This window comes from Ursus maritimus, unplaced genomic scaffold, assembly GCF_017311325.1.
Source record: "Ursus maritimus isolate PB19 unplaced genomic scaffold, ASM1731132v1 scaffold_28, whole genome shotgun sequence".
NCBI lineage: Eukaryota > Metazoa > Chordata > Mammalia > Carnivora > Ursidae > Ursus > Ursus maritimus.
In genome coordinates, this window is record NW_024425341.1 from 13,925,392 (window position 1) to 13,997,480 (window position 72,089).

The following is a 72,089-nucleotide window of genomic DNA, read 5'->3' on the forward strand; positions in this document are numbered from 1 at the left end:
CCCCAACCCCAAAAGAAATAAAAATAAAACAAAATTCAAAAAGCCTGAGCAACCTTGTAGTTCCAAAGCCATAAAATCCAGCATTTTGACTTCTGCTGCTCCTCTGTCATTACTTGGTTCTTATTCTGATTTAAAATTCTGGTTTGTATCCAGATTTTAGTGAAAATTAAGACTTTGTTTTTCTCTTTCATACATGGTAGTGTTTTTTGTAGGGTATAACCAACCCAGTCTTGACTTTTTTGTTTGTTTTTTTAAATAATTACCTTTCTCTCTGTGACCCATAACCTCACCTCACAACATACACAAAATATGAAATTTGCTTACTGGTCCCTGCTTCAGTGGACTCTGTCCCATAGGTTCCCTCTCTCATTTTAGAAGATTTTGATGCTCTCCTGTGCCATATCTACTCACTCTAAGGAAGTAGAGATGAAAAACGTAAAGAGCTCTAGTGTCCCTTCTCCAACAATAGTTTTCTTCCTGGCTTTATCTACTGCATCTCAGAAGGCAGTGGTTCATCAATTCTGGACTCTGAAACAGATATACTTCATGACTGCAGTGATTTTTCTCTGCCTTGTTTATAACACTTAGAATACCATCTGATACATAGTAGGCTCTCAATCAATATTCTATAAATGAATGAATATAATCCTTAGGTATCCCTTTATGAGCTGCAGAATTGCTTTTAGTTAAAAAAAGTTTTGGCATTGTTAAGTCAAAAGGCATTTTCGTGCTGTAGTATTTGACATATTATGCATTTTAAGTGTTCTCATTTTCATCACTGAGATTATATAAAAACAAACAAATAAACAACAGATTTGACTGAGCCAGCTGAGGAACACAAACACTTTTGGAAGAACCATCATGATGGCTGCCTTAGGAGAACCCAAGTTCTATTTAAATGTGTGTTGGCTTATGATGGCATACTGGTTAAATTATATTTTCAATGTCATTTGACAGGTGAATTTGAGAAGTAATCACTTTAGTTGTTGAGGTTCATCACCCTGTATTTCATACCAACAATAGATTTTTTTTTAATTTATTTTTTTAAGTAAGCTCTATGCTCAACATGGGGCTTGAACTCACAACCCCAAAATGAAGAGTCACATGTTCTACCAGCTGAGCCAGGCAGGAGCCCCAACAGTAGACTTTTTAAATTCAGTGCCCTGGACGTACACTTGGTGGCCTGAGAAATGGCCCTTGTATCCAAACCAGCGTGCTATTATGATATTTGACGTGAGAGTTACAAGTATTCACCCCAAGTGGCATAAAAAAAGTATCTTTACAGAATCAGACCTATAAATACAGAGAACAAACTGGGGTTGCAAGAGGAGAGGGAGTGGGAGGATGGGCAAAATGGGTGAAGCAGAGTGGGAGATACCGGCTTTCCGTCATGGAATGAATAAATTATGGGAATAAAAGACACAGCATAGAGAATATAGCCAATGATATTGTAATAACGCTGCATGGTGACAGATGGTAGCTAACGTGGTGAGCACAGGGTAAGGTATAAGAAGGTGAATCACTATGTTGTACACCTGCAACTAAAGTAACATTGTGTGTCAACTATACTCAGAAGTAAATTTTTTAAAGTACATCTATATTTCAAACTTGCCTATTTGACTGTTTGGACCCCAGTTGTTTCTTTCCTGAGTTTCACATAGAAGACTGCTACAGTCACATCACATTAAGAGACACAAAATATCAGTGAATTAGGACTTTTCTTCTGGAATTGGAACAAATATGGGTGAATTAAATATCACTGAGAGAAACCCTAAATATCCAATAGGTTAATAAATTAATAAATCATAACAACTGTTTCATATTTCACAGTACTCAAAATAGTGATTATTAAAATTTTTAAATAGCATGAAAAAGGGTTTTGTAAACTGTCAAGCAGAACACAAATTAAATATACATACAGTCACAATTACAGTTTAAAAATGAAAAATAAGTAAGCTCAACAGGAAATACATTTAAAAAGTTAACGTGATAAGATTATGGGTAGTTTTTTTTTCTTTTTCTTTATGTTTTATCATTTCGATAGCAAATATATATAATTATAAGGGAGGAAAAACAAACTTTTATTTCAATTGGCAAGAAATAAATTATTAAACATGAAAAAATGCCTTGAAAATTTTTAAAAAATGCAAAATAGCATATCATCATCAGATTACTGGGTAATATTTGCAAATGTAAAAAGACGATTATCATTTAACTGCATTATGAAAAGCAATTAACAATTAGATGACAAATGCATTGCTTTATAATGATTCTATAGCAAAATGAATTTGAAATATACCTTTCAGTAATCAAATCAGCACGATTGTGAAAAACTGTTCATATCCTCTTTTTGTTGATTTGTTTGTCTCGTATGAGCCAATTATTTGTATGTTTTTTTGGCCATAACTGTATAAAACAATTAGTAATTTCAGTGGGTCTATTTACTACTCTAACCACACACCTCCCCTGCAAATATTTCCCTGGTCTGAATTAAGGCAACTATTCTTTTTTTTTTTTTTTTAAGATTTTATTTATTTGACAGAGACAGACAGTGAGAGAGGGAACGCAAGCAGAGGGAGTGGGAGAGGGAGAAGCAGGCTCTCCGCTGAGCAGGGAGTCAGATGCGGGACTTGATCCCAGGACCCTGGGATCATGACCTGAGCCAAAGGCAGATGCCCAACGACTGAGCCACCCAGGTGCCCCTAAGGCAACTATTCTATTAGAAAAATAGTTCCAATAACTTAGCTCATTGGTCCTGGCCTGATTATTGTGATTATAAGCTATTAACTGAAGTCAATGCTATTGACTACAGGCTAGCTTAGTTACAGAGTATCTAAATTTTTTGTTCTCTATTTACATCTATTTTTTCAAGAGAATAGAAAAGAATAAATTATTATAGTCTATATTTTAAGACTACCCAAATATATTATTTTCTATAAAGCTCCTTTGTTAAACAATTTTTTTAAATCTCACTCCTTGATTTCTATTCTTTATTGTTCCTTCCATTCATTCATTTCCCACAGGCATTTTCTAAAGTAAACTTATTGTTTTAGAACAATTTTAGGTTTACAGAAAAAAATGCAAAGATAATACAGAGAGTTCCCATATATGCCACAGGCAGTTTTCTCTATTATTAACATTTTATTTTAGTATGGTATATTAGCTACACTTAATGAATACTTAATACTGATACATTATTATTAACTAAAGTCTATAATTCATTTACATTTTCTTAGTTTTTACCTTGAGGAAAAGAGACACTAATAATACAAATGGCTAACATTTACATGGCTCTTATGAGGCAGATACTGTTACAAATACTATATGCATATTAATACACTTAATCTTACTATAGACTTAAATCTATAGTAAGTCAAGAAGCTGGAGAAACTCAGGATAAACCAAAGAAATCTATACCAGCACATACCATAGTTTAACTTCTGAAAACTAAAGGCAGAGGAAATAATCTGAAAAGCAGCCAGAGAAAACTGACATCTTTCCTGTTGGGAAAAACAACTTGAATGACAGCAGATTTCACTTCAGGTAGTACTCCTTTATCTCCATTTCACAGGTGAATAAATTGAGTCACTGAAACATTCACTAACTTTCTCGTGGTCACCTAGCTATAAAATGGAGAAGCCAGGTTGTTTGATTCCAGGGTCTGTGCTCTTACCTCACGCTTAAGGAAGCCATGATTAGGCAGCCACTACTTTACCATCATCTACATTCAAGCCCAATTCACCGGAACACCAAGTTGTACAGGGTTGTAGAATCAACACCCCATTTAATAATAAAATGTGATTCTATCTGGAATGTTTTTCATATATACATGTGCTTCTTGAGACGCTCCCTGAAGTTTCAGAGAAATTGAGAACTGGTAGAGGATTCAAGTGTTCCAGACCCTACAGAGACTCAACTTAGAAATAGTAACTGTATACATAACTATTTATAAACTTGAGAATGAACATAACAAGAACATGAAAATAAAATACCTACAGCTAAAAGAAATAAAAGAAGATTTAAAGACTTCCACTTTAGGGAATATGAAGTAGATGTACTTTTTTCTGTTCTTCCCTCTAATTACAACAAAAAATCCTGGACACTATAGACAAAACAAACATAGGAAGACTCTGAAAAATAGAAAGAAGGCAGATAGGCTAGGGAATATCAGGACCTGAGGAATGATGAGTTATATTAGTGGGAGTATTTTGTTGGTGGTTTTTGTTTGTTTGTTATCTCTTATATCCCACTTTTTGGAGCTAAAGAAGCTGGCAACCTGTGAATGCAAACTGCACAGACAAAAAAAAAAAAAAATCCATCCACAACAAATGTGCAGTCTGTAGCCAAAGAAACAGGATAGGGGCAGCCTAGAAAGAGACTACTTTTAGATAATCTACTCCAGCCAAATACAAAAGCACGGGCCCCACCCATGCCAGGAAAGAGTAAATAGGAAGTCTAGACTTCTACCCCAAGAGTTTGCAACAAGGTGTCCCAACACCCTTACAGAAGTAGTGTCAAAGAAGGAAGTTGCTTTCATTCCCACAGAAGTAAAAAACCCTTCAGTGTTAGGGGACGCTGCCTGGAAAGTCTGGGACACCTCCCCCGGATTAATGAAGCATTCCTACCCCTCAGTGAGTGGTGTTAGAAGAAGCTTAGTGAAGAGTTAAGACATTTACCATCACACTTTAGTAATGAGGCCACAGCATGCTGCCAGTAGGACAATGGGAAGAACTGGACTTGAAGCCTGCCCAGCAATGACAAGGATCCCCCTGCCTTCCATGCAAATAAGGCTGAGTAGGGAACCTGGACTTACATTTTCACCTGAAAGTAGGAAGGTGGTGTCTCACTTTCCACTGCCAGAGAGATATTACAAAAAGCCAGCTAAAATAGAGGCCTAAATAAAACTAGTCGCATGATACAAAATGTCCTGAATTAAATAAAAAATAGCTAGTCATACCATGAATGAGAAAGATCTCAAAACAAATGAAAAAAGATAATCATTAGACACCAACACTGAGATGGCAAACAAGTCAGAATTATCTGACAAAGGTTTTAAAGGAACCATGATTAAAAATGCTACAATGGCAGTTATGATGATGCTTGAGACAAAAGAAAAAATACAAAGTCTTGGAAAAGAAACAGAAGTTATAAAGAAGAACCAAACAGAAAATCTAGAACTGGAAAAACTACAACAACTGAAATGCAAAGTTCAGTGGATGGGCTCACCAGCAGAACAAAGACACAGAGGAAAGAAAGAGAAGATAGGAAGAGGGAACGATAAAAATTACCCAATCTGAATAACAGAGTGAAAATAGACTGGAAAAACTGAACAGAGCCTCATATTTGTAGAATTAAAATAAAATATCTAATATTTGTGCTATTGAATTGCTCGAAAGAGAAGAGAAAGGGTGTGGGGGGTGGCGGGAGTTGAGAAAGTATTCAGAGAAATAATGGCTGCAACTCCTCACATGTTGCAAGGGACCTAAAACCATAGATTCAATAAACCAAAGAAAGTCTCATCAAGATGTAGCATAATTAAACTTCTGAACACTAAAGAAAAAGAATATGGAAAGCAGCCAGAAAAAAAAAAATACACTATCTTTAGGGGGAAACCAATGTGAATGATAGCAGATTTCTCACCAGAAACCAGAGGGACCACAAGGAAGTAGCAAGATATGTTTTAAGTGCTGAAAGAAATCAACCGTCAATACAGAATCCTATATCCAGGGAAACCATCCTTCCGGAATAAAGGGAATATCAAGACATTCAAGGATGAAATCAAATTAAGAATTTGCCACCAGTGTACTTATGCTTAAAGAATGGCTACATGAAGTTCTCTGAACACAAAGGAACGACAATAGAAGGAAACTTGGAATTTCAGTAAAGAAGAAAGAGCATGGTTAGAAAATTTTGAGTTAATACAGTAAGTTTAACTTCTCCTCTTGAGTTTTTAAGTTATAACTGATGCCTTAAGCAAAAACTGATAACATTAATGTGGTTCTAAGTGTATCTAGAAGGAAGATTTAAGACAATTATATTAAAAATGAGAGAGGGTACCGGTGCCTGAATGACTCAGTGGATTTCTGCTCATGTGCTCTCTCTCTCTCTTTATCAAGTAAATGGATAAAATCTTTTAAAAAAATGAGAGAGGGTAAAAGAAAATGAGACAAGGGATAAAATGACACACCAGTAGACTAGGATGAATTATACGCATAATGTAATAACTAAAGACAAAGATTGGCATAGTGAATTTATTTATTTATTTATTTATTTATTTATTTATTATTTGACAGAGAGAGACAGCCAGAGAGAGAGGGAACACAAGCAGGGGGAGTGAGAGAGGAAGAAGCAGGCTCCCAGCAGAGGAGCCTGATGCCGGGCTGGCCCTGAGCGGAAGGCAGACGCTTAATGACTGAGCCACCCAGGCACCCCAAGGCATAGTGAATTTAAAAACATGACACACTATATGTTATTTACAAGAAACTCATTTCTAAGATAATGATACAGTCAAGTTCAAAGTAAAAAGAAGGAAAAAATGTGAAAACAATTTTTTAAAAAGCAGGAATGACTATGTTAATATTAAAGTAAACTTCAGAACAAGGAAAATTACCAGAGACAGAAATAAACATCGTATAATGATAATACTCTCAATCCACCCAGAAGACATAGCAATCATAAGTGAATGTGCGGCAAACAACAGAGTTAGAACGTATGTGAAGCAAAACTGATAGATCGGAAAGGAGAAATAGACAAATCCACTCATTATAGTTGGAGAATTCATCATCACTCAACAAATGATAGAGGACAGAAAAACCAGTACAAATATAGAAGGACTCAACAATAACATGAGACAATAGGATCTAATTGATTCCTATGGAACATTGTACCCAACAATAGCAGAATCATGTTCTTTCCAAGTACTCATAGAACATACAGCAAAATAGACCCTGGGCCATAAAACAAACCTCAATAAACTTAGAAGAATTGAAATGCTACAAATGTATTCTCCAACCACCACAGAACCAAACTAGAAATCAGTCACAGAATAATGGGAAAATCTCCAAACACTTGAAAACTGAACAACAGGTGTTTATATAACCTATCGGCCAAAGAGGAAGTCTCAAAAGAAATATAAAAAATAAATTGAACTGAATGAAAATGAAAACACACATATCAAAATTTGCAAGACACAACTAAAGCAGAACCAACAGGGAAATTGATAGTCCAAATGCCTACACTAGAAAAGAGGGAAAGTCTCATACCAGTAATCTAAACTCCTACCTCTTCAAGAACCAAAAAGAAGGGAAATTAAAATCAAGAAAGAAGATAAAGTAAAGAGCAGATGTCAATGAAACTGAAACCAGAAAAAGAACACTGAACAAAACAAAGAGATGGTTCTTTGAAAAGATCAGTAAATTGACAAACCTCGAACAAGGCTGTTCAAGAAAAAAGAAAGACTTACCAATACCGAAAATGAAATAGGAGTTATCACTACTAATACTGCAGACATCAAAAGATTATAAGGGAATATTACGAATAACTCTACACACATGAATTTGACGACTTAGACAAAATACAAAACACAAATTACAAAAACAAAAGACAAATTACTGCAACTCACCTGATCTGAAATACATATTTGAACAGCCTTATAAGCATTTAAAAAATTGAATTCACTATTTAAAAATTCCTAGAAAGGAAATCTCCAAGCCCAAAAGGTTTCTTTGAGAATTCTACAAAAGAATTTAACAGCAATTCTATACAAACTCTGAAAAAATGAAAAAGAACAGTTTCCAGTTCATTTTACAAAACTGGTATTACCCTGATACCAAAATTTATATTATAAATTGATAAAATGTAAACCACCATATATTAGAAAATCAAATTAAAAGACAAATAAAAATTACAAAAATACTTGGGACAAATAACAAGTATATAAAAAAGGAAAACTACACACCAGTATCTCTTACGAATATAGACAGCAAAAAATCTTTAATAAAATATTAGCATACCAAATTCAGCAATAAATAAGAATTATGCACCATGTCCAAGTGAGACTTATTCCAGGGATGTAAGACTGATTTGATATAAAAAAATGAATCAAGGTAATCTGCAGTATTAATAGCTAAAGAAGAAATATCACATAATCACCTTATTGCAGAAAAAGCATTTGACAAAATTCAATACTCATCCATGATAAAAAAAAAAACAGAAAAATAAGAATAAAGGCAAACCTCCTCAACTTGATCAAGAGCACCTACAAAAAACTTGAGTTAACCTTATCCTTCCTGGTGACTCCCTCCTGAGCTTGGGGAGAAGGCAAAGATGACCGCTCTCACCACTCTTACTCAACATAGTGCTGGAGGTTCTACCCAATGCAACAAGACAAGAAAGGGAAGTAAAAGACATACAAGCAGAGAAATAAAATGCATGACTGCACACCTGGAAAGGCTGGTTGTTTTTTTTTTAAGGAACAAACTATTAATACACAAAACAACATACTGAATAAATCTTCGAGATGTATGCTGCATGAAAAAAGCCAGTCCCAAAAGTTTCCATACTGTATAATTCCATTAATATAACATTTTCGAAACAACAAAATTGTAGAAATGAACAACAGATTAGTGGTTGTCAGGGGTGCGAAGGGTATGAGTGGTAGAGAGGAGCTGTGGATATAAAAGGGCAGCCTGTGACAGGTCTCTGGTGATGGAAATGTTCTGCATTTTGACTGTGTCGTTGTCAATGTCCTGTTTGCCTTATCTTACTGTAGCTTTGCAAGGTGTTACCATTGTCAAAAACCGGGTAGATGGTACACAGGATTTCTCCGTATTATTTCTTATCAACTGAACGTGTATCTATAATTATCTCAAAATTAAAAAGTGTATTTTTTTTAAAAAAATAAAGAAATATAGCTACATAGTACACTCCTGGCTAAAAGACCAAATATTGCTAAGGATCATTTTTGTCCCAATTAATGAGCAGACTTTGTACAAGATAAATCACAATCCCCTAAAATTTATATTATAAATTGACAAAATGTAAAACCTCTTCTATTAAAAAATCTAGAAAATTAAAAGATAAACAGGGGCACCAACCTGGCTGGCTCAGTCAGTACAGCATGCGACTCTTGATCTTGGGGTTGTGAGTTCAAGGTCCACACTGGGTGTAGAGCTTACTGTGGGAAAAAAAAAAAAAAGATGAAAGATAAAAATTACAAAGGCTTATTCAAATAAATAAATACTGAAAACCAGCAATCACAATAGGCAAAAAATTGGACAGTTCACAAAAGGAGAAATATACATGGTCAGTAAATAACATTATGTAATGTTTAATGTTCTTTGTTATCAAAGAAATATAAAATGAAACAATATTACACATGTCTCAAGTCTCTAGCAGGGCGCTGACCAAACTGTGAACCTTCCCACCCCACCTGGAATTCAATTTGCTAGATCATTTTTCCTCAGTCATCTAAATGAATTCATAACTATTCTCTCTGAATACATCCATTAGAATAATTTACAGGATACTGTACTTCCCTTGACTTCTTGGCCTAGACCATCTTAATTTGTCTTCTCAGCCTTCCTTAGAATAACACTAGAATGTTAGTTGGATATTTTGTAATTCCCAAGTCTCTCCCCCAGGGAAGAATGATGGAGTCTAGGAAAAGGGCCTGTAATACAGATCTCAGAGAGGTGCAGGTGTTTCTAAGAAATGATGCCTCCATCGGGCACATCCCACACGTCTCTCTCAGCACCGGTGTGACACTCTCGGGAGCCTCGTTATGGCTGGTACTCTTTAGTCACAGGCCAGTGTGTACAAAGATATAGCTACATTTTAGGTTTCCAAATTGTGAATGGGCTTTATGGTTTTGTTTTTCTCCTAAGATATATCTCTCTATTTGTCTTAGTCAGTTTAGGCTGCTACAACACTATAGACTGGATGGGTTTAAAGAATGAACATTTACTTCTCACAGTTCTGGAGGCTGGGAAGTGCAAAATCAACGTGCTAGCCTTGGTGTCTGGTGAGAGGCTTCTTCCTGGCTTGTAGATGGCCACCTCCCTGCTGTATCCTTACATGGAGGAGACAGAAATCATCTCTCTCCTGTCTCTTCTTCTAAGGACAGTAATTTATTCATGAGAGCTCCACCCTAGTGACCTAATTACTTCTCAAAGGTCCCACCTTCTAATGCCATCACATTGGAAAATAGGAATTCAACGTGTAAATTTGAGGGAGACACAAAGATTCCACATAGCACCATTAGATCGAGTTATTACCAGACTACACAAAGTTTCTCCTTTTAGTCTATGATGAATTTGAAAAAAGAGATGGAATCAAAACTTTTGGTCTGAGGTTGGGAAGTAAACAGCCTGACCCGTAAACAGCCTGACCCTAACATTTGCAAACCCCAGGGAAAGAGTATAGATGGAGACACTTATATACCATGAGCTTCAAGGCACCCAATCCAAGCCAAGTGATCTTGGCCTACAAGGGGTGACTGATCTCCCACCTCTGCCAATATCACACTTTTGAAATGAAAAGGCTAGATTCAAAGGTAGAATTCCCAGGTGTCTTAGAGTTCTAAGCCAAATATTGGCAGTCTCTCTTGGAGAGAGTCAGTCCCCTTCCAGCCAGGCCCTACTCTGCAGCCTGCATCTCTCCCTCCTCTTGCCATGCTGGGCTCCATCTCTATGATGCAAGGGACCTCAAGAACATGCATGTGGATACACCAGCTATGGGAGTTCTGCACTCACCCCACCAGTAGCCAGTCTTTGATCATGATTCCTTGGGTGTAGCGATTAGCTCTGAAAACTGCTCTTTGGAAGTAGGACATGGTAAAGACCCTGCACAGGCCCAGAAAGTAGCTGGACAAAGAATTCTGAGGTTCCGGTCCCCAAATCATGGTCTAGAAGGGAATGGTATGGTCTCTGCATGAACAAATCTTTTTGGCCCCAAGACTGGAGGGCCATTAGGAGAAGCTCAGCTAGAGAGCATAGTGGAGTTTTCAGAAGGACAGTGCCCAGGGAAAGGATGCTTCTTGCCGGATCTGGGGGTAATTTTCCAAAAAAGTGAAAAATTTTAGAATTCAGTCTGTTGACTCTTCAGAAATGAATATGCAATTTGATTGATTTTATTCCCAACCACCCACCCAAAATGATCTTAATGAATCATTGTCCATACTTTGTCTTTATCTTCTGGGGAAAGTGAGCTAGACCTGGAAGATTTGGTGGATACTCTTTTTCTTTTATGTTTGGATAGGGTGGGGTGGGGGAGATACAGAGATCAAAGGTTCAGAAGTAGACGATGGCTCTATTTTTGCTCTCTGTTGCAATATGATGGAACGCACAGCACTGCTAAGATGGTAACCAAGGTATTTCTCTTTTATTGATGCCCATCTCTATCCTAAAAGTATGAGAGAGAATTATTGTTCATTACGATTCACTTTGTTCTTTTAAGCTTCTGTCATCATACAATGTGCTTTCACACATAGCATTTTATTTTATTTCATTCCAATACAATAGGTTGCATCTGAGAATAACTCTGATTTCTAATTTTTGGTTGAGTAATAATGAACACCTTCACATATTCATTGAGTGAATATATACTGAGTGCTTTCTATGCATCAGGTACTTTGTAACATGTTGGAAACATAATAGTGAATAAGACAAATGATTCTGTCCTCATTAAATTTACAAGCTAGTGGGAAAAACTGACAAAAAGAAGAAAAAAAATAATGATCAATTTTAAGATGTAGCTTTAACAGGGATAAAACACACAAGACTGAAATACAGAATATATAGTGGCATGGGTGGAGCTATTTCAGGTCTTTGCTTAAATAAAGATCCCTTTTTAAAGAGGCCTTTTCTGACCTCTCTACTAAAAACAGCAACCATTCTACTCTAGCAGTCATCTTCTCACCTGTATTTTCTAATACACACACACACATATATTTGCTTACTCGTTTTGTTTTTCTATCTCTTCTCATATGCAAGTTCTATGAGGACAGGAACTGTTACCTTTTTACTGCGATGGTTGTTTTTCTTTCTCTTCTGGGACTAGAATAGTGCCTGGTACAGAGTAGGTGCTCAATAAATACTTATTGAATGAATGAATGAATGAATGAATGAATGAATGAGTAAGTCAGGAAAAGACTTTCTGAGAAGGAAACATTTAAACTGACACCTAATGATGGATCAGTCATGCAAGGGGTAGGTAAGGTGGGAGGACATCTTTCCAGATAGAGGAAATAGCAGATGCAAAAGACCCTGAGGCAGGAAAGAGGCTGACATTTAAGGAACTGAAGGAAAGCCCCTTGTTGGAAGCCTGTGTCAGGCAGTGCCTGGAGCTGGGGTTGGAGACATGGGCAGGGCAGGGTTGTGCTGTGTTTACAGGCACATTTGGGCTTCCCTGTAAATACGTGGGGAAGAGATATCAGCAAGGCAGAAATATAATCATATTATTTGGGTTTAAACATAATGACTCTTGCTTCTGTGTGAAGCATCTCTTGGAGGATGACAAAAGCGTAACCAGAGAGATCAGTTATGAGACTTACATCAAGAGTAATAATATTAGGCAATATCTATTGTGTGCTTTTATCAGGCACTGGTCTAAGTGCTTTATATATCATTTTATTTAAGTAAAATTTTAGCTTAATTAATTGATAGATTCTCTCAATATTTTTCAAATGACTTTTCTCAAGCTTTACTTTTCCATATTATAATCTACTTTAGTGTAAAATCAGATACAGCAAAAAAAAAAAAAAGTCATTACTTTAAGGTTACTATGTTAGCATTTAATGGAGCTCCGAAGAGAGCAGCACAATTTTAATGTATTCTTCATCTTCAAAATTTTGAGAAATGTTCCCATGGATATTTAAGAATTACAACCAATTCTAAAGCATTTAAAAATGGTGTTTGGAGGCGAATATTAATCCAGCAATGTGTAGGATAATCTGCGTTAGGGGATATTCTAAAGTGGGAATTTAGCTGGGAAATGGTAGGGTAATCCAGATATCAGGTGAAGAAGCCTAGACTAACAGGCATGCAGTGGGAAATTGATAAAGAAGATAAATACATGAAAAAGCACACCAAAAAATGGAACGAATTTGATTGAACCTGGGGAAAGCATGAGAGAGAAAAATTAAAGATGTCTTCAAGCTTCTGAGAAGGAGGGATGTAGGTAGTAGACACTGCTGATGCCCTGCGCAGATCCCCTCTATGTGCCCATTGCATCTATCCCCCAGTTGCCGTGGATATTGTCTGTTAAGACTCACAGTTACGCTCTTGCCTGGAAGCATGCCCTCAGGACTGGCCTCAGCAGAGACTGGAGCTGCCCTTCCCCCAACCGCCAGTGGGGTTCTGTGGCCCCTCCAAGGGTGGATACCAGCTAATGCCTAACTGAGGTGGGATATGCCCTCAAAGGGAGACCACTTGAGAAGCCCTTAGTGCAGCCCTGTAAGATCAGCCTGAGGCTGCTTTTCGGCTGAAACCACAGCTTTGCTTAGCTTCTGTCCCTGCCTTATCTGTTTCCTTCACTTCCTTACAGATTTCTCCTGAGAGCACTTCCTCGATAAATCACTTACACAAGAATCCCGGTCTTCGGCTCTGCTTCTATGGATACTGATCCAAGATAGAAGAGTACGGAAGTACTGGAGTAACTGACAGAAAAGGGAACTTAAGAGAAGGGTGTTAATTTGGGTTTGTTTCATAAATACAATCAACCCTCACCAACACAGTCTGAGTTCGCTGGGAGCACCCATCACACAGAAGGCACCCTGCACACAGGCTCACAGCCAGTGGAGGCAACTGTGAGACACTGAAGAAGTAAGGCATCGTTCAAGTCCATTTGATCTAAGATTGACTTTCTGATATCACGTCTTTAAAGACTCAAATGCCCATTGAACTAGTCCTAAGTGCATTTTATTGAGTGACCCAAATTTTAAGATCTAAGTACTTTTCAGATAGAGAATGGAGAACCCACGAACACCTAGGGATCAGCAAAACATCCCCAACAATTTTTCAAGTGTTTTATTTTTGGCAAAACTCAATTTAACTCGTTTTGCAAGCACTCTTCCCTCCAGTTTTGAAGCCCATGGGTATTTCAAAGGAAATTTAATCCATATGTTTCTGATTCATTTACATTTTAAGTCATAAAAATGTTATTTTTATAAGAGCTGTTTGATATCCAAGAAACTTTCTGAGCCTTTTAAAAAATCTCTTGAAAGACTTGTTGGTTGGAGCCAGGGAGCAGACACGGTGTGTGATGCACTACCCGAAAATGTGATCCAGACAGACTCAACCATAGATTGACCTCAGAACAATGCCTGCCACATCCAGCCAAAAAAATAATGGCAATGAGATGATCAAGAAAGTTGGTCTGGACACCAGAGAATCCTTGAGAAACACAAGAGAAGCCAATGGCAAATGATAGCCAAGATTAAAGTGGGATTCATTAGTGTGTCATTGATGTGTTTGGGCATAGAAGGACCAGACTTTCATACGTTACAGCAAGCTATCATTCCTGGCAGCTCTCAGGAAGATCTGCAGACTTCAACAGGACAAAGTCCAATATCACCACCCAAATATTTTATGTGAAGAAAATCGTGCCCTTTCTCAGTATTGTATATAATAGTAAAACATCAGAATGACAACATCCACAGGACTCTCAATTAATTTACTGCATATTTTTACAGAGCACTAGGCAGTGATTAAAAGGATGATGATGTAAATATGTATTTAATGATACAGAAAGAAAGATGCTGGTGATACACTGCTAAATGAGAAATATGGTGAGAAAACTGTAAATGATATTGGCACCACATTTTTGGTTGAGCAAAAGAAGATTTAAAAAATATGTTTTTATATATGCACATGAAAATACAAAAAAGGAATTGTGGTTAGGATAACTGATAGGACTGGAATGTTTTTTGTTGTTTTTTCTTTTTTTTTTTTGCTTAGCTTGGTTGTATTTTTTAACTTTTCTACAATATGCATTGTGTAAGTTAACAAAAAAAAATTACTTTTGTCTGCACTTTAAAAATTGTGTGGAATAGTGTTCCTAGTAATGTTGTGAGAGAGCAGTGCCCTTCTTTTTCTCCTCATTTCTTCTGCTCAGGAACAACAGCGCACGGGGTCCAAGCCGGAGGGGGTGCAACAACAGGCCCAGATGATCCAATCGTCTGAGATTGCTGGAATACAGTTGTTCATCTGGAATGGCTGAATCTATGGTGACCATGCTTTCTGAACCCCAAATTGGTCACACGATCTAACGTGTGGGGGGTGTACAACAGGATAGATTATTTTAAATCAGAACCGCTCTCAAAATTGTGGACATATGGGCATTCTGGGTACCAGGCACGTTGCTTCAGAAAGGAAGAAAAATTCTAAGAGGCAAGCTAAGGAGCCCTCTGAAGGATAAAATAATGGCTGGTCGTTTATAAAGCTGTAGTGGCTCATACTGAACGTCCATGGAACAAGGAGAACTCCTTTGATTCTCCCTCATGCAGATGTAGATAGCGTTTTAAATCCAGAGGACTATTACTTTCATATCTGTTGGCATCGATTCAGTTGCTGTCTGAAGGACTCCCTGCACAAAGTGTGCACAACTGCCAATATTAATTATCTCATAAATTCTCCTGACACCTGTAAAATAAATGCTTTCTCCTGAAAAGCCACTCTCCCTAATATCATTAGCACCCATCTCCTCTCCCCTTTACGACCATCCCCACCAACCTCAGGCCTGGTTCTGAATCACAAGCCTAAATTTTACTTTCTGTTCAGCTGGGCTCCTAAACACAGGGCAGGGCTCCATAAACACAGGGCAGGGCAAAGCAGAAACATCCTTCTCTGAGACCCCATTAGTAGAGAAAAGAGAGACAAATAATTCTCAATGCTTTCATTCAAAAAAAAAAAAAAGTAATTCCACAGCATTCTATTCAAAAGGAAGAGGATAAGTCGAGAATTCAATTAATTATCATTTAAAATTAAATGATAATTTATTTCAAAACCCTGGAAAGACTTTCTGTTTTAACATTCTGTGATGATTTTATTTAAATATATTGTATTCTCACCTTCTGAAATGACTGAATTCATTTTAAATACGCATTAACGTTGAAGCCAAAAATGATGAAAAGCTTAACCAACTGGCCTGTCATGGTTACTCATACTCCCCTACCAACACCTTCTGCTCAACTCACAAGAACATAAGCTCTCAGTTCCAGGTACTATGGGACAGTTCTCAAATGCTGACAAATCTCTCTTCCAATAAACAACATTTTCTTTAAAATTTATCAAGATCCTAGTTATGGATAAATGTCATATAGAGGCAATGTCCTCTCCAGATGAGACCTACATGAATGAACCTCAAAAGCTCTTCAATTCATAGCAAAGCAATGGGATGATTTATTGATCCCCTATTTGAGAAGAAGTGTGTGTGTGTGTGTGTGTGTGTGTGTGTGTGTGTGTGTGTGTATACAGAGAGAAAGGGAGAGATATTGAGAGAGAGAAATTGATTTGGTCTTTGGTATGTTCATCCCTGAGTTTCTAGTGTTGTCATTGTGCCACGGGTTTTGAATTCAAATATCACCGAAGTAGTGACACCCAACATTAGACTTCATATGAAATATCATTACAAGAGCATAATAATAAATGAATGATTATCTAATCATATTATGATCATTCATTCATTCATTCATTCAATAACTAACTTGAGAACACACTTAAATGGCAGCCATTAGGTATTGGGAACATAGAGATGAGTGAGACAGAACCCCTGTCCTCAATTAATACTCCAGAAGCTGGACAAATGAACCAATTAAAAAATACGGGTGAGCCATACAAAACAATGAAAGTTGTATAGGGTACTATAAGAGGGAAGGTAATGTTCTCAGAAAAGTTGGCACTTGAGATAAGTTTTAGAGAATAATTAGGAGTTAGTCAAATCAAGAGGTGGGGGCAAATGGAAAACCTGTGTGAATGCAGGAAATGAATGGATGAATGAATTTTTGGTGCTTCTTGGTCAATGTGTATCATATCCCTACCAACTAGAGCTGGTGGGCTACATCCCTCTTCCTCAAAAAAATATAAAAAAGAGCTAAGCTGTGATGAGATTTATGTTTAAAAACAATCAACTAGAAAAAATACATTTTGGTTTATTTAAAGAACCAATGCTCCTCATTCTAAGAAGATAAATCTTTTTTTATCGGAAGTCCCATGACATTTTATTCTATTTCTGCAACTGAATCATCTTCAACCAAGCTCAGACTTTTCTGGAAAGCAAATGAAAAATTGTGCAATGTTTGAGGATACTCTTATTACTTTTTTAAACATAGAATATTACGTGTTTGAGAAAGAATGGACTTATGTTTGAATCCCAGCTTCTCCACTTACCAGCTGTATGACTGAGCAAATTACCTTTTCTGAGACTCAGTTTCCTCATCTGGTTTATTAGTGGCACAGATTTCTTCCCTATTAAATTTCCTCCCTATTTAATACAGCTGTTGGGAGAATTAAATTAAACAGTGTCTATAAAGGTCCTGATAGAGTATCTGACACTAGTGCATGTTAATTCTGCTTGCTTTCCCTTTTGTTAGGAATGGGGGTTCTGAACAGGGAAAACAAGATAGTCATAACTCATCATTTTGAAAGTACTGCCCATGTTCAGGCAACACTGATATTTTCCTAGTTGGTCTCACGTAAGTCAGCCAAGCCTGACTCAGTCTGACCATGTTTCCTTTCACTAGCTGGAAAAAAAAAATATTTAGTTATGGATCTTGGATACCAAGAGAGAGCTAGCACTCACCATTTCATTTACACAATGGAGAGACACCTGCAGCGTAGCTTGTAGAACAGAATTGTTATAAAAAATATCTCCCATGGCAGCAAAGACACTTACAGTTAATGAGCTAATAAATATTGTCAAGTGACCTTTCTCTTGCCAAGTATTAAATCGTAAAGAGAGGGGGAAGGGAAGGATTAGAACTGAATATTTGCTACAGAGTTCAAATTCTGGGCTTCTTCTAGCTAACTTTTATTACTATTGACCATATTTTAGGCTTGTCAGGCCACTAATTCCACATATTGCTGGACACTGCAAGTTCTCAAGGGCAGAGACCCCTTTCTTATAGGCCAGCGTCTGATGGAAAGCAAAATGTTCTTTCTCATGTCAATAATAGCCCTTTGCATGTTTGCTTCTCTTTCTGCTGCCAAAGTAAAGGGGGGAGATTGGCCTTCTCTGCTGCAAAATTAGCCATTTGCAGTCTCACTTCTCTCCAGAAATTATTATGAACACTTGTTCTCAATATTTGCTTAAAAATACCTAGATTTAGAAGTTCTAATCCTGATACTGCATTCTAAATACTTGAGCTATTCCAATTCCTTCAATTTTTATTTTACTTTTTGTACCACAGTTTTATCTATGTGTGTTAAATACATTCACATAGAAAACAACATCACATATCATTTAGTACACATTAAAGAACATATATAAAGCAAGTTGGAGTGAGTGCTTATGACATAGCACAGGAACAAGAGAGGTGAGTAGAGATAGAAAGGGAGGGAAATGTGAATTTCTTTATGTGGGTTGGAGATGACCAAGGGCAATGAGCTGATGGGTGTGCTTAAATCAACTCCCTGCACCTCAATTCAAAATCATAAGTAATATTTTGAACACTACTGAGGGATAATGCTGAACAAGGCAAGCATCACATATTATATAACCAAGTGGCTGATTACAGGTAGTCTGATTCTATCAGAGGAAACATTTCTTTTTGTGATACTATTGTGTACCAGTCATGCATAGAGATTTCAATGTTTTCATTTAGAACCAGTACTGAAACATTACAGAGATGGCCAGTTCCTGGAATTTGAAGTTAGGAACAAAATGCAGTCAATCATTTCAAGCTAGACTAATGTGGACCAACTATCTTTTCTCACCAATTCTTTTTTAATTTGACTGATATTACGACTCACCATTTCTTCAATTTCTAAAGACCGCTAATGTGATAGTTTAAAAAGATATTCTCAGATTCTTAGATACACCTTCCTTCAAAAAGTAGAGCCGAATTCCCCTCACCTTGAGTATGGGATGATTTTAGTGCTTTCCAATTAATAGAATGTGGTGAAAATGATGATGTTAGACTTCCAAGATTAGGCCATAAAAGGCATTGTGACCTCTTTTTTTTCCTCTCTCTCTCTTGGACTTTCTACTTTGGGAAAAATTAGTGCCATGTTATGAGTATTCTCAAGTAACCTGGAGAGACACTGCCCCCCCCCCGCCCTCCCCACCCTCTCAGCAAGGAATGTAGACCTCCTGCCAACAGCCATTGAGGCAGCCATCTTGGAAGTGGCTTCTCCAGCCATAGTCAAGCCTTCAGATGACTTTAGTCCTGTTGATACTGTGTCTGCCTCCTCCTGATAGACCATGATCCAAAGTTACCTAGCTAAGCTGCTCCTGAATTTCTGACACACAGAAACTGTGAGATAATACACTCTCATTAAGCCATGAAATTTTTAGCCAGTATATTATGTAGCAAACTGTAACTAATAGAGGTAGATAATGTGTTGTTGTAGCTTTTCTGAGGCACATGAGTTCATTAGCTGTCAGACATTATTTTGATTCCTCTCATGCTTTCTTATGGATTGCAGAATCAGTTTGCTTTGAATACTTTCATTTTCCCCAAGAAATGGTGAGTTTTCCTTTATTCTTCCTAGAGTGATTTCAATGCCTATCCCTGAAAAATAGCAAAAAGAGCGTTGTATTTGTGGGTTCCAGCCTCCAAATAGATCTCTGGGAAAAGGTGTAGTCCCAAAGCAGAGTGTGATCCCTGAGAGCACCCACTCTTCTTCCCTTGTTTATCCTCCCTCTCTTCTTCCCTTGGGACCTCTGTTTGAGCACTCCCTCTCAGCTGTCAGTTCCTCCTCATGAGACAAAGACAAGATTGGTGGGAGTGCTTGCTTCAGGGAAGGTGCACCTGTGAGATGGTTGGGTTGGAGGCCAGAAATAAGGCAAGGAAAGTCTTGCCTAAGCCTAAGAAATGAATTGTCACTTCTAGAATGAAGAAATGAAAACTAGTCAAAGGGGGCCTGGCCACAAGCAAAAGAGAGATAGAAACCTACCTCCTCTTTCAAGTGCAAGCTTAAGATTTGGCTAATGGGGAAACAGCAGTGAGAAGTCCAGTGGCATCAAGATGTCCTGAGTCTCCAATTACCTCTTTCTTGAAAAGATCCTGTTTCTTCTCTTATCTTGGTGAGATCACAGACTCCTGACTTTCCTCCTACCTAAGTTTCTGAATCTCTACTGTCTCTTCCTCCACTTATGGATCTTTACATTTTGGAATGCCTTGGGCTTCATCTTGGACCTTCTTCTTTTTCTATGCATTCACCTTAAGTGATACCATCATGTCCAATGGCTTGAAATAAATCTCTATGTCAATGACACCAGGATGTCTTTGGACCCTCCTCTAGATTCCAGATACATCCTTCATATCTCGACTTGGTTGTCTAAAAAGAAACCCACCCCACAACAATTCCCACCTCACAACAAATTAGTGGTTTGTTTCATCTACTACCCAAACCCCAAATTTGGAAGTGATCCTTCATCCTCTCTTTCTTTTAACTCCCACATTTAACTGACCAGCAACTCCTATTTGAACTTACTTCCAGATGTACCCTTTTCTCTCAGCTGGACTGCTTCTTCTCTTCCTCTCAATGGTCCATTTACTACATAGCTAACCATAAGCATAAACAATGATTCAAATTATATCTTCTGATTATTTTTTATTACCCTGAGAACAAAATGCAAACCTCTCACCCTGCTTTATGAAGCCCTCCATAATCTACAATCTTTATGAAACCACACAATCCCTCCTTCCAAACACACTGCCTCCCTTCTATTCCTCAGACACATCAGACACCTTCTTGCCTTTGAACTTTCATACTTGCTATTACCTGCGCTCGAATTCTCTGCTTCCTGATCATCGCATGTTGGGTTCCCTCTTGACATTCAGTCCTTGATTTTACTACGACTTCCTTAGCTCAGTCATTCCCAGCCAACTCTCTAACGTGGCCAGCCAGCCTCTCACCATGTCACCAAATTCCAGCCATTTGCATAGCTCCAGCCAAAGCATCTTGACTGATTCTTTACCTGCTTGTTTTATTTTTTTGTAATTTTTGTCTTCTTTTGCTTGTATATGCCCTTCCCTTAGAACAGTTCCCGGCACAAAGAAGGGTTCAGTTAATATTCATAAATACATTAATGAATGATGGCCTGTTCCTAACATGAGGTTCAATAATATTCCCCCATTCTCCCCACTATTAATTTTGTGGTCAAAATTCTTTGATGGTTGGCAGTCAGCAATTTGAAAATGAGCGCGGGTTTCTGTCTGATGTAGGGTTTCTTTCCTGAGAAAAATACAGTGTCTCATTTCCTGGAGGGCTTGGTGATAGGGCTGATACAGAAGGCTGCCATATGGTACATTGGTATGCACCTGCCATGACAGCAGAGTTTATACCACTCATTGGAATAAACAGGAAAATTATGAAAAGTGACTGGCTGCAGAGGACTTGACATTTTGCCTTAAAGCTCTAAGAGAAAAAAAGGCAGAATGGTTGAAAAAGTATACATATTCATTGGCACATCATATACCTCCCCCCAAGTAACACTAATTGGAAAAGAAGGAAAAAAATCTTTCACCATTTTTTTAGAGCTGAACACCAGGTACTTTCGCTTTATGATGGGCAACAGGCTGAGTTCCCACTCTGTGTACCATCCAAAGCCCATATGTGTGATGCGTGCATGCTAATACCTGGCGGGTAAGCTAATAGCCACAGCAGAAAAGACAAACAAGCATGTTTCTTATTTATGGTGATGTTTACACTTTTAGCTTCCAGGCAACTTAATTATTTGATTTCAATGCATATGTCCTTGTTAGGAGCTTTCAGCACCTGACAACATTGACTCCGCCTAATGTCCTGGTTTTAAAGTACAGCATGTCAAGCAAAAAGAACGATACAAGTATTTCAGCCTGTTTTTTTTAACATATGAGAACGAGGTTCCAGAGAGCTTACATCACTTCTCCAAAGTTCTGTTAAGTCCATAGCTGAGACGAAGTAGAACACATGTTATAGAAATGTAAACACACTTTAACTTCCTCATTAACATATGAAAAGTGAAGCTCTAAACTCAAGCCAGTAATTTTGAAATTAGAAACATTCAGTTCAATTAACAGAGGGGCTTTCTCTGCCTCATTTATCAGTTCCTTCTGTGACATAGAATTTGGACATATATTCGTGTATACATACATCGCATATATATTGTATCCTGATTTTTTTCCCTCTGACCTTGATTTTAAATTTAATAGTCACTACATTGCAATGCTAGCCAAGCTGTATTCTTCTTCTATGACTTAGTTTTCAGTCTGAGAAAGAGCCAATAAGTGACTGTAAAACATTTAACAGACATAAGACTCACACGCAGTGCTATTTTAATGTAAAGCTTTTCCAGGGACTGGTCAAAAGTTACAAATGGTAAACTATTTAAATGGCTTACATAACTTCCACCCATCTTTCTTTGTAGCCCAGTTCTCTAAGGAGCACTGACATTATATACAAAAACTATGAGCTATCAAGATGATATAAAAAATGCCAAGTTGCTTTAGGCAGAGGTATTTTAACTATGTGGATGGCTGGAGAGATCAAAGGCCAAATAGAAAGACAATTATTAAATACTGCCCATACATTAAAGAACTTTAATTGCGTCATCTAATTTTTAAAGTTGTAAATGTTTAAAAGCAGTTTCCTTGGCCTGGGAGAAAAGAGAGGGAAGGGAAAGGAAGGGAAAAAAGGTAAAACAAAAGGGAAAAGTCAAAAAAAGACTAGCTAGCCTTCTTTGTGCAACAAAGCAATGAAAGAGAAGTGGACGGTAATATTGCCACTGTTGGTGGCCCCAGAATTTCTATCCAGAGCAACTTCGGAGCAACTGCCCCTCTGGAAGCAGCAGCTAGGAGCAGGTCCTGCAGCTGCATTTGCATAGCAAGCACCGTACTCTTACCTGAGATCCGTATCTTTGTGTGCGTGGCCCTGGGGCATCGATAAAAAGCAGGATGAAAGCACCTGTCAGACACGCACCTCACGATTCAGATCTGCCACTGCGGTGTGAATATACATGTACCGCCTTTTTATAATTTTTATAACAGAGAGACAACTAGAGCAGGAGCCAATGAGATGAAGAAACACTCATACCTTATTAGAACTGGAAAGGATTTGAGAAATCAGGTCTGTGATCAGAAGGTCACACAAGGAGCTGAACAAAGTTGATCATTATTGGATCTGGGTGATAGGAACATGGAGGCTTGATGATAGCTCTCTCACTAATTTATGTATATTTGGAAACGTTCATAATGAAAAGTGAACAAGAGAGGGAGGGAGGTGGAAAAAGTGACAGGAGGAGGAAGGGAGGCCTCGAGTCCTGCGGAAGAGAAACCCTGGTAGTTTCCCCCCAAGCCAAGGATAAAGAATGGTCACAGCAAAGGACTTCACGCTCCGTACTCTGCACTCATACGCCAAAGTAAACCAGGATGCGCAGACTCTGACCCTACCTTTAACCTGGGTTTTCTCTTTCGCAGAAATTGTCCCACCATGGCCTCAGCTCTTAGGAACAAGTGGCCCCTTCGGACAGGTTTAGCAGTGACGGTCTGGATCTATCCAAAGACAATCAGATGTGAAGTCAAATGCCCCATTCTTCCATCCCCTGTCGGTCTTCCCTGTGCCACCGGAAAGACAAACAGCTTCGTCGCAGACAAGTAGATGGGGTCACATCATCATATGGATTCTAGTTGCAATCATTGTATAAACTCTTTTAATTCTTGAAAATTCTTCACTACTCAGCAGCCCAGAAAGGCATGTCAGCTCTTCATATGCCAAATGAATAACTGCCTCTTCAGATGCCAAGTTCAGAAAGTGTTTAGAAGGAAAATTAAGGGAGCTTGACGATAAGCAGGGGGAGTTAGCGCTTCATGGCAAACAGAAATGAGTAGACCGACCTACTCATATTCCAGCCCGGGTGCTGTTTTTGCCTCTGTGGCTAAGCACTTCTCTGGCCACACGTAGGCTGAAAAACCACTGGAAATGTTGGGGAGGGCGCTTGGAAATAATTTTATATAAGGTTCAATCAGTTCACTAAAAGGTTCCTAAGAAGCCGCTAGGTGTCACGTGCTGTGCTGTGTGCTGGAAATAAGACACAAATGATGCCAAGAAGGTCAAAGTCAAGTGGGTAAGGTTAAGAAAGGAATCACTAATGGTAACACACTATGGCACATGTATTTCTAGGTGTTTATACAGAGAAATCACATGAAGACAGAAAAGGCTAAGAACAGGACATGGCATTATGAGTTGAGTCTTGGGGGATGACTGGGGGAAAGGGAGCATGCTGCAGGAAGAAGGAACAGAATGTACCGAGTCATCAGACCACACACAGTATGCAATGTGCACACACCACCCACTGGGGGAAGCAATCTGGACAAACATTAGTATGCGCCTTCTATGTTCCTAAACTAGGGGTAAGGGACCAATGCAAACAGGAATCCAAAGGGCATGGAAGGTCTCCCTGTAATGTCTGCTCAGGACTGCTAGTGAGGGTCTCACCTGGACTCAGGTTGAGGGTCGGAAGGCAGAAAGAGCTCTCCTCCAGCCCTGGGCAAGAGCATCTCACACAGAGGGAAAGTTAAGCTCCACAGGGTGAGGATTTAGGAGCAGAAGGAACAGCTAAAGGCAAGGTGAGCCTTAGGAAAAATGTCAGCAGAGTATGGCTCTGTTGGCCCTTCTTGCCCATTTCATTGGATCCTCCCAGATCCCTTCTCTCCCTCAAATCTGCTACCACCCTATCCCCCACTAACACACACACCAAAGACCTCACAGGCAGCTTTAACCCTAGATTGCCTTTCCCAAAAGATTTGCCTTACTCCAAAATTGAGTTTCTTCCCCAAAAAGTGTTCCATCACTCCAACTTATAGGGACCTCCATCTGATGTTAAGAGGAAAACGAGCAAAGTGAGTAGTAAGATTTGAATGATTAAAATTCTCTCAAATCTCTCTGGGGACTAATCTCTCTCTTTCTTTTTTTAATAGCACTGTTTAACTCAAATTATACATGGTATTTCAAGCAGTTTGGAATGGATGTTTTAGGGTGGGGATTCATTTCAGTGGTCCTTGGAGGCTCCAGCCAGAACGCAGGCTCCACCGCCCACGTATAAACTTGGCCCTGGGAAAAAAAAGAGGAAACAGCTCTCCCACCTGAAAGAGGAGTTAGTCCCTCCGTTCTCTGTCCTGGACCTATTCCACCAGTTTATGGGGATCCCTGGGCTGCCCTGGGCTAATTGGTGTCTCTCCGTGAAGGCCAAGAGCCTGTGGAAGACAGGAGTGGAAGAGAGCTGCCCAAAGCGAGGGGAACGTGGCTCTGGGACCCGGATCTGCCCTGACCCGTTTCCAGCCCCTGCAGCCTAGCACATTCAGCCAAAGACTCATGTCAGCCCAGTGCCTTCCATAAGAATGGCTTCCTACCCCCTCTAGATCCTACCCCGAAACCTTGCTTCATCATCTAGTTCCTTCCCCCAGATGAGCAGACATCCCACAGATGTTCAGGCGAACCTGACCCAGACTCTACCCTCCCCTCTGCTGCCAGCTAGGCACAGCTCCTGCCTCCTCTGTGATTCTTCGAGACATTTGATGGGGACTCCGGCACACCTTTGATCCACAGGCCCCTGTCAGTGCTGCACCGAATCCTCTATCTTCTTCTGGGATGCAGCCCTATAACAAAGCTGCCTCTGGCTCCGGTCCCACCACAGCTGGGCCTCCTCTGAGCTGAGAATTTTCCTTTTGGAAACAGCAGTGCCAGGTCTTCCTCGGAGCCTCAGGTTCAACTTCCACTGATGAGGCTGGCCCGTGGCCCAGGTGGCTGTTGCCGTGGCATTGCCACATGGGCGAGGCGTCGCCACGGTCGTCCTCCAGGAGCTGGGTGTGGAATAACCCCCAACCTCGCCACCAGAAAGGCAGCTTGGACCCAAACCCTGCCAAGCTGGAGGATCAGGAGTCTGGAATGTTTTCACCTCTTTGTTTCTCTGGTTTCAGGAAAATAGACAAAAGTAATCTCGAGGGGTGAAGGGAATCTTATCAGCTGAAGAGAACTCAAGGAAACCTCAGCTGTTTTGCAGGCTCATTCGTTTATTTTCTATGTAGTCACCCTGATAGCCCCCACTGGGCTCACTTCCCTTCCCTGTAAACAACTGGCTCTAATTAAACGCGCTCTGTTGGATGAAGGTATATAACCTTGGAGAGTCCATAAAAAATGGCTTCACTCTTAAGACTTCAAAAAGCGCGTGGTCCCTTTGTCAGGCCCTAGACAAGGTTAATTTATGTCGTCGCTATCTTACTCTGAAGGACTCTAGTTACTTCACATCTGTTCTCTGTCTAATCTCTGTACGAACATTGTGGTGGTCTTGGCAGCTCAATGCATCTAGTGGTCTCTTAACCGTTTCCTGCCCAAAACGAACAGATTCAGATTTGATTTTCTCTCCCCCTTTGCCCCCATAAAAGCTTTCAGTTTCCTCTCAGATGGGGTCCTGACTGCTTCTTTTTCTCTGACGCCAGCATGGAGGAACCGTCCTGCTCCCCAGACAGGCTGACTTCAAGTACAGCCTGGGAAGCCCCGCAGGAGGAGAAGGCAATTATTATTTCATTTTCAAAATGGAGAGAAAAGATGACATGAGAGGGGAAATTATGCAAGAAAATATGGATGGGAGACAAGACTGTTTTTCAGTCTGTGGTTGCAATCAGAATTCTTTTAAAATTTTTAAAAATTAATTAGAATAAAAACATCAGAGGATATTACATTAGGGAATTCTTTTGTAAAAAAACATTTGCTTTGGTTGTGTGTGTGTGTGTTTTCTGGATCATAATTTTTATTTTAAGATTCATTTATTTTTGAAAGAGAGAGCAAGCAAGTGCACGCCTGGGGTGGGGGTGGAATCTCAAGCAGACTCCATGTCCAGCGTGGAGCCCAATGTGAGGCTCATTCCAGGACCCTGAGATCATGACCTGAGCCAAAATCAAGAGTCGGACGCTTAACTGACTGAGCCACCCAGGTGCCCCTTCTGGGTCATAATTTAAAATTCACTCCTGCCTCTAAGTTGCAGTCAAAATAGTCTGAAATGCTGGTGTGGTGTGTTTGGAGCCGTCTTAGCTCTGTAGCATTACCATTCTCCACCCAGGTGACTGTGAACCAATCCATTATCTCCTCTGAGTCTCTTTTCTCACCTTCAAATTGGGAATAAATATGCGCCCTACTGACCTCACAGGGTGGTTGAGAGGCTCTCATAACCACATAATGTGTGTAAGCTTTATACTAAAGCTCTATGCAAGTCACAACCCACCCCACAGACTAGAGGGCACCCCACAAAATATCCTTGGGTGTGGTACTGGATGGGAGCCTGGGGCTTGGCCTTGGCTTCAGGGCTTTACACATGGCTTCCTTTGTTACACAGTATCTATCAGGTGCCTGCTACGCATCAGGAACTATTTTAGTGTCAGGATAAACAGACCAAGTCTTTGCCTTCATGGAGTTTGTGTTCTAGTGTGGGCGGAGCCAAATTTTTTTAAAAAATCCTGTGGGATACGATGTTAAATTCTGGGCGGGAAATGGAATAGTCTACTAGTAGGCCAGTGCCTCAGTTACCAACGTTATCTAAGTCCCCAGGCCAATTTTTTTTTTAGCAAGTTTTGGTGGCTAAAAATGCTGGAAAATCTCCGTGCAATCGTGTTACTTTGAAGTCATGTGCTATATAAGGCCCCCCAAGACCCTTTCTGTGAATGATACCCTCGGCATAACTCTCCCCTGAGAGCTTTCTGGGATAATCAAGTTGGGGCATCTCTCAGTTACATCACCATCAATTTTGATAGAAACAGGCTCTAAAGTAACAGGAAGGTCTTCTTGTCTAGAAAAGAAGTAAACACGTGGAATTTGTTATCTGAACTAGTTGTAAAGCCAAGACAGGTTCAAGGCAGGTTGAGGTAAATACCTAGACAATAGATGCTCAACGGCATTCCACATTTTCCAAGGACATTGTACTAAAGAGTCCTAAGAGCCTGTGGGCGCTCTTGGCTCCTTTGTACCGAGCCACGTGCTTACTCATCATCGTTGACACTAGGTTACTGCTGCCTTATAACGTGAGTCCCAGGCCTCAAACTTTTATGATAATTTTTAGCAGCAAAGTCCCAATCAGCAGACCACAGATGTAGAGTGTAAACTATGGGCAGTTAACCAGCCAGGGGCCTGGGCCTGGGAGACCTGGGTGCTCATCCTAGCTTCCAGTTTGAACAAGTTAAGTCAGTTCATATTTCTAAGGCTCATGGTCTCCTCTGCAAAACTATGTAGTCTCAATGAACTTTGAGGCCCACTAAGTGTAGGAAAAACAAAAATTAAAAAAAAAAAAATTCCTAACATGAGACTCTGTCATGAGGTCCTATCCTTATCGGGGAAGAAACCAGCATGCTGTTGCCATGATGCTTTAGAAGGTAACAATGTGCTTGTGAATGAACCGAGCTCCTAAATCTGATCCTGTCACAATTCAATATGTAAATTGTTACGTGTTGAACTGTGTCCTTCCCAGAGAAAGGTATGTTGAAGTCCTAACTCCCAATACTTGAGAATGTTACCTTATTTCAAAATAGAGTTGTTGCAGACATAATTAGTTAAGATGAGGTCATGCTGGCGTCCTCCAATATGACCCATGTCCTTATAAGAAGAGAGACTCACACAGGGCAAGTGTCATGTGATGACAGAAGCAGAGATTGGGGGGCTGCAGCTGCAATCCAACCAATGCCAAAGATTGCTGGCAAACACCAGAAGCTAGGGAGAGCCGAGGAAGGACTGCCCTATGGGTTTCAGGGCCAGTGCGGCTCTACTGAAATCTTGACTTCATACTTCTGACTTCCAAGACAGAGAACATGTACATTTCCGTTGTTTAAAGCCATCCGGTTTGTGGTATTTTGTTACAGCAGCCCCAGCAAACTAATACAAAGATAAAACGAATCAAGTCTTGTAGTTCAGGGGCGCCTGGGTGGCTCAGTCTTTAAGCGTCTGCCTTCGGCTCAGGGCGTGATCCCAGAGTCCTGGGATTGAGCCCCATCAGGCTCCTCCACTGGGAGCCTGCTTCTTCCTCTCCCACTCCCCCTGCTTGTGTTCCCTCTCTCACCAGCTGTCTCTCTCTCTGTCAAATAAATAAAATCTTTAAAAAAAAATAAAAAGTCTTGTAGTTCAGTATAAGACTTTGTGCACCTCTAACAAATTTCAGGGCATTGGCTTTCTAGCAGAACCCACTTCTCTTTTTCCTGTTGTGTAGAGCTCCTTGATTTGGCCCCACTTATTCTCTACATGTGGGAGGGCAGATATTTTGCTATAAGAATCATTTATCTCCTATCTACCTCAATAAATAGTTTTTAGAAAAGTTTTACACAAATGCTGTGCCTTTTACAAGAGCACATTTACTAAAAAGATGAGTGGAAGTACCTTTTCTCAGACACTTCTAACTCTAACAGAGTTCTCTCTTCCATGGGCGTGCAGTGGGCTGAGAAACTAAAACACTCGCCCTCCCCCCCCCCCGCCAAGGTTCTTCTTTTCTATAACTGTGATTTACTGCACTACCCATTAATCTTAGTGTCTGAAACCAGCCCAAACGCACCTCCCCCACATCAGACACAACCCACGTAGATCAACATCCTTTACAAAGCATAGCAACTCATGCAGGTTCTGTCTCAATTACTGGTAAATAGCAGTGCTGATGATGACAGGACTCTTTGGCTTTTTAAGCCATAAACTTAGCTCAAGAATTTTGATTCGTAGCTGGATACAAAATACTGTGTGAACGTAGATTAGCAGGTGGTCCCATCAGGTGGATGAATTGCTTACACTTTCTCCATAGTTATTCACAGTTCATTTTCCCTTCAGAATTTTTTGGTAAGAGCTTGGAGCTCTAACGTGTTTGGGTTTTAGATTTTGGAAGGAATGCAGTGGAATTTTTGGCACTCTCTCTTGAGTGATTTATGTCCTGCTCCCATTGGATAATTTGTTTTACGCATGTGTGACAGGGCTGGTGCTGGACTTCTGCTCTGGAAATGCTTGTTTCAAATTTGCATGTGGCAGCCTTTCTGGACCCTGCAGCTTTACATGTGAAGGAAGAAATCCTTCCCCAGAAGACATTTACAGTGCGTCCCGAGGGAAAATATCCTGAGATCTTTTCTCTCCTCTTCGCATTGGGAAGAATCATTAGGAAGCAAAGAGTAGAAACACTGATTTTAAGATTGGCAGGGAAAATACCCAGGTAAAATAACTGGGAAATATGTTGGAATTTCTTTCAGGAACATGATGTATAGAAGACGATCATTAAAGCGAGAGTCTCTGAGGCAGTAAGCAGCAAAGCAGCAAGCTACGCTAAGGCATCTGGTTAGAGTTTCTCTTTGATTATGGTAGCTCACCAGGGGCTCTTCCACTTCTGAGAATGAGCACTGTCCTCGTGAAACAGAACACGTATGGCAAACAAGTCATCTCAATTACCCTGAAGGTAGCTGTGCTGAAGCCTCAGACCCCTTGGAATAATTCCTATCAGGTCATCCTCTAGGAGAGTGGCAACCTAGCTAGATTCATAAAGAACAACATCAGTCGTGTGTCCTAGGACCGAGCATGGGAAGATGGCAGAGATATTTTGCTGGAGTTTAGACAGGCTATTGCGTCTATTCAATGTGCCACCCCTATCAGTGAATAAGATAATGTAGTCTCAATCTTTCACCGTAAGTTGGGAACCAGGCAGGGTGAAGGGTCAGGGCCACCGTGCAATAATCAGAATACTGGTGCTTACAGGGGTCACATCCGGCAGTATGGCTTGTTAACAGGAAGCCTGGATTCACACAGAAAAACGACTCTGGCTCATTAATATCTATCTTAATTAGGACTTACAAATGATTCTGTAGTTGTCAGTCATCATGCTTGGTGCCATGGGAGAGACAAATGTACCCAGATTCACCCTAATAAAGGCAAAGATTAATCTGGGTATTTTTCAAGAGGGCACTGTATCAATTAGGGTCCGTGAGGCAGACAGATGATGCATTGAAAAGAGTTTGAGCAAAGAGGGTTTAATGAAGAAATAGGGCTAAGGGACCCATCAACGGATGTTGAAGTGCTAAAGGAGAGAGACAGCACAAACCTGTCACCACAGGGAAGGAGTGGCATTGCTGGAGCCTGGACAATTAAAGCAATGGGAGAGGGCACAAGTCCTTTAGCCAGAGACAGTGGAGCCACAGCCAGATTGTTGTAGACTGGGAGGAAGTCTTCTGCAAGTGCCAAGCGTTAGCCCAAACTCAGGGGAGCACTGAGCCAGGGTGCCCTGGAGAGGCCATCTGTAGCATACAGGCTCCTTAGGCACAGAGCAGGACACAGAAGAGTAGGAATCGATCTGGGCATGAGGAGGAGGCAAACAAAGAGTCATTTTTGGCACAGGCACCCAAAAATGAAATAGGCCTCTCCTTTGCATAAGGTTGTAACCAAAGCTTATGTTGGGGTAAATCGCTTTTTTTCTGTATAGGGTCACTTAACACGTGATTCCCTCCCTTCGCCATCCCTCCTCCATCACATATGCTCACTCTATTGGCTGCGTAAATGTAGGGTAAATAGGAATTCCTCACCAGGGAGAGAGGAGAATAATAAGGAAGCTTACTGTTGGCAGAAATATCTTGGATATAAAGTAAACCTTGGTATGAGAACGTTGGTTTCTGGAGAAGACATGGACTAATTTACAAAAGGACTGGATGCCTCCCAAAGGGGAACTCACCAAGAGGACAGGAAGTAACTTGGCTGGTAACAAAGGCTGAAAACAGGGCTTCCTGGAGTTTCCTCTAGGAGAGCTGATTTCTGTACCATGAGTAGTTAATATAGAAGACTTTCCAGGTCTAGCTGATCAGAGCCAGCAATATGCTTGAGGAACAATGGCGGGGCGTGAGAAGGTGAATCAGAGACAGTGCTCTTGGCACCTAACACAAGTCCCTGCTGGGACCTGGACCAGCAAGGGTATCCCAGCGACAGTGGACAAACACTCATCAAACTGGCATAACCTGTCTCCAGTTTCAAGCGCAAGTGGCAGCAAGAAATAATAGCAATTGGGAGCTGACCAGAATCCGGTTCTCTCTCCACCACATGTACATCTAAGGCCGGAGAGGAGGCCCAATGTCTCAGCTCTAAGAAACCTAGAAGACTTACACAGAGAACACAAGAAAGTCAACAAAATGGGTATTGGGTACCAGAGGATTTGGGGGCGGGAGAGTGCTGTGGTGGGACAGGAAAACTCATGGAGGCTGGGACTGGCACTGAGCCCAACAGGATGAAGACTATTTAGGGAGGCAGAGGAAAATGTTAGGAGAAAGCCACATTCCAAACAAAGGTTCCCTAGGTGGGAATGCATAAGACATGCTGAGAAGACGGTGAGTTACTCATCTGTCTGGAGAAGAGTGTGCTAAGCACGCTTGAGCTGGGAGAGGTGATGAAAGCGGTATTTAAAGAAAATCATTCTGTCTGTGGGGTGCCAGATGGATTGCACTGGGGAGCAACTGGAGGTATGGAGACGAGTTAGGAAACTATTCTAGCTAGGAAATAGTTCAGGCATGAAGTGATAGGGGCTCAGGCTAGAGTTATGACAGTGGGAATGGCAGGACAGGGCAGACTCAAGAGGCATTAGTCAGGGATGATTAACGGGCCTTGGTGACTAACTGAGAGTGGAGGGAGGGCTGAAGAGAGGAGGAACCAATCGTGAACATGAGGTTTGCAGTCTTAGTGACTCAGAAAGGGATAGAGTTATAAAGAGATATGGCAAATTAGCTGGGGAGGTACAGGGGGTAATAATTCAATGAAATAATTATGATGAACGTAAGATATTAGTACATCGTTTGGGATGATATTCATTGGAGATACTCCTCTGCAGAAAATACTTCACCTAGGCTCAAAAGCTTATTAAATGACACTATTGTCCAGCATTTTCCCAAACCCCAAACCCAAGAATCATCTTCATCGATTCTTTCTCCATTCCTCCCAAAATTAATCAGGCTCCAAATACTATTATTTTTATTCTCTCTCAAACCTGCCCACTTTCTCTAATCCCATACTCTTTACCTTAGTTTAGACCACAATCATCTTTCACCTAGAATTTGACAATTATTTCCCAAATGGTGCCCTGCCCCCTTCAATTGCTTTCCATGAAGAAGCCAGAATGTTCTTTCTAAATAAAAAATCTGATCCTGCTGCCTGCTGATGACATACCTCTGGTGGCTCCCTTGGAACAGAACCTTCGAAAAACAACAATCTTATATTTGGCACCTATGTTGTTTCCTGTCCTCATCTCTCATCATCCCATGTCTCATGTTCTATGTCCCAACATATATTGAGCTACTTATATTTTCTTGAATGTGTCATGCTCTCTCTCACTTCCAACCTTGCATATGACTGCCCCCTCTGTTTAGAATATCTTCCTTCTTTCACATTGCATCATTCTTGACATTACATGTCAAAATATCCTGCTTTAGGTAGCCTTTGCTGACATCCTAAGGCCAAACTAGGTAGCTTTTTTGTTTCCTCAGTATTTACTCATCCGTCTACCATAGACGGATGTATTGCTGTGTAGACTTAATTGCTTATTTACTCATCTGACTCCCACTCTAGATCTATGTGTCTAACTACAAAAAAGTATTTGTTTAATGAATGAAGAAAGAAAGAAACTAGAGACATGGCCTTGTTGAATTCAACAAGCTCACATGGAGTATGTATTATTTGCCATGCGCTATGCTGGAGGTTGGGAATATAATGGAGAATGCACTTCTGCAAATAAGAAATGCACAATCTACTATTTTAGAGCCAGTGATAAATTAGCAAATATATTGCACAATGAAAGTGTTTAGGAATATTGAAGTCAAAGACTGCAATGGAAAAAGCCCATATTTTAAACTCAGACTGAGGTTCACATTTGTTCTCCAATTTTTATACGGCCTCGAACAAAATGCTTAACTTATCTATAATGAGGCTATAATCCTGTTTTAGATCTTATTATGATTAAATAACAACTCCTGGCATCATACAGTAGATGTTCAATAAATGCTGTTTCCTGCCGTGTCTATGTATTGCTATTGTACTTGTACTTTCATTTATTTGCAACTTAAGGCATCTTCAGACATATCTTGTTAAAATATAATAATGAGGAAGGTGTGGGGTTAGGGCAGAATTTACTCACTGAAAGGGGTTCGGATCTTTCCTGAGAGCTTTTGTTAGGGAAAACAGAAAAGGATCTCTCGGGAAGGGAGGGTAACACTGTTGGAGAAGAGAGAAGGGTCCAGAAATGGAGACATGGATGCTGAGACTGTTTCTCCAGCTTGCAGTGGACATGCAGAGGAAGGAGAACTGGGATTTGACTGGCATGTTTGCCTATGGCTGACATTGGCCTACTCACTTGAAAATCACTAGTAGTTCAAAAGTCTACAGTGTTTTCCAGCTAATACTGTTCCATTCACAGCTCTAACACATTTTCTCCCTCCTTCCAACCAGCTCAAAAGGACCTCAGTGTAACTGACTCCCATCAGTCACAGCAACAGCAGAACAAGGGCTGAAATTGCAGCCTTGCCTCTAGGCAACTATATACCTGCACAATATCTTTTTGTTTCTTTTTTTTAATCCATCAGCTATTTTCCTGCCCTTCAAGTATCAGCAGTTTGAGATCTCTGCTAAATTGTACAGATTTTTAATGTACTATTGGATTGTAGCCTATGAGCAACACTAGTAAAAATTCACTACAAAACAATAAAATGATAATAACGAGGAAAAAACAGATGAAACCAAAATTATAGCAAAAGCAAATGAAAGTAGAAAGGAAGAATATAGGACTGCATTTGCAGATGGCATGAAAATCCCAAAGGATCTATGCAACAACTAGAATTAATATGTACATTTAGCAAGGTTGAAGCAGACAAAATTAATACTTAAAACTTAATTGGATTTTATAGGCTAGTGGTAATCAATTGGAAAGTTAAATTTTAAAAACTCTACTTGTAAGAGTACCTAAAAACAACAACAACAACAAAAATACTTAAGAACATATTTAACAAAAGAGATAAAGGTTCCTGAATGTTACTGAAAGAAATTAAGGAAGAATCACTTAAGTGGAGAAATAAATCATGTTCATAAGTTTATTGGAAGATTCCAATTCATAGCTCACTGGAATTCATAGGTTTGTCGAAAGATTCCATTATTAAAATATCAATTCTACCCAAATTGATCTATAGATTCAAAGCAATCTCAGTCAAAATTCTATCAGGCATTTTCACTGAAAATGACAAGCTGGTTTTAGATTTTATTTGGAAATTTGATGGCTCTAGAACAGACAAAACAATTTTGAAGAAGGTGGAACTTGATAGTGTAAGAAGAACTTAGACCATCTACAAAAATCAAGATAGTGTAGTATTGACATAAGGATAGACATAAGGAACAATGAAATAAAGTCCACAAAAACCATGAACAATAAAGGAAAACATCAATAACTTAGACTTTATCAAAATGAAAATTTTTGCTCTCTGAAAGAGATTATTAGGAAAATGAAAAGACAACCAAAAGAATGTGGAAAATGTACACAAGGCATATCTTCAATGAAGAACCTGTATTCAGACTATGTAAAGAACTCTCACAACTCCATAATTAGAAGAAAAACAACCCAATAAAAAATGGGCAAAAATTTGAACAGACACTTCACTAATGACAGTATACAAGTAGGACAAAAAGACTTAAACCACATTGGTCATCAGAGAAGTGGAAATTAAAGCTAAAGTGAGATACCACCATACATCCATTAGAATGACTATAATTAAAAAGATTGACAATACCAAATGTTGGTGAGGATGTTGAGCAACTAGAACTCTCATACATCCGTGGTGGGAATGTAATATGACTCAATAACTTTGAAAAAACTGTTTGGTGATTTCTTAAAAAGTTAAACGTATGACCCAGACATTCCACTCCCAAGTATTTACACAAAAGAAGTGAAAACATATGTCCACACAAAGACTCGTATGCAAATATTTATAGCAGTTTTATGCGCAATAACCAAAAATTGAAACAATCCAGATGTTCACCAACAGGTGATGGATAAACAAAAAGTGATGCATTTATACAATGGGATATTAGTCAAAAGTAAAAGGAAACAAACTACTAACATGCATAACAAAATGAATGAATGTCAAAATCATTATGTTGAGTGTAAGACACAAGACATAAGAGTTCTATTTATATAAAAGTCTAGAAAATGCAAAAAAACTGTGACAAAAAAAAAGCAGCTCAGTGTTGAATGGGTCCAAGGGTGGAGAGAGAAGGATGGCCAGAAAAGGGGCAAGAAGAAATTTTGGAGGGTGATAGCAACAGTCTCTATCTTGACCAGGCAGTGATTTTACAGGTGTATACACTGGGTCGTGCACTTTAAATGCATGTAGTATTGTACTAAATGATGTCTCAGTAAAGTTGATTTTAAAACAAACAAAGGAAGGCTGGTCCAACACTGTGTCTCCTCATATAAATACATCTCTTCATGTAACTACTGATCTGTGGAATTTGAACTCAAATTTTCAAAATAACATCATTTCCCTCACCAGTCTCATATAATGAGGGACCCATTCCATGTCAATTTCCCTTTCCTTCCTCTCATGCATAAGCCCACATTCCACTCTATCTGCTACTCTACTCACAAAATAAAGGCATGAAGGGCCCTTTCAACAAATGCAAAATCTTGGGGCTCTTCTGCAAGAACAAAAACAGCGACAAGAACATGTGTGTAGGGTATGTGCAACCTTTTCCCCAAACAGCCCTTTACATGAGGGGCTACATAGGGAGGAAAGTGACATCACTATTGATAACTAATGGTTGGAAGGGCAGGAATAAAGAACTGTAGGAGTGTAATTGTTAATCTGTGGTCATAGGCAAATCATGTCACTTTGGGGTAGACTATTGAGGAGGAAGGAGATGACCATTTTCAGATCAGCTGAATCAACACTGGTCTACACAGCTTTGCAGGTGCCCTGCACACCCTCACATCCAGATCTCCTGCTATAGGGAGGGTCTGGTAAATTGGCTTGTTTCCTTCAATCTAGTATTTTCTTCTGGTGGGGAATCCTTAAAATTGAAATTAGTTAGCCTGATCCTATAATTTGCTGTGATACCAAAGTCAGTCACAATAATTCCTCCTGATCCCAAGAAGGTATGTCTAGCATCTAGAAAACCTTTCTGTTATGGTTCACATAGCCAGTCCTATTATTGTGACCAGCTGATGATTGATATTTACATAGGGTCTGAGTTATGCTACTCTTAAATGTCAACAATATTTGCTGACTCAGAAAAGCATCACTGCAGTTGAAGTGGGGGCCTTGTTAACCCCTGTCTCCCACTGAAGACCAGCTGGTATTGTTTCTGAGCTAGGGCAGTGGAATCCTGAAATTTTGTTGAATACGGTCATAACATATTTAATTCCTACCAGTTGCCCTCTGGTCAGAAAATATAATTAAAGGGTCTGCAGATGGTCTGGCAAGGCTTCCAGAAGCAGAAACCAGCAGCTGACTGCACAGCTATATGAAACTAAAAACTGTTTCAAGATATGTACCATATGCACACATATGAATCCCCTAGGGAACATGGTGAGCTCTTCGCAGTGTATGGGTATTAGATGCTATGGGAAATGAATAAGGGACAATTAGAGAAATACATTAGAAAGCAAAAGAGAGTAACACAAATCAAAATCTTAAACTAAGTATTGTTAGTTCCCAGACTTAGTAGAATATACTTTGGATGAAAAACAAAAACAAAAACAAAAACCAGACGCAAGACTTAAAACTCAAAGAAGACTGTTCAGGGAGAATGGGTGAGAATGGCAATGCCTCTTTTCTAGAATCCCTAAAATATATGAGGTGTCTTCTTTTAAATTAGATAGAGATCAAATTAGTCTCTTTATGATGGTCAAAAGCCTTTATCATAATGGCAAGTCCAGCATTATCACTTTCATTTTATTACTTCTATAGAATTTCATATTAGAGTAGGAGCAAGGAGAATGATCCTTACACCCATTGAAGAAATTAGTGATAAGAGGTTACACCAGAGAAGAAATGAAGGATCAAAGGGAATCTTTCGAAAGACAGTGAGATATTTGAATGTATTCATGGGCTGTGACATAACAGTTGAGGTGCACTGGGGTAAGTGACCTTTAACGTCCCTTCACAAAGGGTCCCTAAGTAATGTTTTATTGAACAGATTTAAGGGATTCTATAAAGGATGTCAAGGAAACCTGTTAACCAGCTGTTTGGCTAAAAATGCATTTTAAAATTCAGAGATGTGTCGGGTACAATTTGACATTCTGTGTGTCTTCAGTCTCTCCAACACAGAGATTAAAGCTGAAGATCTTCTCATCAGTTTTCTGAATAGTGGGGCAATGTCATGTTCAGTTTGAATACACATGGTTAGCATTTTTAGGGTCAGCCTTCTTCCTGACTTCACGAGCCATTAGGGGACCTCTCCTTTCAGTTGCATAAGACAAGGTGACCCCTTAATGAGCCAGGGTTCATACAAGCCTGGTTTTTACACATTTTGAATGATCTCTGTCCTAGGCCCAGAGAAGGATTTCTCTTGTTTGAGTTAGCCTAACACTGACAGCAAGTATGGCAAGGTCCGCCCCTGGCATCCTAGGTGGTGCTAGGGTTTCAGAGTATGAACTGATCATGGTCTGACCTCCTCCAAGTTCAGAAACAAATCAGTAAGAGACATGAGAAGGGTCAAGACAGGAACACTGGGAGTGGTGAAGAATGGTTCCCTTAGCTAGGAAATTGTCAGTGGAAGTTTTCCTTTGGTTCAGCTTTGATTCCAAAAGACATTTCTCTAAGCGAAAGTTAATAATAAATTAGAGTTCCGAGAGTGAACTAAAACTTTTAAATACTGTAATCTGAAGCCATCTCTCTAGGGTAGCAAAGTTGAAATGCATACCCTAGACCAAGATCTTTGACTTAAATCATTTTAAAGGACCAACATCACACTTTTTAATGCTCCCCGTTATCATTAGTTCCACTCAAAAACACATTTCTTACAGGTTCTTGACACACTGTTAAAAATGCAAAAAATGCAGACACGTTTTTCATAAGTGTGCAGATTTTTCAAGGGTCTTGGGCCTCACTTCAGTTTATATAATAAGTGGGTGGGACAGTATACGGATGGCCTGGCATTCATGATTCACTCTAAAGAAAATGGCTCTGAATTTGTTCCCATGTTTTTACTTGAATTTTGGTATCTGGCTCTCTTTTGCAGTGACACTTTCAATCTTACATCCCAATTTATAGTTCCATTTCTGCCCCTACGTCAGTATCTAACACAAAAATGGTACTTAGCAAAGGACTGTTGAATAAATTATTGAACAAATGATTGTTGAATAAACGAATTTTCTACCCTAAAACAAATTAAATACTTTCTATATCCAGGTTACTGCAAAATAGAAAGATGAAAGCCCACACACCTAGTAGGAGAATCTTTGGGCAATGTTTTTTTCACTGGACCAGTTTTTCACTTTTAAATTCTCTCCTTCTTCTTTTTTCCAGCAATAACTGGACTTCATCGGTTACTTTTCATTAGAGTGTTCTCCAGCAGGATTCCTCCAAAGTCCAACCTTTTTCTCAAATAGTCACCACAAACTCTAATGCATACATCAGAACCTTTTTGAGGAATTAGCACACAGCTGGAGATTCAAAGACTATTCAGTTTTGCTTACTCAATTTTACTTAGTTGCTATTCAATTTTACTTAGTTACAATTCAAATTTATTTAGTTAGGTCAGGAAAGTTAAAGAGCTACTTATTCCCTCAGTTAAAAAAAAAAACAACAAAAAAACTCCATAGTCCTCCCTACCGCCATCTTTACCCTCAGGAAATGATGAAGCAATATGGTTAGAAAGCCCGTGACAAGTGGGGTATCGGATCAGGTACTGCTTAACTACTATGTACCCAGGATTTTTTTGTTTTTCACTGTTCTGTCATATCTGTGAATAATTAATGATTTATTTGCTATGCTTGGAATGTGTAATGGTGTGAATTCCAGAGAATGTGCCTACCCTTGGTAGTGGGCAGGAGAAAATGTGCAGATCTTTCTCAAGAAAATATGTCTGACTGGATATCCTGCTAATGATCATGTGTGCTGTTGTGGGTTTAAGGCCGAAGTAGAAATTCTATTTTAATAGACAGGCAAAGATACAGACTAAGAAAATACTACCTTATCAAGTATGTATTCATCAAAACTCCACGTATCTTCTTTTGCAGGAGTAGTCTTTGGCAATAATTCTCATTCTGTCTCTGATGTTCATTAGATTATAGGACCTTGGATGAATCAAAAGCCTATAACTCAAAAAGTTGTTTTCAGGATTAAATTCAAAGATGTCAGACATTTAGCATTGTGTCTGGAATAGAAAAGCTGTTCCTTAATTGATAGTTTTCTTTCTTTTCTCTCTTCATATGTAGCATTTTAAACATATTTTGTACACCACTTGGAATTCTATATAAGCTTTGGGAAAATACACTTTAATGTGTGTGCTTTAGGAGCACTGTGAAAGAATTTACCCCAGTTACACACCTCATTTACATGGTGAACAAAAGCATATCACATTGTGTAAAAACCAGGGCCAATGCTCTTTTGTAGGTCTTGAGGCTAGTTAAGTATTCTCTGCACTGAAACACATTGCTCTCCTTCACGTGATCGGTGATCAGAGGTTAAAACAAGTGCGTAGAGCACTTTAAGGATCTTGAGCAGTCATGGGCATCAGAAGAAAATTATCTGTATTACCCTCCTTCTAATAGTGTACTTAAAAATCAAAGTACATCTGGATGGATTCCAACAAGGGAAAAAAAACCTATGAAATGAGGATTCTGCCAGCTCTTCTAAGATTTTTGTGTATATACTCATTGGAATTTTGTGTCATATACTCAACATGAAAAACTGAGGTGTATAATGAAAAAAAGAAAAAGGATTCTTCAGAATTTTTCTTTTCTTTTCTTTTCTTTTTTCCTGGGCAGAAAGGGGTGTAATTGCGTACTTTTAAAGCTCTAATCACTCTGGCTAAATGATAACATGCTTAAAGGGCTATGCTGGGACCAATGTGGATGTCTCTGTTTTTGATCAGGACTGAATATATAAGGGCATTTAAAAGAACTGCCTCCCAATATTGTGAAGTATTCTCCATTCTTCCACACCAGTTCATCAGCCAAGAATCCATCCATACATTGATGACACTCAAAGGAAAAGAATAGTACCCTAGATGTGATGACACTAGGGTGACACTTGGTTACCTCCACATTTATTTCTAACCACTTCCTTTATTACTTACAGGAACTGCCTCCCACCAGGAAGAATGAAAAGGCCTGAAATTTGCATTCCAGCCTCCCTTTGGGGTAGTGCATGATCATGTGACCCAATTCCGGCCAGTGATCTTGAAGAAGTATTCTGGGGATAGAAATCCCTAGGAAAGAGTTTTCCTCCACTTAAAACGACATGTACAATACAAAACTACTTTTCCTTCTTTCTTCTGAAGGTAATTGTGTGAAGACAAGATATTTGGAGATGCACCAGCCATTTTATAATCACAGAAACAAACCTGAAAGTAAAGGCCAACACACCCAGGATGACGTCCCAGCAGAAAGATGATGAAAAAAAAGAAAGATGATGAGAACACTGGGTCCTTGATGACTTCATTTTAGTTCTGGACCTCTTGTTAAGTAAATTCATAAATTTCTTTATCATTTGTACTATCTTAATTGATATAATAGGCTTTGCCAGAAGATGAAAAAGTATTCCAATCAAGGTTGATAAAACTTTATTTTTTTTTTAAAGATTTTATTTATTTATTCAACAGAGATAGAGACAGCCAGAGAGAGAGGGAATACAAGCAGGGGGAGTGGGAGAGGAAGAAGCAGGCTCATAGCAGAAGAGCCTGATGTGGGGCTCGATCCCACAACGCCGGGATCACGCCCTGAGCCGAAGGCAGACGCTTAACCGCTGTGCCACCCAGGCGCCCCTAAGGTTGATAAAACTTTAAAAAAAAGAAATAATTTTTTTTAAAAAATTAAAAAACTAAAACTAAATAAAAATTTAAAAAGAGTAGAGACTCTCCATGTGGTATGACTGGAAAACTATTGAAACACATAACCCAACCATTTTACATTCTTTATCCAAAATTCCCACTAATAGAGCCTTGATGGTGTATATTCATTCCACAAACAAACTTTGACTTATGTGTAGGGTTGACAGATAAATAGAAATATTAAACATTTATTTGTCATTTATCTGAAATCCAATTTTAATTGAATGTCCTGTGTTTTTATTTGCTAAATCTGGCAATAGGTACCATGTCCTGTGGCAGGCTTTGGGGATAAAACTCATCTCCTTCAGAGCCTTTAGGTGATTCTAATGTGTCATCTGGGTATAAACCCACTGCCTTAGACACTCTCTGGTTCAACTCCACATTCTACACACCAAGAAACCAAAGCCTGAAGAGGTCTTGGGATTTTCCCAAAGGCATATAGCTGCCCACAGCCAAAGGCAGAACTGGAACCCACATTTCAGGATTTTTTCTAGTATACCTTTTTGCAGTTGCCCTTTCACTCCTGCTCCCGAAGTCTCTGTTTTAGGATGAAATGGGAAACTAATACTGTTTGACTTGGTAGAGGGCGGGAGGCTCATAATATAAAAGGTTTAATTTTCTTTGATGAGGAAGACAATCGCATTTTAGTCACTTTCTTAAACAGAAGAGTATTTTGAATAAGACAAAGAATTGGGATGCCTGGGTGGCTCAGCTGGTTAAGCAACTGCCTTCAGCTCAGGTCATGATCCCAGGGTCCCGGGATCGAGCCTCGTATTAGGCTCCCTGCTCAGAGGGGAGTGTGCTTCTCCCTCTCCCTCTGCCTCTACTGCTCCCTCTGCTAGTGCTCTCTTGTTCTCTCTGTCAAATAAATAAATAAAATCTTGAGAAAAAAAAAAAGAAGACAAGGAATTGTGGAGAAAGCAAATCTTGTTCAAATCCATTAAATACTTTCTTAAAAAGAAAATCTTCCAAATATTCTTTCATATAGGTGACAGACATATGTGCGTACATGCACGTGTGATATACATGTGTGCATCATATGTACATATGCATGTCACATAAATACTTATATGTCAGATATATATACAGCTTATTACATAGAGCTCATATAGGTGGTATATAGCTCAAAGCTACACCATGACTTGCTGTATTTTGGAGTGAGGAAGTCTTAACTTTATTTCTCTGTAGGTAACCTTTGCTAATATTTTGATCAGGACTGCTAAGTCCCCAGTACCTGTAAACAATGAGCTTTGCTTGAAATTTATTTAAAGACGATCATGGTGACTTGCCAATGGGAAAATCATTATTCCTCCTGAAAATGGGCAGCACAGACTTTAAAGCTATTCGGATAAACTGCTATATATCACATTTCCAATTCCTAGATCATCAGAACAGAAAGCTCAGGGTTTTGTCTAGAAACTTTTTTTCCTTTTTAGCTAATCCAATTCTTTCATTTTGCACTTTTAGTCCAAATCATGTGATTTCATCACTAGAGAAGATAGAGGCTGGATTAAGTCAATTTTCTATAGAAGATCTTCATCTAGCATACATTGCTTATCAATCTTCTTTTCTCATGTTTCCTATAAGTCAAATCCAATTATCCTAAATGCAAATAATAAGGTAACTTTCCCTTTAATAAAAAATAATCCCCGAATACATTCCTATAGTATTAGACTTTATTAAAAAAAAAAAACATGAAATTTCAGAATAATTAGGGTAAGTTCAGATGATCTCTGGAATTCCTGATAAGGGAATGCAACTCAAAATCTCAGTTCTTTCGGTCTAGGCAACCTCAATCACTACGTCCACTTAGGCTGTACTGAATCTTCAAAGTCTATCAAGTTAACGATCCAAGTGGCTGCATTTGTTTTCATGGAATGTCCAAATAGGAGAGAAGCACACATTACTTATTACAAATACCAACTTTCAATTTCAGACTACCCTTACCACAGCCAGAGAGACTGTGAAAACTGAAACAGGCTCCTATTTGAAATAAATAAGTAAATATTTAAAAAACATTGAGCGCTGCAACTTCAACCTTTCCAATTATTCCGCTACCTACATTTTGGCCATTTCCAAAATTCAAACCTATTCTCAAAAGACAAGATCTGTCACTTCTGAGAAGAGTCAACACGTATTTGATCGCATACATTCTGTCATGCTTGTTGATTTTTTTCTGAATCACATTACCTTAGAGTCTCACTTTGTGTAGATGAGAATATTATCCCATGATAAGAATTACTATACTTGAAATGTGAAAAGTACACCCTTGAGACTTCTACATACAGGATGGTGGATCCTGTCTCACCTGCCTGGACATGTTGTACTAAGTTGAGGTCATACTTACGCAAATGGCATTCCAAACATTTTTCTCCCACTAAATTAAAAGGGGCAGTTCAAGTTTTTCTCTCTCCCATTGGTTAGGAATTCTTTTTTTTTTTTTTTAAGATACCAAAGCTTTGTTTTAATGTTTTTTTAATTACATTATGTTAGTCACCATACAGTTCATCCCTGGTTTCTGATGCAAGGTTCGATGATTCACTAGTTGCTTATAACACCCAGTGCACCATGCAATATGTGCCCTCCTTACACGGGGCCCTAGAGAGCTCTGCCGTCCTGAAACGGAGCTATTGTTATCCACATGACCTGTGTGAGGGCTGAATCCTTCTCTACTTGGTCCCTGCACCCAGCCCCTTAGTTAACATGACTCAACACTTGAAAACTAGGCAACCTGAGTGAGAATGTTCTACTTGAACTTTGATTTCAGAAGGATGGCATGTCTTAAAATGTTGACCATTTACTGATTAACTGAGAGGACAGAAATCCCCCAAACTGTGAGATAAAGTCTGAAGCTAAAATCTTAAAACAGGAAAACTGAATAAGGAACCATATTCTCACAGGACCCCTGACATCTATGAGCTGTTCTATTAGATCCTGTCTCTAGATAATGGGATTACTATACAATATGTCTTTGAGGAATTTCTTCTTTCCCAAGACTCTTTGGGAGGAAGGAGGCCAATTCCCTGGCCATCAGAAATTGGTTCGTTCCTTATTAGGCATGTCCCTATATAAAAATCATTAAATAACTGCTGATGAAAGGTCTACTGTTTGTAAAGCTATCCCTTTCATACTTATTAGGCAATGGTCTTGCATGTGATAATAAGAATAGTTAAAGTATGACTGAGGACAAGACTCATAGCTGTGCTTACAGCAGATGGTGTAGGTGTGTCATTGGAGACAGTATTCGCACCCACGATTCCAAATGCCATCCATATACCCTATTTTACTCTGAATAGCGTGAGCTGTCAACTTGGGAATGTTCTTCCTTTCTCAAGAGAGTAGAGAGATAAAACTGTTTTGTTCTTTAATACACTAACGAGTGAATAAAGGTAGACTGGGAGAGGTGGGGATGTGTGGAGAGGATAAATGAAAGTACAGAGAAAACAGCAGAATAAAACAGAAAAGCCAGCGTTTGTTTAGAGTGGGTAAATGCTACTCTCAGAGGTCCGGGCTAAAAGTCCTAGCTTCATGTTCAGGTATTTTCTGTCACAAGAATTAATAAGCATGAACATAAGAATTAATAATCATAATATTTGTTATTATTGCTATCTAAATTCCACCCATTTAAGTGTTCTGCTGTCAAAAGCAAGCCCAAAGTAATGACAGAATAAGCATCCTTCTCTGAGTTAAACCTAAAATTATTTCAGCATTGTCACACTACCCAGCTTCCTTTCAAAGCCATGTTTAATCCTGTCATGGATATACTTATCTAAGCTCTTTTGGAATTCACTTATCTCACTAAGAGCTCAGGCAATTCAATTGAGAACAAAAATATGTTTAGTTTTTTTGATAAAATTTCTCACTGATTTTTTGTTGTTCTGATAGTGTATGCTGTCCATTTGCTATAGCTTAATTATTTTCCTTATAGAGATGATGGCTTTCAAGTGAGAGCTAAACCTTGTCCTTAGATAGCTTTATGTTGCTGGTACCTTTAGTTTATATTCAAACAAAAGGAACAAACAGCTTTGTCAAAGATAGGGCTACTATCACTAACTTCCATTTTCTAATATCTTTCTTTAACTAATTAGTATTTAACTGGTGAATAAATACCTAGTTAAAACAATTATGATAGGTTCATAATGCCATCTAGTGGACTACCTTCAAAATATCATTCCATGGGCCATTTTCTTTCTATCCTTCAAAATACAATCTTTATTCTTGAAGAAGTGGTCCGAACTACTAGCCAAGAACCACCAGTTAGTATCTTTGAATCCTCAGAGAGAGCCATGATAGCATTTCCAACACGGGTGAAGTCAGGGAAAATTGACTTACCATTTTGTGTGCCTCAGGCTCCTTATCTGTTCAATCGATGGAGCCAATTCCACTGGGAAAAAGGAGAGGCGCCAGAGTGGTAACTCAATGCACTCAGTTCATTCTCAGTAACAGTATCCTAGGTAGCTCGTGCTTCCCCTCTGGAAGATACAAGAATGATCTCTCAGTTGTCTTGAATACCATAAGTAATAAATTTTATATATATATAATTTTATTTAATTTTATATAATTATTCATATAAATTAATTAAATTAATTTAATTAAAATTAAATATATTTTATACAATTTTTATATAAAAATTTTATAATTTCATCTAATCCTTATAGGTACTCTGTGGATACAGTGGAATGTACTCATATGACACTTGAGGGAATTAAAGTTAATGAAAAGTAAGTGACTTGATCAGAGTCAGACAGCTATAAAAGCTCAAACTCAATCATAGGTTTCTCAATGACTCTTTCAATAAGCCAGCAGTATATCAAAACAGTGACATTTTATGACAAAGGAGACCTTTTTTCAGAAATGCAGGCTAAACACGTGCTTATCTAATAATGTGATTCACTACTTCAGCAGATACAAAAGGAAAAATATATGGTTATCTCAACAAATGCTTAAAAAGCACTTGATCAGATTCAACTCCTATTCTGAATAATAATAGAAGTCTTAATAAGTAGAAAAGAAATGCTTCCATAGCTTGATAAAGATTATATATAAAAATCCTACCACAATTGTCATATATAATGGTGAAACATTATAATTCTTCCCAAATACATGCAGTGATAAGGCTACTATTTCTACTATTACCACTATTAATTCATCAGTGTACTTGAAGCCTGAGGCAATGCAATAAGACAAGATAAAGACATAATAGATTGGTTGTTTGCCATGAAAAGCCAAAACAATCAACAAAAAAAAAAAATCAGAGTTTATAAAATAGTAATGAGGCAGTGTCAAATTTAAGATAAACCTAAAGCAATAACCTTCTTATACAATTAGAAAATGTAATAGGGAAAAAAACCAATCCCATATATAACAGGAAAATAAAAACACTAAAAATACACAAAAAGCAAAAACAAAACAAATGAACAGCCTGAAAATAGTTAGAATAAACCAAATGAGAAATGTGCAAGTCTTACATGAATGGGAGTTGATTTTATCAAATGCTTTTTTAGCATCTATTGACATGACTATATTTTTTTTTATTTTGGAGTTGCTAATGCAAATGCAGGGAAGTTATCTGACTATATACAATTTTGAAATGGAATACCATACAAATTTGACAAGAAAGAGACTAAGAAAGTATTTGCAGCAATTTAGTTGAAATATAATTTTCCTCAGAGAAGCCACCCTTTCTATCCCTGTCTTCATTATATTTCTTCATACTCCCTCTTATCATTCTCATTATTCAGAACACGCATCTTACTTTGGAATAATACATTAATTAGTATGATTATTCCATTAATTTTTCAGTTAATTTCTCCTCCTCTAGGAGAATATAAGTTCCATAAGAACATGAACTCTGTTTTTCTAAACAAGCACATATTTGTGAAATAATGGGCTCAATAAGTGTTTGCTAAGCGAATAAGTGAAAATAAATCTATGTAAAACAATTACAATTACGAAGAAAAAATAAATAACCTCACAAGCATAGGAAAGGTCTACAAACAGGTAATTCCTAGAAGGATGTCAACCAATAAGCCCATGAAAAATTTTTGTCTCACTATAAAAGAAATAACATTTTAAGATCTTTGTTTCTCTCCTGGCACCTCATGATCCCAGAAAGAGAAGTGGTGAGGCAAATGTCAATGTGCAAAGGAAGTGAATTACCATGTAAAGAAAATAGATTAGAAGAGAAATGGAGTGGAATGCCCATTTTTGCCATTCCCATGTGGTAAGGAAGGAGTAGATCAGAGAGGAGGAGGCATCCCAGAGAAGTATGTTATGGTCTCCCTAACCTACTCAAATCCCAGAAGTTAAAAATGCTAGTTTAGCTGAAAAGTAAAACAAATGCAGAAGAGCTTTTGTGCTCCATACTCAATTTGCCAATCTATGTGTGGTGGTGATAACGGTGGGTCACGTGTAATGAGAATGTTTTCTTACAAGGTAGCCCCATGGTAATATTGCTTGGTTACATCAGAGTTTTTTTTTTTTAAGCTTTATTTGTTTATTTATTTATTTATTTATTTGAGAGAGAGAGAGAGCAAGCATGAACTGGGTGAGGGGCAGAGGGAGAAGCAGACTCCACACTGAGCAGGGACCGCCCCCCCTCTTATGTGGGGCTCTATCCTGGGACTCTGGGATCATGACCTGAGCCCAAGGCAAACGCTTAACCGACTGAGCCACCCAGGTGCCCCTCAGGTTGGGGTCTTGATGGTACGGCTTGGAGTTGTGGCCAGAAGGGAGTATCACCACAGTTCTGGGTTGCATGGCTACAACCCAGGGTAAGCATCTCTTGCGGATGTCAGAAAACCTTGGGAATATTGACAAGTTCCAGACAGAGGTGAGATGGGGCTGAATCATCTGGGCAGAAGTACAGGCCATGACAAAATCAAGAAAATAGACTCTATGCATTCACAGGTTGCCGACTTCATCCTCAGTCCTAGTCAGAGCAGTCGATCCTAAGCAGAGACCAATGAGACTTTAAAAGACAATGCAAGGGTCCAAAGACCTTTCTTCCCACTACTGTGAGGTCAGGTAAGCCTGTCTCTGCAGCTTTTATTTACCAGACACTATCTTGTGTCAGAGAAAGGGAAAGAGGAAAAATAGCCCTGAGAGGTAAAATTTGAATTTCCCAGATAACTGGTACCTAAAATTAGATTGTCCTAAACCAAAGACATTGATATAACATTAATTTGCAAGTTTAAGTTAGGTGTATCCTAAGGAACATAAAAGATGTTATAGAAAATAAAGGAGTATAAAGAGAAATTACATTATTATATTCCACCCAGCAGATGGGCAAGGATGAACAAATTGATACAATTTCATTGTTGGTGAACGTGCAAAGAAGCAGGTAATCCAAAATACTCAGTTGGAAGTAATGTACATTGGCAAAATGTTTCTGAGGGTAGTTTGACACCATCTTCCAAAATTTTAATAACATGCCCCATACCCAGCAATTCCATTTCTAGACATTTGTGTTTAGAAAATCTACTTAAATTGAATGAGATAATAAAAATAACTTACTGGCATAACTAAGGGAAAGTCCACAGGCAGTTCAGGCTTCAGGCAGTTTCAGGCAAGACTCTAATATTGTTTCCCTCAGTGCTTTGAGTTTTACCCAAGTATCAGCTTTCTGTTTGGTCTGGCGTCCCTACTCTTCACAAAATGGCTGTAAGCAGAAACCAGGATAACCAGCTTCTTCATTTATATCAGGGGCAAGAGAAAGTGTTTCTCCATTCAACATGCAATAAAATTCTTGATCTTACTCTACTTGGACTATCTTAGGCTATCTAGGCCTATCATTGGCAATCACTCAGCATAAGAAAGGGAGGATCCTGATAGGCTAAGCCAAATTAAAACTCACTGACTGTAAGAAGTAGAGTCAACCCCACCAATAATATATGGCTGGTATAAAAAGTATATTTGAATATGTACCTACATGTGAACAGTGGGATGCTATTTTGAGATCGTAAACTATTTTCCCCATTGTTTCTGTACCCCATGGGCCTTCTCCCTGCCTCAGCTGCCAGGGCATCTCATCTTTACTGCCACAAGGGAGGAATGATGTGACAGAGCACAGGCTAGAAGAGTGAAGTCTTGGCTTTTGAGTTCAGAAGATTTGGTAGAACACAATTAGTTAGTGCAACTTTCCCCCTGAAGTAGGAGAATAAAAGTGTCAAAGAAGTGAGGTAAATAGGTTATGTACCCATTGAGACAGAACCTCTCACCACATCAGAAATGAAGGAGAGAAGAGAAGAGAAATGATAGACACTCTAACAATAATTGAGGAATCCAAGAGCAGAGTGGCCCTGGTCTGCTCTCTACAGACCTTCCCAAGTAGTTCCTGAGGCAAGGCCATTGAGCTCCCCCTGCTTCAAGAGGGTGCCAGAAGTGCTTGGGTGGTGAAGGGCTTTCAGCAGCCCCACCTGGGTTCCTACAGCAACCAAAGGGATGTTCAGGAACAGTAAAATGACTTTTTTTTTAAAGATTTTATTTATTTATTTGACAGAGATAGAGACAGCCAGCGAGAGAGGGAACACAGCAGGGGGAGTGGGAGAGGAAGAAGCAGGCTCACAGTGGAGGAGCCTGATGTGGGGCTCGATCCCACAACGCCAGGATCACGCCCTGAGCCGAAGGCAGACACTTAACCACTGTGCCACCCAGGCACCCCAGTAAAATGACTTTAAATCTGCTTTTGAGGGATGCAGGAGTAGTTAAGAGAGACCCAGATGTGGAGAGGCTTAGCTGTCAGTAACAATAATCCTTCTAAATAAGGATCAGAGGGAGCTATGGATAACAGAATGGAGGTCCTGAGGGATCCCCACGATGTAGTCCCCGGGATCCTCTGTGGAACCTAGATACAACCCAAGAAAGGCTGTCAAGGATATACTGTATGGTGACTAACATAACATAATAAAAAATTATTATTAAAAAATAAATAAATAATAAAAAATAAATAAAATAGTTCAGTTATAGAAAAATATTGTGTACTTCATGGAATGAGACTCATACCCCATCCTTATCCATGTGAATGAACATGCAAATGAGTAGATAAAGTTCTGGAAAGATAAATGAACCAAGAGGCAGGGCTGTATCATAAAATTGTACCATTCACATAGACCGTAATATTTTTATTTCATATTATTCTATATTAATGAGAAATAGTATAATATAGAGGTTAAGAGTTCCAGCTCTGGAGACCATTTGATCAAGTTCCTTAATCTCTTTGTACCCTGGTTTCCTTAAGCAAAATGCAAATAATAATATTAGCTACCTCGTAGAATTGTTATAAGAAACAAGTACATGTAAAGCTCCCTTTTATTTTTTATTTTTATGTCTTTAAAGATCCATTTATGTACTTCAGAGAAAGAGAGCGCATGGGTGCATGAGACTATGGGGGGCAGGGGCGGTAGGGGAAGAGAAAAAGAGAGAATCTCAAGCAGACTCCCTTCTGAGGGAAGAGCCCCACTAGGAGCTGATTCCATGACCCGAGATCACCACCCAAGATGACCACCTGAGCCAAAACCAAGACTTGGATGCCTACCTAACTGAGTCACCCAGGCACCCGAAGCTCTTTTTTAAATACCTGATGTATAATAAGAACTCAACAATTGTTAGTTTTTATTATTTTGCATTTTGATGAAAATATATTTGTCTGTTACTTATATAAATTTTCACATAAAATGATCTTATATAAAGGTGAAAAGAAAATGAATAACCCAAAGTAGAATACTGAAAGTATCAATCCAAAATAATACATAAATGGTATCAAACATATAGCTAACCCTGACATTAAGAAGACAAGAGTGTGTCAGTGATGATAGTTACATTTGCTGAGGTTAGAGAGAATTTTAGAAGGATACAGAATTTGGATTGGGTTTTGAAGATTAGGTAGGATTTGGATTTGGGGGAAACACGTTTTATCGTTATAAGAATGTAGCTGGTGAAGAAACGCACGGAGGTCCAAATGCCCAAGCTGTGTTTGAGAGATGGGTGTCAATTGGCTGTACTGAACGGTTTTAGGTACTAGCCTGAGATTAACACTGGAAAAGTAGATTTGGCTAGATCACTCACTGAAAGATTTATATATTCAGAAGATAGATAGATGATAGATAGATACATATGTACAGACAGACAGACATATATACTATGGAGGTGATGCTTGAGCCCTGATGGTCTTTGAGTAGAATTTATCAAGAATGGTCGGCAGTGGAGCAGAAATGGTTCAGAAGTGAGCAGACCCCTGCTTGGAGAAACTTTATCCAGGCTTTCAGTGCTGAAGCCTTGAATCACATGGTTTTCTATTAATGTAAAAATAAAAACAAAGGCAGAAGTCCATTTTCTTCGGAAAAAAATGAGATCTCTGCAGACTCTGCCTGCCCAGGACCTCCGTGCTTAGTGTCCTTTGTGGCCAGGCTGCTCTGTAAGGGCTGCTGACGGCTTTCATCCATGCCTGTGTTCTCTCTCCCTCAAGACAGGGACCATGTCTTACTACGGACTGAGGTCACCATTTCATCCGATGTCCTGCCCAAACTGGGCACACGATCATTCTGCAGGCCTTACTGACTTAGTGAGTTAGTTAAAACCCAATGAAATAAGGTGGGGTTTTGGCCTTTTGAAATGTAGTTTTACCTTAGTAAATCTTTTATCCTGGGTCTCTTGCCTTTGGATCTCTGGCTTTCTATTCAGGTTTAAGAAAATATCTAGATTCCCAGGACTTTGTTTTCATTTGCTATCAGAGGTGATAAACTCAATTCTAGTTCTGCTGTAATTATGCAAAGTAGGGCTGAAAAGCTGCACAATAACCTATAGTAAGAAGGGATGCAACAAGCCACACGGACGGCTGGGCTCGCAAAATTAAAATTGTATCCGGAAAGGGAACGTTTGAATATAATTTTCTGCTCCTTGGGAAGAACAGTAAGGGCTCATATAAACTCACTCACATGATTATGTTTGGAAAACATAAGCCAAGCCAAGTGGATACTATGTAATTGCTTTAGTATTTAATATTGCATTTAATATGATTTTAGTACATTAATAATGCTTGTTTATTAAAAAGTTTAGAGACTACAACTGAGAAAAGGAAACCACAGTATTAGTAACCATAATATGACCATTATTAACATATTGTTATATGTCCTTTCAGACATTTTTATGTATATTTTGCAAAAAGGAAATTATACGCAATTTGTACATATACAATTAATATTCTCTTTAGACTACTTTTGCCACTTCAAATAGGTGAAGGCCTTTCAAACACTATTATTCTTTAAAGCTGAAATGTATTCTATTATCCCTCTAGATAAATCTGATATTCAATTATTCCCACTTTTTCATTAGTATGCAAAATACTGCATTGAACATTTTTGTGTGTGAATGTGTTCATGCTTGTTGAAATACGTGCTTAAGATAGATACTTCAAAATCAGAATTACTGAATCAATTATTAGAAAGTTTATACCAATTTACACTGCCAACAGCACTATGTGAGAGTAATTCTATTGTTTTCGGGGTCACTCTTTGCAGAAATTATGGGTATTTCTACATGCTGCCTTCAGAACATCTGGTCAACTGGGACTCTGAAATTATCAGTGTAAGCTAGTGTTTTTTACTCTTGTTTATGAAACACAATCACCTATGAATTTCCTCTCTTCTTCCTTCTGTCAGAAATATAGACAACTTCAGCCAGCCCGTAGCCTCCTAAGGATCCCTAACTGGAGTGGTAGCCTGTTGTGGAAGGTCGCTTCCAAAGATGGCTGCCAGCAATTTGTCCTCTCACTCTGTGCACGTGCCACACCTACCATACAAGTTAGAGTCTATTACTCCTGCTCTTGTATCTGGGATAACCTTGTGACTTGCTTTGACCAGTAGAATGCAGTAGAAGTACCACCATGAGAGTTCTAGGTCTTGGATTTAGGAGGCCTGGCGGCTTAAACCTGCCCTCACAAAACTGGGAGTCACCATGTAGAGAGCCCCGGCTATCCTGATGGAGCAAAGGGAGAGACTGCAGCCTTCTAGACATCTCCGTGTTCCCTACCAAGACGTGTGCAAAGCTGTCTTGGATATTCCAGTGCGAACCAAGCTCTCATCTGAATCCAGCCTCATGGGTGCTCTCAGCAGACCCTATGTAGGTCAGAAAAACCATCTAACTGGGCAAAACAAAGCATGGAATTGTGAGAAATGAGAAAATCTTGTTATTTCAAACCACTACGTTTTGGGGTGGGTGTTACACAGCAACAAATAATTGAAACACCAGTTACCTGTAGTTTTAAAAGGCTACAGATAGGACGTGCATGCACAGCTGTGGAAAAGATTACTACTCTCCTACCTTAATATATAGTCCTAATTCTTTTCTTAGTAATAGACCCCCTGATTTTTAGCTGGTTATATGGCTATCCAGAATAAAAAGTATATGTTCCAGTCTTCCTTGTGTCCAGAGTGACAATGTGACTAAGCTCTAGCCAAGAAACATAGGCAGAATTATCATGTGGGACTTCTAAAGACGTTTCTAAAGCGTCTTTAAAGGGAGGGGTACATTCTTCTCTCTTCCCTGCTTCCTCAATATATTTTTTTCTGCTTGCTGGAATGCTAAAATAATGACTGAGGCTCAAGCACCATGTTAGACCCTAAGGCACATAAAAATGCTGTAAAACAAAAAACAAAAATAATTTGGCCCTTGATGATAGTCGAGCAGCCATGAAAGGCCTGGCCTGCCTACGTTCAGACTTCTTTTATGAGAGAGCGAAACAAACTTCTGCTTTGTTTCAATCCACTGGATTCTTACTTTTTTCATCCATTCAGCCATTCTTTATCTTTTGATGGGGCTTTTAATCCATTTACATTTAAAGTAATTACTGATAGGGAAGGATATACAATTGCCATTTTGTTTATTGTTTTCTGGTAGTCTTATTCTTTTTTCTGCCTCTCCTTCTCATGGTATCTTCTGTGCTTTGTCAATTGTTTGTATCGATATGCTTTGATTTTCTTTTTTTTTTCTTTTGTGTAGCTTCTATATAGGTAGTATGTGTGTGTGTGTGTGTGTGTGTGTGTGTGTGTGTGTGTGTGGTTACCCTGGGGTTTATGTTAAGCTAATAACAGCTTCAGTTCAATCACATACAAGGACTCTATACTTTATCACCCCTCCTGCCCCCCCACACACACTTTGTTATCATTGTCATAATTTACATTTTCTGATTTCTCGTTAAGGGAACTGTCCATGAGTTTCTGCTGAATTGTTGTATTTGTGGGAGGAAGGAGGGTCCAGGGCTTCCTACTTAGCCACCTTGCTGATGTTACTTTAAGCCAGTTCTCATCTTTCTTCAAATATTTATCATTTATTTTCTCTTAACCCTGTGTGATGTGACTATAGGTTTCTTGGAACATTCTGATATTTAATATAGCACAATAAGATTTATTTTTTAGGCAGCATTTTAGCTAGTAAATTTGCTGCAAATACATCTAAATGTATCGACCCAGAGAACTGGAAGGCAAGAAAAGTACTAAAGTCTATCTGGATGTAATATAAATTAAGGAGCCTTGACAACTGATCAAGGCTTGAAAAAGTCCTCCTTGGGTTCTTCAAGATCTTAAATGGTGATGGGCTAATTCATATTTACTGATTAGCTCTCCAAGTTTGGAGAAACAAATCCTGATGATGATTGCTGATTCCCATTGTATAAATACTCCCACCTAGGCTGATTCAAACTACCAACATGACGTCACTGAACAGGAGTTTGGAAGAAATTTATGAAGGTTTGTGCACGACTTAATCTCAAGAACCTACAAGAGTCCCCTCAGCACACTTCACCCCTATCACCCACTTTTTTCTCCCTATGTTTATTCACACAGGTATGGACATGTTAGATAGAAAATGCTAAAAGGTTTTGACAGGGTATTTGGTTATAGAAGGATAAATTCCTCAGAAAATATTTATTAATGTCCATCAGCATATAGTAATCTGTTGGATCAAAGGAGAACAAGAAGAGGGATTCATCTACACTCATGGTAGGTGAAATTAGTATGGACAGAAAGGTGAGTCATAGAGAAAATGTCTCTATCATCCTCTGGTCTCCATGTATATATTTAATCATATAATAAATAGATATTTTAGAATGATGTGTGTCTATTCCTCCCTTTTCTCCTCCCCATAGTCTTGCTGTAATACTTAGCAGTATGGCTAAGTGGATATACATTATTTTCTATTAAAATTAATTAATAACTTTAAATACAAAAGGAAAGGCAAAATAAAAAAGTGAAATGCTAGAGATTATACGTTTTATGTAAAATATGAGGCTGCAATTAATTTTCGTTTGCCACTAGCCATATCAAATTATACATTAGATTGGTGTTCCACGGTAGGACGGCTAATACATTCCCATCTCCCTCCTGTTAGAGGTACTTCCATGGAAAATTTTAAAAAGGACTGCAGTGGTAAAACACACATTACTTGACTGCAAATGCTCCGTTCTGTATTTAAGGAATACACCACTGCAGATGCCCAGAAGAACAGTGGGTCTCTCTTACTGTTTGCTTTCTTTGAAGTTCCTGTTAGTGTCTTTGTTCCACTTGATTTTCTGTAGCTCAAGGCTTTGGTGATTTCTGGAGGACTTCCCCTGGAGTCATTTTGTAGAAATAAAAGAATCCTGTAGAAGATTTGCTCTTCCTTTGCCTGTTTTAATATTTCCTAGCAACTTTCCTGTTTTGGGACAAGAATACATTAATTCAAAGAAGTCAACTGATGTGTTCAAGGTCACAGACCCAAATCAGTCACTCAGTGTGACTAGGGAACAGGACGTTGGATATTCAGAGAAAGAGTCTGCCATCATCTTATCACTGAGCTTGGGGTGGGTCTCAGGTGGGGGAATGAGTGACTGTGATGGGACTCCGTTTCCTCATATGTAAATGGGAAGGATGTGGACTACACCATTGCTTTTCAAATTGTGGCGGTGTCTCAGTGACCTTCACCAGGGATGATGGAAGAGGGGGTGCTAGGCTCTTTACTCCCAATTCAACCACAGTTGGGAAAATGTTTCTATCACTCTTAACTGTGGTGTGTACTGAGGTCATGAAAAGATTTTTAATAAAAGAATAATTGCATATATATGTGTGTGTATATATATACACACACACACATATACATATGTATATATTGGACAATTACATTTCTTAAATTTGATACATTTATCATTAAAATTATGAAAACTTGTTTGCATTTGCTTTTAGGAGGACTTTAAATCCCAACAACAAGAATAACTTTGATGACTATAGTAGTGTAATTCAATACTGGATGTGAAGACAAAAAAAAAAAAGCATGTCAGTTGTATGGAAAAAATAGTTGTTGTCAACCTATATGTGTACATCGTTATTAAAACCCGAAAAAGCAATGATACGGAATTTTTAATAAATGACTCAAAGAGAATCCTCACCAGAATTTTTCACTTCATTTAAAACAAAGTGTCCCAATCACAGCAATCAGTGAATTCTAAACTCCTCCATTCCATCTAAACCCTGTTCAGATCTCATGGCTGGAAGTAGATCATGCAATGAAGATAATTTTATCTGCTTTAGACTTTCAGCTCTAATGATAAAGAGGAGCAAGATCGATAGAGCTTCTCAAGAGCTTCTCGAAGAGCTAGACGACCCAAGAAACATTGTCCCAGGTTCTAAATTTATTTCATAGGTTGTTTTCTCTTTTTTCTCTTTGCAAATGTTTTTTCTGGATTAAAAAAAAAAAGTCACTTGTTTCTCTACTGGATTGTATTCAGTTTTCATCTTTGAGAACAACTGTCCCCATATGTTTGGGGGGAAAAAAAGTTAATCTTCTTAACAAAAGCTTATATTGCTTTCTGTATTTAATTTAGTTTATGACAAACTAAAGTGAGCATTTCTTTCTCTACTTGGAATTTCTCATATAACACATAGATTATTTGTAGATCTGTCTCTGGAATCTTCCTCCCCTTCAGTAATGACATTTTATATGTCAGCCAATTCACATTACTATGAACAACATGGATGAATACCTACTCCGTCCACCTCTTAATTATTGTGTTGACTATTTAAATCATTCCAGTTATTTATAATACACGTCAAAAGCTGAAAAGCAATTTTTTATTGCAAGTATAACCTATAAATCTTCTACACTATCCTAAAGAAAAGAAGTCAACAAAACACTATTTACAAAGATTCAAGACAAGTGCTACACAGGGTGCTCATAATACTAAAAACACTAGCACTCACACAAAATATACTATAGGACAATGGCTAGCACATCATGGTGTAATTTCATCAATAACTAATACTAAAGTACTCTTGCTGAAATACAAAGTTAATTTGGAGATGCCTGGAATCATAGATCTCATATCTAGAAATGAGCTTCGAGCCATTGAACTAACTGCCTGTTATTTCACCTGATTTTATAGTTGAGGACACTGAGGACCAGATAGGCAACATTAGAGGTCACACAGAAATTTACTGGTAGGTCTGGAGCAAAAATCCAGAGATATGTTTTTCTCAAAAGTATCAATCCGAAGAAAGGACATAATTATCACTACTTCCCAGTGTTTTGAGGATCATTGGAAGTACAGCTGACCCTTAAACAACATGGGGATTTGGGGCACCGACCCCTGTGCAATTGAAAATCCACATATAACTTTTGACTCCCCCTAAATTGAACTACCAATAGCCTGCTGTTGACTGGAAGTCTTGTCATTAATATAAACAGAGAATTAACACATATTTTATATGTTATATATATTACATACTGTATTCTTACAATAAAGTAAGCTAGTGAAATGAGAATGTTATTAAGAAAATCATAAGAGGGGTGCCTGGGTGGCTCATTTGGTCAAGCATCGGACTCTTGATTTCTGCTTAGGTCATGATCTCAGAGTCCTGTGATTAAGCCCCACATGGGGCTCCATGCCCAGCATGAAGCCTGCTTAAGATTCTCTCACTTGGGACGCCTGGGTGGCTCAGTCTGTTAAGCATCTGCCTTCGGCTCAGGTCATGATCTGGGGTCCTGGGATCAAGTCCATGTTGGGCTCACTGCTCAGCGGGGAGTTTGCTTCTCCCTCTCCCACAGTGCTCCCCACCCCCAACTCATGCTCTCTATCTTTTGCTCTTTCTCTCAAATAAAAATTTTTAAAAAATACATTTACAGCACTGAACCATATTTTTTTAAAGAATCTGTTTGTAAGTGGACCTGTGCAGATCAAACCTGTGTTGTTCAGGGGTCAATGTTAAATGTGAAAGTGTGAAAGCACTCTACAAATATAGTAACTACAGTGTAACTAGCAGAATACGAATATGTATTTTGGTCTCTAAAATGGAGCTGTCATTAATGAGCTCTGCAAGAAACAAGAATGTGGTGGTGCCCCTATTAGAGAGCACTTACTTTACTTCTTACCAAGATTAAAAATGACTGATACGGATATCCCCTTGGTTCCTCGGATTGCCTTAAAAACAGGAAATTGGTTCTTGCAAATCAATACTTACTCTAGCTCTAACTATAACTTTAACAGCTGTTTCATCTGTCTTAAACAGAACTAGCTATACCACTGAAATCTGAGCATATTCCACGGGACTGACAGTTTTTTTTTTCTAAAGCTGTAACTGAGCGTGTTGGATAAAGGTTAATTGCTAACTGTGGAGTTCTAATGATACCATATTGATGAAATTGCAGGATCACTGATAGAGAAAATGCTCCCAAAGCCCTGGAAGCTAGAGGGAAACTCTAAATAACAGTTATTGATTTGTTTCTCTGAAAGCCACTAAGTGGCACAAACTACTCAAAAGAATAAAAATTATGCACAGTTTCCATTCTTTGAGAATGCATTTCTTTGCTTCCAATTTTCTACCTGCCAATGGCCAATTATAATTTTAATAATTATGTGTCTCAAAATAAGGAGTTTATACCTTGGAGAAAGAAATACTACCAATTATTTTATTCCTTTTTATTGAGTTTCATCTCTTGTGTTGAGTGTGTGTTGTAAAGCATAATAATCAGGCAGTAGCTCCTAAACCTCGTGGCTTTCAGACAGACGAGGCACCGAAACTGGGGTAGACTGAAAGTACTTAACAACAGTTAACTCCAGAAAATGCCCCATGACCCTTAATTCCCAAGAGGCTTCACTCTTGCCCGAATTTGGCCCTAGAATTTATCTCCATGGTTTGTCCCATCTGCCAGTGGATTGACCCCCACTCATCCTTAGCTGGCGCTGCTCTCCAAGTCGTTTTCACTGTTGTTAGGATATATTGACTGAATTCCCAAACAGGCTCTGTTGGACTTTCTCTGCATGTGTCATTTAATTGTCTACCCCAGGAGCTTAGTATTATCTCCTTTTGAGAGTTGAGAAAACTGGAAATCAGGGACGTTAATAAGCTCCCTTAAGTTCACAGAGTTGGTAGTGTCACAGCTGGATATGGACCTCATCCACTGCACTATGGGAAATTCCTCCTTTCCACCCGTCCATCTCCTTCCTCAGGGATCCCAGATTTCTCAGACCAACACAATCATTTTCCTATGAAACTCGTTTCATCCAACAGAGAGATCCCTACCAAGTTCTCTGTGTGTTTTTGTACGTATTTTAATCTACCCAATTATTTCAGTGTTTGATATAAATTTATATCATATATTATCCAAGATTGCTCCCTCACACCTAGAAATATGCGAAAGGTTGGTGGAGGAAAGAGCAATGATTTATAGGATCAATAAAGAAGAAAAAGTTACGATCTAAGGGAATCAAAGCATTCATCACAAAGGAGATGAGCTTCAAACTTCGGATGTATCTATCCAAAGCATCCAAATCTATTCTGTAGTCTAACTCCCAACCTCCAGAATTAGAAGACATCAGCAATTATCATTCTGCTAATACAAGTTTGGGAAAACAAACAAACACACAGAATAATCTGAATATTCCAAACCAACCAACCAAAAAAGTCTATGACAGATTAATCAAAAGGTCACTGTAAAAAGGAGCCAAGTTTCATCCATTTATTTCAGATCTGAGACTTTGATGCTCTAGAACAGGGATGTGGTCTGTGGCAAGGACTGGATCAGAAAGAATAGAAAACAAAAGGTAGAGCTCTCAAGGAGAAGGTGTTTCATAACATAGAACTTGGCCATAACGAAATCAGGGGACAGGTCACTAAGTCTAAACACACAGCGGTCATATACATACACTATGTAATGAGTTCTTCAGTGAACGAAGGGCTTCTAAGGGTTTTCCCAGCTCTTCTCAGTTCACTGTGGCACTTGTGAGCAGAAAACAATTGCTCTGGTGATGAAAACACAGAATTCCCACGCTAGGAGGGGCCTTATGTTTAATGCCATTCTCCTTTGTGATGACAGACATGGAGGCCCAGTGAGGTGAAGTGACAGTAAAAGATGTCACAGCCACTTCGTAGTTGGGCCACAACTGCAAGTACTCTTTTGGGTCTGAATTCCCTGCCCTTTCGGCTCCGCCTTATTTTCCATCAAGTGATGTCCTCTTGTGGTTCAGGATGGGCAGCTGAAACCATGTCATCCCTTTCTCCCGCAAGGAGTCATCCAAGCAAGGTGAGAGTAGGAGATCATAGAAGAACAGAACTCTGTTTGCACCGTGGGTCCCTTTTATTCACTTTTACATTGCTACTTCATAGTCAATGAATGCTTCACTGAAAAACACACATCTCTCAAAATGATCTCTGCCTGTAGACTGAGAAGCCTTTCTAGTGAGTTTCCAATATGACTTCATTTTGCCTGTGGAGCTGCATGTGTCCTTGTACTTCTTACTGGGGTGTTTGGCCCTTTTCTGGGGTCTCAGGTGACAGTTACTATCATCCTCAGCTTGCTCCTACTTCTACCACATCTCAGGTCCTTCCTTCAGAAGGAAATACAAGTGAGTGTAATCAAGAGATTTGAGACTCCTTTTCCTGCTCAGCAATGCGGAAGTTCATGTGAGCGCCCCCATTCGCTTAATCTTGTTTTGCTGAATTTATAGGCTGAACTTTCATTGAATTTTACATTGTTCCCCAGTTAAGGAAACCTCTCACTAGCTAGGACTTTACTGGTTCCCAAGGCTGCGGACTGGCCCAGCTGAGCACATCTGGGAACCCTGGGTCACCACTGTGCTTCCTCTAGGACATTTCTTAGAGAATGGCCTCTTAGAACAGCTGAGGAACTTATTAGAAAAGCCAATTCCAGGTCGACCAAATCAAACTTTGCCTTTTTTCCAATCGGATCATTCTAACGCAGCCTAATGTTTGAGACCCTCTGCTCCAAAGATAGCACACGCAGAACTGGGCAAGCTCTGTGGGTAAGCGTGTGCTCTCGAAGCTGAAACCTCACTTCTAAATCTGTGGTCAGCATCCACTGACAGCTTGTTAGACATGCAGAATCTCTGTCCCCACCCCAAACCTACTGAATTAGAATCTGCATCTTAACAAGATCCGCAGGTTATTTTCTGCATAAGAACCGAGGAACACTGAAGTTAAGAGATTTTTGCCTGAAAAGTTAGGCAGTGAAGATCAAATTCGTTTCTCTTGCTTGAATCACTTGGATAATTGCCACTATCTTCCCTTGCTTTTTATAAGATAGTTAGAGCTTTAGGCAAAAGCTCTCTTTGATTAGAGGATTTCAAGAGATGCCGGGTTCCCTAGGGCTGCGGGAGAAACTTCTGTTTCAAGGTAAATTCTCAGAGTGCGCTGACAAAGAAGACAGCCTCAGGCCATTGCAGATAGCCGCTGGGGGGGGCGGGGTGGAAATAAGTTTGCCTGTGGAAAGGCCAAGCACTAACTCCTTACCCAAAATCCTTGAATCTAGTTGAAGGTTGACGCAGTAAAGCTCTACTCTGTTTATTTTCCTCAGCACTTCACTGAAAATCGTGGGTAGATTCTGATTATTAATCCCAATTAAAAGAGTCACGAATAGATATAAGATCTAGATCCCCAGTATTATGCCACAACAGCTTGTCCTGGCTTGATGCTTCTTCTGTTAAAAAGCAATTCCACATTCTCCCGTGAAATCAGTCATTCGCCAACTTGGCCAACTTCATTTCCTTTTGACTGTACCTATTTTCTACGGTATGGTGGAAATAACTGGACCTCGGGTCAGACATTCTGTCTTATTTATTGATTTTGCTGAGGGGACTTGAGAAAATAATTTAACCTCTCTGGGTCTCTTGTTTCTTTGCTTGTAAAATGGGGGCGATAATACCTAACAAACTATTCTATATTAGTGAGGACTGAAGGATGGACTGATGATTGATTGATTTTAAGGAGAAAGGGAACACCTTTTTGATTTACAGTTTAAAGCTGTAAGGTGTTTCATAATGTGATTATTTTTAACACCAAATGGAGGAGCTTCAAGTCCTAGCTTGCAGGTTTCTATTTTTCAAATATTCCTGGACTCTCTGCTCTTCCCCTTCCGGTGATCCGCTAATAATCAAATGTGGCCCTAACGCTAGCACCTGTAGCCCCCCTCCAGATGTCACTTTGCCGTAGTTATCTTGCATCTTCTGGGCAGACTTCGGAAAGGCAACACCACTTGTGCCCACCCACAGAGCCAATGACAGTGGGTTTTACACGTGACATCCTTTGGGATGCTAAATCAGATATTTCCCTGAAGTCTAGACACATTCCAGGGAGCCTACTCCATTCATTATTTATGCATGGGTCTGCCATTTAGTCACCCAAGGTTCTGAAGATAAAAGCTTGCTTTTCCACCCCCTTAGGTGGCACAGATGAACAAAGCAGAGAAATGCCTGCCCCTGGCATAGTGCTTTATATCTTGAACCAGACTGCAACTGCCTGGATCTCATTTTGATTTTCATTTAAAAAACAAAAACAAAAACACCATGAGATCTATAGGGTAGGGATGTTTGAACCCATTATGTAAACCTAGAAAGGATTTGCCCCAAAGTCACCAGCGAATAAATGATAGATGTGTGTCAAACCCAAATCAAGCTCTGCCCATGATCCCTGTAAGTCTTACATCATGAATGAGAGCCAGGTGAGCTGCAGAACAGAAAGTAGAGTGGAAATAGGGACCCCCTACACCTCAGTATCAACTCTTTCCAAATGTTTTCTCTCCCCTCTCCCTCCCTCTCTCTTACCACTCCTCCCCCTCCCTCCCTCCCTCTCTCCTCCACACCCTGCCCCCAGAATGCTATTTTTATATTTTCATCTTTGTGCTAACCACACAAATTCTCTCTTCTTGGATCTTTACTGGTATCTGAACTCCTGGAGGGAAGGTAACATAGCCTCTTTATATTCGTAGCTCCAAAACCTTACAATATCTGGCACTTGGTTTCATGCAACACGTTTTTTGGATGAATTTTAAGAGCTTGTGTGTATGCACTGAGAATAAAACAAAGACACTATGCATTACGCTCTTCATTGTGCTCTCATACAGGAGCTCACTGTAAAGTTAGACCTGCAGGTTTAACATCAAATACCACCCCACGTCATTAGAAAGGGCATCTGTTCATCTAGACAGCTCACAGTGGCTGAGTACAGATAAACCCAGACTACCTGGATTTGAACCCTGGCTCCACTAGCTACACATCCCTGAGTAAGTTACTTTGCATCTCTGTGCCTGAGTTTCCCAGTGTATAAAATGAGAAGAAATGACATTTACTTCTTGGAATTGGAAGGATTAAATGACTTCATATTCACAGAGCAATTAAGCACACTCCTAAGTAGTAATATCACTAAAGACATGTTTTCTCATTTCATTTTGGTATTAGGGCCAACAACTTCCAAACTGGTCCATTTTTAATATTAATATTATATGTAAGATAATACCAAATTCTATTCTGTTCTTTTCCACTGTCACTGAATGATGCTAAATCACCAGATAATTTTGTCTATCTATCCATATATCATACAAATGTTTATTTAGCACCTACTATTTGCTTGGCACTATTTTGGGCTCTAGAATTACACTCTCCCATACAGTGTCTGGTTATATAAATTTACACTTTTTTCTTTTTAAAGATGTATTTATTTGAGAGACAGTGTGCACAAGTGGGGGAGGGGCAGCGGGAGAAGGAGAGGGAGATGCTTCTCTGCTGAGTATGAAGCCCGGAGGCGGTGCTTGATCCCAGGACCCCCAGATCATGACCTGAGCTGAAGTCATATGCTCAACTGACTGAGTCACCCAGGTACCCCTAAATTTACATTTTAAATTAATTACAATTAAATAAAATTTAAAAATTCAGCTCTTCAGTTGCACTGGCCACGTTTCAGGTACTCAATCACTACATGTGGCTAGTGGCTACATTACTGGACACTACAAATACCAAAAATTTCTTTCAGAGCAGAAAGATCTGTTACACAGAAAACTGTACCACAGAAAAAGAAGTAGAAGCTGACATTCTATTAAGGAAGACAGACAATAAATACATAATAATTATGAATTAATAATTTTCTATGAAGAAACATTACATTCAGTTACTGAAACATATTATTAGAAAAATTAATTTTGATATATAATTCCTGAATGAACTGATATGTAATTCTATTAAAACTAGAACTGGTCTGTCAATTATAAAAGTAAAATATGTTTATTGTAGAAAAATTAGAAAAAAACAGAAAATCATAAAAAGGAAAATAAAAATATACATAATAGTATTTCACAAAAGATTAATACACAATGCATCCTGACTTTTTAATTTCCTATCTGTTGATAAACATTTTGCCATCTCAGTCTTTGAAATACTATTTTCAGGGTCTACATAATAGTCCAATTTGTGAATATACTGTTATTTATTTTATCACTGCCTCACTGAGATTCAAGTTGTATTAAATTTTTTATTTCTAATATCTAAGTGAACCACTAATATATAATTTTTTGCCTTTTTACTATTTCCTCATGACAAATCCTTAGAATACCATTTCTAGAAGAAAGTTATTAAACATTTTTATTTTTTATTTTATTTTTTAAATATTTTTATTTCACCAAGCTCCACGCCCAGTGTGGGGCTCAAACTCATGACCCTGAGATCAAGAGTTGCACTGAGCCAGCCAGGCGCCCCTATTAAACATTTTTAGACTTTTAACTCATACTGAGAAAAAACTTTTCGATTTTAGTATATGTGATGCTGAAGCAAGCACAAGAAAGACTTTTCAAAAATTTGAATTAATTTGTGCATATATTTGTTCATCCTTGTCAGCAGTGTATATTTTAACAGTGAAAAGCATTTTATTTAAATTTGTATTTCTTTGATTAATCATGAGAATGAACATCACTTCCCATATTTATTAACCATTTATATATTTTTTCTGTACCAATTTTTCAGCTGCAAAATTATATGAGCTCTTTGTACCCTAAGGATAGTAACTGTTTGTCTTTCCTATATCTTCATTGTTTTGCTATCTTTTTTTTTTTTTTACATGCAAGAGTTATGAAACTCTTATGTGGCAAATTTCTCTCATTGCTTTTAAGCTTTGAAAAGCCCTGTGTTTAGAAGAATGCCCGGACATACAATGAATACTCAGTGAATATTTGATAAATGAAAAGGTGAGTTAATGAAATATTTGACTAACACTGACAAGCAACAGCCTCATTCTTTTTCCTACAGATGCAGGTCATTCCTTCCAATCATTTGAATACACCTGGAACTAGAAGAAAAATGTGGCATTGGTGCTGATTTTCTGATGGTAGCATACTCAGGACCTGGGGAAGGACCACAGCATATTGGCTCCCTGAATGAAGCTTCTAACAAAGCTCATGATCCTGCCTCTTGTGCACAGCTGCTGATGGCCACTCTACATGTTCTCCATCCCACAGAATCAATGCCTTTTGGAAGCTGTATTTTTTTAATGGTGACTTTACCCATTATTTAATAAGTGTTTAAAATCCCCTTCTGCCTCTTCTCAGTATCTACCTGGCCTCTTCCGTCCTCTTTCTTCTATTATGATTTTGAGCACACATGCATGGTAAAAAAGGATAATTGAAGGTCCATCGCATGAGGCATAAGAATAAAAAAAAAAAGTTTCCTGCCTCTCAATACTTTATTATGAAATCATACTGATACAGATGGTATTTGGGAAGAAAGGATATAAGTCTGTGTATACAAGGGCAAATAAACTTGTTTCCATTGAACGTCTGTAGAGATGACCATGCTCATTCATCACACCTGCTGCTCTCCAATGGTAGCACATATCCTGTTCACAAGGAACCACATGCCATTCTCCAGATGTGCTCTTCCTTCCCATTTTCCTCTTTTGGGCACATACAATTCCATAATCCTGAAATGTCCTGGTCAGCTTTGAGCTTTGCCTGACACACATTTGTCCTTCAAGTATCAGTGCCAGTGTTATCTCCTCTGTCAAGTGTCCTGATTTGTGTTGAATTTGACCTCGTGTCTCCTTATTACCACAGCACTGTGCAAATTCACTTTATGATTTTCAAGACATTGTTTTCAATAATTTGTTTACTTTTTAACTTTGATATAATTAAGCATTCACAGGAACTTGAAAGGTAGTGCCGAGGAGTCCCTTGTAACCTTCATTCAGTTTCTTCCAATGGGTACATCTTACGTAACTATAGTATAATATCAACACAGGAAACTGACACTGGTACAATGTCTATGCTTTATTATGACATCTGTAGACTCATGAAACCACCACCCAGTCAAGTTACATAACTATTCTATCACTACAATGGCCTTCTTCATGGTACCCATTTGTAGCCACACCCATCCACTCCCACTATTCTGAAGCCATGGCAACCACTAAGTTCTTGTTTATCACTATAAATTTTCATTTTGAAAATGTTATATAAGTGGAATTATACAGTATATGACCTTTCAAGATAAGCTTCCCCCCCCCCACACTCAGCATAATGTCTTTGAAATATTATTGATATACTAAGGATTATGTCTGCCATTTTGCTTTTTAATTTTCTGCTTATCTGGGTTTTTGCTTGTTTGTTTCAGTTTTTATTTGTTTTTTCCTGCATTCATAAAGGTTACCTGAACATTTTTTGAGTTCCATTTTGATTTACCTGGAGTGTTTTTAAGTATATCCCTTTGTATTGTCTTTTTTGTGATTGCTCTAGGTATTATATTATATTTACATCAATCCCAATCTACCACTGTCAACATTTTGCCATCAAATGAAGTGTAGAAATCTTACCTCTTTTTACATCTCTTACCCTCTCCCAGTTACAATTGTCTAAAACATTTCCTCTACACACATTGAGAACCACATCACAAAATGTTATAAATTTTGCTTCAACCATGAAGTATAATCGAGAAAACTAAAGAGCAGAGAAGCCTGCTGTATTTACCCACAGTTTTACTTTTTCTGTTTTGCTTTCTTCCTTCCAAGTTTCCTTCTTTTTCGTTTCCTTTCTGTTTCCAGAACTTCCTTAAGCCATTATTTCAGGGCAGATCTGCTGGCAACAAATTCTTTTAGTTTTCCTTCTCCCGAGAATGTGTTGATTTCCCCTTTATTCCTCAAGGTTGTTTTCACTGGCTGCAGAACTATGGGCTGAAAGTTCTTCTCTTTCAGCCCTTGAAAAACATTGTGCCACTTTCTTCTAGCCTCCATGTTTCTGATAAGAAATCTTCTGTCATTTGAATTGTGGTTTTTTTTTTTTCCCTAGACCTGAGGTGTCATTTTTCTCTGGTTGCTTTCAAGAGTTTTCTTTGTCTTTAGTTTTCAGAAGCTTGATTATGATATGTCTTGGCATGAATTTCTTTGGGTTCATCCTGTATGGGCTTTTCTCAGCTTCTTGAATCTGTAGGTTTATATCTTTCACCAAATTTCCAAAGTTTTCAGCCATTCTTTATTTTTTCAAACCTATACTCCTCTTTCTGGAACATGAATATGAAATATTTTGTTAGATTCCCACAGTTTCCTCAAGCTGTGTTTTTTCTTTCCCCAGTCTATTTTCTCTCTGTCATTCAGACAGGGTAATTTCTATTTTTCTATATTCAAGTTTGCTGAAGCATATTCCTCTGTCCTGCTTTGGAGCCCATCAATTAAGTTTTTTATTTAAGTTATTACATTTCTATTAGGTTATTTTTTTTTATATTCAGCTTCTTTGTTGAGATTTCTTTTCCCAAGTGTGTTCATAAGTGCTCATTAAAGCATTTTTATCATGGTTGCTTTAGAATCCTTGTCAGATCATTATAGTGTCTGTGTCATCGTGGTGTTAGCATCTGTTCATTGTCTTTTCTCATTCAAGTTGAGATTTTCATGGTTCTTTGTAAGATGGTTTTTTTTTTTTATGTTTGAATCTTAGACATTTGGGGAATTATGTTGTAATACAATGGTTCTTACTTAAATCTTATGTTTTAGCAGGCTTCTTCTAAAACCACACAGCAAGAGACTGTTGGTGCTACCTTATTAGTGCCCAATGTGGGTTGAAGTCCAGGTCCTCTACTTGTCTCCACTGACATTATAGCTAGGGAGACACAACCTATTACACTGTGTGGGGGTGAAAGTTCAGGCTCTTCACAAGCATCTGATGGGAGGGATAGGAGTGCCTGGTTACTATTCCCCACCATGGCAGGGAGAGTCCCTGTTATTGCTGTTGGCAGTAAAAGTCCCAACTCCCCATGTGGCCTTCTCTGTTACAATCTTAGTGGGGGTTAGGGGTCCTTGCAACAGGTAGCTAGCAAGGGTGGGAGTCTATGTTCTTCATTCAGCCTTGGCTAATCAGTGTCAGGTGATGTTTGACTCAAGTAGAGTTGTCTACAAATTTTCTGTCTTGCTAGGATGTGCCTTTGCTGGGCTTTTGGCTAGAGAGACCAGGATCTTCCTACTGCTTTTATTTTTCTGTGCTTGTTGGCATTTCTGGTCTCTCCAGTATCCAATCCAGGATGCATAAGCAAAAAAGAAAACAGGGAACTTACTGCTATATTATTCCTTGGATCCTGAGGTCCTTACCCAACCTGCCTTTCTCTCTTCACATTTTAGAGTCTTCTTAATGTTTTTTTATATACAATGTTCAGGGATTTTAGTTGTACTTAGTGGGAAGAACAGGCAAAGGTACATCTATTCTCTTCTAACTATCCAGAGTGAAAGTCTTAATTACTTATTTTAGCAATACCAATCTCATCTGGATTTTGGATATTTTGATAACAAAAACAATATCTACGACAGAAACATGCACACTCAGGTAATCATAGAGGATCCAATAGGTGAAACTCTTTCAACACTGCCTCAAAGAAAAGATGACATGCTGCACCAATATATGTTATCATAGAGAAAACAAGGTTGATAAAGATTTAACAAATGATTAAGAACACTATTTATTGAGCCATACTATTTCTAAACACTCTGCTCCAGTGTTTGACTTCCATTATTTTATCAATCCTCATATAACATTATTCTGTACTTATTAAAATCCCTTCTCTATTAGGAAATGACTTGGTTGAGATCATTAACGTTAGTGGTAGAGTAAGAATCTGAACACCGTCAGCCTGCCTCAGAGCCTGTACCCTTAGACAAAAAAGCTAATCATTAAACTATAAAAATATCAAAGGCCAATCATGTGCATCATGAAAGGCCATCATGAAAGATGCTAGGGATACAAAAAATAACTAGACGTTCTTGTCTTCAAGAAGTTCACAATAGGATCAAAAAGAGGGAATTTCAGGGTGCCTGGGTGGCTCAGTCAGTTAAGCAACTGCTTTCAGCTGGGGTCATGATCTCAGGGTCCTAGGATTGAGCCCTAGGTCAGACTCCCTGCTCAGCAGGGAGTTAGCTTCTTTCTCTCCCTCTGCCCCCCATTCACGCTCTTTCTATCTCTCTCAAATAAACAAATAAAATCTTAAAAAAAAGAGGGAATTTCAATCTATGTTTATTATAGAGTGAGCTGTATCTATATTCAATTTCTTAAATGCCTTTCAATTAAAAATTTATTATAGAAATACTGCATTTTACGCATTCAGAGGCTTGAATACAAGAGTTATGATTATGTCAGTTTACTTTGAATCAATAAGCATTTCCTTAATATTCTGGGATAAAAAAATTTTTTTTAAGATTTTATTTATTCATTTGACAGAGAGATAAAGCCAGAAAGCATGAGGGGAAGGCAAGCAGAGGGAGAAGGAGAAGCATGCTCCCCACTGAGCAGGGAGCCTGATGTGGAGCTTGATCCCAGGACCCCTGGGATCATGACCTGAGCCAAAGACAGACACTTAACTGACTGAGCCATCCAGGTGCCCTAAAAATTTTAAATGTATACTAAAGTGGAGAAAATAATCCAATGAAACTTCATGTCACTATCACCAAGCTACAACATCTAGGCCAATCTCATTTCATTTGTCCCTCCACCTGGTTCCCACCTCCACACACACAGATTACTTTGAAGTAAAGCAGAGACCTCCTATTAATCCCTCTGCAGGAATTCTTGTATCCATCTCTAAAAGATAGAAACTCTGTTTTTGTAAAACCCATAAAGCTAATACCATCATTACAAGACTAAAAACTTAAGCTTCTCTTAATATTCTTAAAAATCCAGTTAATATTCACATTTATATCATTGTCTTGACTCAGAATTTCAGTAAGACCCATGTGTTTCAAGTAATTGAAATATCTAAGTCTTTTTTAGTCTACTAATTACCTCTCCATCTCTCTCTTTCCTTACAATGTTTTGTTGAAAAAACAAAATAATTAGCCAGTTGCATCTTATACTATACATCTATAGTATCCTTTAAAACAGTCTTCTTTCTGTGTTTTATGTAAACTGATAGTTAGATCTAGAGATTTGATCAGATTCAAGTACAATGTTTTTATAACACGCTTTACTATCTGACATATATTCTGTAAGGTAAGGCAGGAAAAATGTTTGGTTCTATCCATTTATTACTAGTTTCAGAGTTATAAATTGGATACCATACAGTAAAGGTGGTCAATGGGGTCAGTGGGGCTTTATTTTTATTTTTGAGTA

The 72,089-nt window shown here is 38.8% G+C and overlaps 1 long non-coding RNA gene across 1 annotated transcript; it reads right to left on the minus strand.

Moving 5' to 3' along the window:
• Nucleotides 1-23,590: 23,590 nt before the first annotated feature.
• LOC121105622 lies at nt 23,591-49,794 on the minus strand. Its single transcript, XR_005838226.1, has 3 exons — nt 49,728-49,794; nt 46,545-46,684; nt 23,591-23,692 (listed from the first exon to the last, which is right to left on the minus strand). It is a non-coding gene; the product is annotated as an uncharacterized LOC121105622 (long non-coding RNA).
• Nucleotides 49,795-72,089: the final 22,295 nt, after the last annotated feature.